General features: G+C 44.1%; 1 pseudogene across 1 annotated transcript; it reads right to left on the reverse strand.

Annotated features, from left to right (window-relative positions):
• Positions 1-1,412: 1,412 nt before the first annotated feature.
• Positions 1,413-26,311, reverse strand: LOC148007158 (sperm motility kinase Y pseudogene; annotated as a pseudogene). The gene is made up of 4 exons (XR_015648547.1): positions 26,173-26,311; positions 24,962-25,084; positions 2,254-3,846; positions 1,413-1,543 (listed from the first exon to the last, which is right to left on the reverse strand). The product of XR_015648547.1 is annotated as a sperm motility kinase Y pseudogene (transcript).
• Positions 26,312-55,872: the final 29,561 nt, after the last annotated feature.

Raw genomic sequence — 55,872 nt, forward strand, 5'->3', positions numbered from 1 at the left:
CAGAAGCACTGTCCTTACTCACTGCGTCTGGGCTTGTTCCTGCCCTAACTGTGAAGCAGGAACCAAACACCCACTCCTCATGGGACTGTCCGTGATGAGGCCAGCTGAGGATCTGAACTGTCAGCAAGAAAGACAGGAGCTGTATGTGCCACAAACCAGAGCACAGTGTCCCGCATAAGCCCATCTCTCAAATGATGCCATCTCCTCCCCAGAGTGGCTCCAGTCTGGGTTAGGAGTGGGTCATGTATTCCGAGCTCTCTGCTACTCCTGCAAACACAGCAATGGTGCCTTCTCATGCTCATCTATACTGAGCCTAGGGAGCAGCCAGAGGTCATACTCATGGGAATTCAGACTCAGTTCAATCTGCTATCCTGTAGCCCATGAGTCTGGTCTCAACTTTACTGGTCAAGGCCAGTGGTTTATTTCCTGGACAAGACTTTGAGAATGTTAGTGACACATTGTATGCCCTTGGCTGGCCTTCACTCTAATAGCCCTGAGTGACCATTCCAGCCTGCCCTCAGGGATTCAGATCAGCATTGGCCAGATCAGGCTCTTTGCTACCTGGTCCTATAGCTCACCTCCACTGTAGTTCATGTGTCCTGGCTGCTGCAGCTGCTCCAGAAGCTACCAGATGTCTTCCCACAGAATCCTGTAGTCCCTGTGGGCTCATCCACAGACATCTCACACTCTCCCTGCTGGGAGTTAGGCTGGATGCCTGCTGTGTGGGAGCTGCCTTGGCTTGTGGAGCAGAGTCAGAAGCAGCGGAGGAGATGTTGTCTGCTGCTCTTAATGTCCTCAGTGCCCAGGGCTTGCCTGTGGTGTGGTTGTGGTCCAGCTCCAGTTAATCACTGATATAAATTCAGCCCGTAGAAGCTGCGGACCCCATGGGGCACAGGGAGGACCATGATTGAGGGGGAACCATGCAATCCAGGACCCTGTGGGGATCAGGGAATATTCCAGGTCCCCTCTCACGCAGGATGCAAGGCTAGGAGCTCTGTGTGCCCTGACACAGGGGCATGGGACCGTGACTCCCATGAAATGCTCCTTCATGCCTATTACATCATCAGCTTTGAGAAGGTCTTCCTCAGTAAGAACATTCCACACTGCTTGCCTCAGCCATCTGGCTCTCTTTTCCAGGGCTGCATGCCCTCAGGAACATTGACATGTCTTCTATGAAAATTAATATTCTGTTAAATCATTTTGATAAACAGTTCTCAGCATGATATCTGTGTCCAGAAGTAGTCATCAGCAATTCTCACGGGGACAGGGAATCAAAATATTCCCCCTGCTCTTCATCCTCCTCTTTCTCCTCCTCTTCCTTCTCTTCCTCCTCCTCCTCTTCTTTCTCCTCCTCTTTCCTCTTCCTCCTCCTCCTCCTACCCTCCTCGTTCTCCTCCTCCTGCTGCTGCTGTGCCTAATGCTGCTTCTGCTATTGTTGCTACTCCTGTTGCTGCTGTAGTTTCTGCTGGTGTCTTTTCCATTGCCATGTGTCTGAAATCACCTACTGTTTATACTGAGGACATGAAAGAATTTCCAGATGACACTGTGAAAGAGACAAGACAATTTATTCCAAGAAAAAAAGACAGTGAGGTAGAATTCTTAGCTTACCATTTGGGGCTTTGATTTGCCTTACTATATTATAACTTCTTTTTTCTACTTCTCAGTTGAGGTCTTTGAAAGAAACCATTTAGAACTACTACCTATAAAATTCAATAGATCACTAGGACTTAGGAACAAAAAAAACCAGTATGCAAAACAATATGCATGCATGCAGGATTCTGACCATCAACTATAACCCACAAACTAGGTTGTTGATACTTATTCAATGAAAAACCTTGTTAATTAGTTTTGAGGCTTAATGGAATGGGATGTTATATTTGAAAACATAAGACTCTGTTCTGCAGCACTTGTGATTGATGACCACATGTGAAAAGATCAGTAGCCCCTGGAGGAGTCCATGAGCCCATGAACCTCTTGTCCTCACCTTGTGGGAGCTATTGGCCTAAGGGGGAGCTGGAGTCCATCTGAAGGGATGGGCCAACTAGAAAACTCTGTAGAGTGTGGAACTCATCAATCCTATTGGGTCCCTGCTGGGAAGAGGAGAAATCAAGAAGAGGGAGAAGGCTTGGTGTTGGGGAAACCTCATAAAGAACTTAGAGCAGATACAAGGTAAGAATTGTGGGGAAAATGGAAACCAGAGACAGAGGAAGGACCAGCGTAGAGCAAACTGAAAAGGACAAAGCACAAAGGTACCTGGGCTATGCCTGCTGCTTGTTCTCTGGACTCTCCCTGTGGCTCATTTCTGGGGGGAGATTCTGTTCTGCCCCAGGCGAGGTTTCTTTCTCCTTGGCATGCAGCAACACAGCTTTATCAGGGCATTTGCTATATTCCTGGTCCACCCCTTAAAACCTCTGTGCCGGACCCTGCTGGGGATGGGCTTATCCTCTAATGGGGCTCTGTGGGAGAGTGGGTTGTCTTCTTTGATTTCCTTATTGCTACTCTTCTCAGTGAAGATGCTTGTTGTTTGAATGCATGGGACACTCACGGCACATTTGTGATAGTGGTCCTGTGTAGGTGTCATCGGTAGAGGCCTGAGACGACCAGCCACAGTGGATCTTTTGCCTCCTTTTGGATGAGCATTCTGGCCATAGTGAGATACGTGACCATGGGAGGATGACACCCGCAAGGTGCCAAGGACTGGCAGGCTTCCACTCCTCTTTGGTTCTAATCTAAAAGCAGCAGCAGGATCAAGGCTAGGAAATGGGGCTACAACGGGACTCACTTGCTGTGCCTGGGCTGTGCAGCCATCCCCCTGGAGAGCCTGCTTTTGTAGAAAGAAATAAGTTGCCATTTCCTCATTATATTTTCTTTGTTTTAAAGAGTGTTTTACTACAGAGGCTTGGAATCCAATGCTTTTCATGGCATCCAAAATGGCCGGGTCTGGTGTGAGGGGAAGCATTTCTTCATAGGGACCTATCAATCCGTTCCAGTGTTCTTTGAACCAAGGGTGTTTCATCGCCTTTCTTGCTGTTGGTCTAAAGTTGGGATTTACCCTCAGTAATTTACTAAGGAGGTCCTCCAGTTCTTTTGAAACCCCACAGGGAGCAGGATATACCCCTGCCACTACTTGTCTCTGCAGTTCTTGGATGATCACTGAATCAAATGGGAGCTTTCCCACTACCATACAGTACAAGACCACTCCTATAATCCACATATCATTCTTCGGCCCGTCATACCGATGGCCAAGGAGGAGTTCAGGGGAACCAAAAGAGTACGTGCCGCAGTGGTGGTTTAGCATTTTTCCAGGTTGAAATTGGGTGCTAAGCCCAAAGTCGATGACTTTGACCTTTTTGTTTTTATCAATCATTATATTGTCCAGTTTGAGGTCTCGGTGAACAATCCCCTTTCCATGGCAGTAGCTCACTGCTGACAATATCTGTTCAAATATTTGCCGGGCCTCATCCTCCTCTATGTGCCCTGACTCTCTGATGTACTGGTAGAGTTCTTGGCCTTCCACCAGCTCCATTATGAGGTATATTCTCGTTTCCTTTTCAATAACTTGTATGAGAGACACTATGTTGGGGTGGTTGATCTTTCTCATTATGTTTGCTTCCATCATGGCTGGCTGGAACCACTGCTTGTCCTTTCGCAGAACTTTGACAGCCACCGGGGTTCCTGTGAGCCGGTGGTGGGCCAGGAGGACATTGGCGTTGCCCCCTTGCCCAATTGTCCCCAATACTTGGTATTGGGAATGGAAGTTGCCCTCCTCAGAGATACTGGGCTCGGGTGTAGGGGTTGGTAACTCCTCCTCAGTCTCTGTAGGCATTTTATCAGTACTAATGCTACCTAAAAATAACAAAAATGGAATCAAATAATGAAAAAGATGGAGCAATATAGGAGCTAAAATTACACTTGTGGTACCTAAAAGAAACAAACAAAAGAAAAAGAAAAAAAACAAACAAAGACAAAGTAAAAACTAGACTAGAAAAATAGAGCAAAATTATGAAAAAGTTAAGGGGAAAATATGAAGAGTCATAAGTAAAAGCCACCCAAATAACCAACCCCAAAAGAGAAAGCCAAGAGCACACACATACTAAATGCAATGATGAAAATAAAAATCGTCATACTACAATAGGATTGGGCGGCCAAAGATGGTCAATACTATGAATAGATGTTCATTGAAGAAAAAAAAAAAAACAGATGAAAGAAACGAGAGGAGAAAGAATTAGTATAAGACAAAACAAACAAATATAAAAAGCCAACACTTAAGGGAAAACTCCATTGAATTTCAGGACCTAGTGATCCACAAAAATCCACAACTCTCCAGAGCAAAATACTGAAAATTAAAATTAACCAACCACAAGGAATAAGGCAGTTAAATATCAGTGAATAGTAAACCTTAAACAAAGGCCGAAGAGTGAAAGTGTCACAAAGGGCAAATTTGTATCAAGTCTAAGCCAATGATTGCTTGTACTCAATAAATAGAGAAACAGGAATAATGTAAAAGGATGAAACCGCAGGACATTGAAAATGGAGATAGAGTTAATCATCCGACTGCAGAACCGTAAATAATCAAAGCAGTAATATAGCATGTGAGAACATAAAAACCACTAAAAAATGAAACCAGCAATCCATAATAAATAAATAAATAAATAAAACAAAAAACAAAACCCCAATAAGGAAATAGCCAGTGGCGAGGCAATATGTGACCTAATTCTTTCTCTTGAAGTCATCCAAAAATCAATCAATCAAGAAATAGGCAGCCAGCCATCTACATAGGCCTTTAAACTGATATTATGGGGTTGGCATACCAAATGCCTGGGAGCGACTGGTCAGCCAGCCCAGATACTTGGGCAGCTGCAGGCCAGTGAGAGAGCCTGTCTTGAAAATAAGGTTGAGAACCTACCTCAGGAACAGCAGCCGGGGTGACTTCTGGCCTCTACACTCTCTTGCACTGAGGTGCAGGTAATATAGATACAAGGGGCAAAAGGGGATGGGCACGTGCACACACAGACACACACACACACACACACACACGCACTCACACAGGCACAGGCACACACACAGGCACACACACAGAAATACACAGAAGTGAACTTATACTCACACAAACTCTTACAAACACCCAGATTCACACAAAACACGCATACTTACACACAAGCAAACCTGGAAAAACACACGTCAGACACATACACACATACACACAGGGATACACATACGCACAAGAAGACATACACACATACAAACACATACACATATACAAACCTGTAAACTCACACACTCCTACATATACTGACAAACACACAGGCAAAAGTGTACACGCACTCACACACAGGCCAATCTGTCAACACACACTCTCTTACACACACTGATACATACACATATACACAGTACAGTAAAATTCGACACAACCACACACAGCTCACTAGATACAACCAAGTCGCAGAGGGCTCCACTCCACACCTCCTCTCAAAGCACTCAAAGAATTCCAGGCCTGGCAACAGCTTAATATGTGTTTGCTGGGCCGCCTCACAATCGCTCCTCATGAGGTCACAATAGGACCTGTCAACATGGTTGGGAAGGACTCTGAGACCGTGGCTTCTATGGGCTATGGAAAGACTTTAGGCTGTTAGAAATAAAACCCTGTAAGATGTTTAGCTGTCCATAGTTCTCTGTTTTGAATGTTTACTCTGCATCCTGCTTTAAAGTCCTCATGTCTACACTCAGGGTGTCACGTTATCTTTGAATTCTGAAGGATTAGCCTCAAACTGATGGTATAGTTTTCTTTTTTTAAAGACAAAGCTGTTTCTAAACTGACCCATCAAGAGGACACTGTTCTCATAAGTCCTCAGAAAGGCTCTAGGTTATCATCAAACACCTGAGACAAAGCTGCAGGACTAGTCAGAGACTTGAGTTTGAATCCCCCAAACGCCTAATGGATGCATCAGCAAAGCTCATAAGCTTTCTCTGTGGAGAAGTTAACATGGACCAACAGATTAGAGGGCCAGAGCCCCAACCCATGCTGGGTGGACACTCTCCTTTGACATCCAACACAGAGATCTTTGTACAGAGATCAGGAGAAGGCTTCTCTGAATAGCTGTGCAGAGCACCTCAGGCTCAGGGACTCAGGACTGACACCCATAGAATGCTGTAGAGGAACACTTTGTGATTCAAGGGCTCATCTGCCTGGGTCCCTGAGCCTCTAGAGATGATCCCAGGACTGGGCTGTCTCTGCTTATGGGCTCAGACAGGGAGGTGCCAGGGGGTTTGCCCTTGGCTCCTGGGAGTAGAGCAGTTTTTCTTTCCCTGTCCCTGCTTTTTGAACTTTTCTTTCCTTGGGAAAATGGAAGGACTGGAAGAAGTCTGGCTATGGAGAGTGAGGCTGGCTGGGAAACTGCTCGCTGTTCTCCATTGTCATCCTGCTGGGGGTTTGGAGTTGTTGGCAGGTTAGCCTCTCCACCATTCCAATCTGCTTCTCTCCATTTAATCCATGCATCTCTGTCTCTTCGCTTCGTGACATGGTTGCACAAGTCCTACCTGTAGCTGCCACTCCAGGGAATAAGTCCCTCAGTGAGTGAATTCCAGATGGTTCTGTCTAGAGAGAAATTGTACAGGGTCGTTGCTCAGTATGTAGGTACATGGAAGAGGATACTGCACGGCATCCAAACACATTTCATATAACATCAATCCACATACTCTGGTACTCATCGGTTCTATTTACACCTTTTGCGATTACTGCTATTCCTTGTACTGTGAAGTGTGAATTTTTATTATGTTTCACTTCTGCAAAGGAAGAGACAGTGTTTAGCACTGGAGATTCCAAAGGCCTAGCTGGAAGGGAGGCCTTGACACACAGGTGTGCTCCTGGGAAATAGCTCTTTCATAAAACGCCCCGTTGAATCCCATGATGTGTGGATTGCTCTATGCCCTATCTAGGGTTGACCTCAGTGTGTGTGTGTGTGTGTGTGTGTGTGTATATATATATATATATATTAACTTGAGTATTTTTTATATACATTTCCAGTATTCCCTTTCCCAGTTTCCGTGCAAACATCCCCTTCCCTCCTCCCCATCCTCCCCCCCTTGTCGCCCTCCTCCCAACAATCTAGTTCACTGGGGGTTCAGTCTAGGCAGGACCCAGGGCTTCCCCTTCCAATGGTGCTCTTACTAGGATATTCATTTTCTATGTTCCCTTCCCAAGCTTCCAGACTTTAGATGACTGGATGCCCTGACTGATTTTTACACAGGATAAAAGTCGGCTATATTTGTGTTTGATTATTAACAGTGCCTCTGGAACTAAACTCAGATCATCAGCTATTCCTTTCACCTCTGAACCATCTCAAAAGCTCACACTATATATTCTGTTCTGTCCTCAGTGTACCATGTATTGCTATAATCACCAGCATTGTTAAAGCAAGCCAAAGGAGATTTATAAAATCTTCAGATTTTGAAATTTACATTCACACAAAGCTTGTGCTACACATCATTAATCCCCCTTTGATGAGAGAGAAGGTCTCTTTACTGTCCAAACCACCCTTGTGTACAGGGTGAGTTTTAGGACAGCTTCAGTTTGTGGTAACACTCTGTCTCAAATTAAGCACACAACAGCAACAACCCAACCACACTCACACAGAAACACATTCATGGAACACACATACACACACACACACACACACACACACACACACACACAGAGCACTTTCCAGTTGCTACTCTACCCATTCTTCAAGTGAGCAATCAGTGTAACTGTACTTTAATCTCACCTACCTCAGTCCTTCCAGTCTGTAGGCTTCTCTTAAACCCTCAGGAATTGGCAACTGACATCAGGCCGGTTTCTGCTTGCTGGTGGGGAAATTGGGTTGTGTTGCTTTGTTAATCTGTACTCCCTCAGCCAACTTCCCCAGGCCCTGAGAACTTTCCATTAACCTCCTTCAGAGTACTTCAGTGTTTTTAAGTCATACTCAACAAAGTAAGAAACCATTTGGTTTGATTGCAGCATTTAGGATTGTGTTGAGTAGGTACCAGCAGAATGTACACTGTTTATGAAGTAGGTCTGTGAGTAAGGGCTAGGTGTAATTTTATCTGCTGAGTGAGTGAGCGTTTGCTCCATATCGTTACCCATTTTGGCTTCTGTGCTATTTTTATTCCTATAGACTAAACGGTTTGAGTTTGTGTTGGCTTCTTCTGTGATTTCAGTATCCAGCACCTCTGGACTTATCCTATAAGTATTACCAGATAACAGGGCTGTTGATTTTCCATGCAGATGCTTGTTTACATTTGTACTTAATCCACATCTTATGTTCAAGAGGAGGGAGAGCAGCTTGCTGGCTCTGCATCAACACACATTGACCCAGAGTGAAGGTTCTCTCTGTTACTGATTCGAATTCCTGAATCATCATGACATTTTGCATGAGCTATCCTCCACTGTCTCGGGCATTTGAGTACTCCTTTCCCAGTTGCTGACTCTGTTTGGGAAGATTCAGGAGGTGTGCCCTTGCTGGAGAAAGAATGCCAGTGGGGCTGGGCTTTGAGGTTTTAGTGCTCTGCACCACTCCCTGTGCACTCTCTGCTTTGTACTTGTGATTCCAGATGTGAGTCCTCTGCTTCCTGCTCCTTCCACTGTGCCCTGTTGTCATGGAACTTAACCTATGGTAACAGGTGGTCTGTGAAATAGGATCACTAATCGCCTACATGTTTTATAGTTTGCTGTGCTCATGGCATTTCTGTCACAGAAATACTAAGGTAACTAATGCAGAAGGGGATGTAATAGAGCGGACTCTTGCTCTGTGATACCTGACCATGCCAGTTTGTGCTTGTTACTTGTTTTGGAAAATATGCAAGAATTCAGAACTTTGAACTAGAAGTGGCCCAGTGCTCTAAGAAGAGTTTAATGGGGTATACTGGCAGGAGCTTGGGAGTCAGGAGTGCCAAGACCTATCCAGAATGTGGAAGCCCAGGAAAAGGGGATTCAGAAGGCAATAATATTTGTAACTGGCCTGGGATAATTTGTATGATGCTTTTACAAAAATGTGGCTTCCTTCAGCCCACATCGTAAAAACCTACCTGAGGCTAAATTAAAAAGTAATAAACAAATTTCTTCGATGAAAATTTGAAGAGAGCCCAGTATGGCCTCTGTTATACTGAGGTTATAGGACTTCAATGAAAAAGAGCAAATGGGGCAAATAGAAATGCAAAATGTATAGTTTACAGAGAAGAAGACACTGGGAAGATTAATATAATAGCCAATGCCTAGGCCAGAAGAGAGCCTGCAATTACTTAGGAGATTAGAACCTTAATAAGAGGCCATGTCTCCTCAGGTGATGACATCACTCAATTAACCTCGTAATCTGTGGTAGAAAGTGACTTTCTTAGTGTTTTCCTGCTATTAACAGACACCATGACCAATGCAAATCTTATAAGAAGAACACTGCTTTGGGTTTGGCTTACAAGTTCAGCAGTTTGGTTCATTATCATCAAGGTGGGAGCATGGCAGCATCTAGGCAGACATGGTACAGGAGGAGCTGGGTGTTCTACATCATCATCTGAAGGCCGCTACTAGAAAACTGATTTTCATGCAGCTAGGACAAGAAACATAAGGGTCACATCAACAGTGACACACTTCCTCAATCAAGGCTACACCTATCCAATGAGGGCTCATCTGCAAATAGTCCCACTTCCTGGGCTGAGCATATTCAAATCAACACAGGAACATTAGGCATTTTCAGTTCCTGAAATCACCTGTGATCAGAAGCTGCTGCTACTGTGGGTCATGTGGCCCAGGGCTTTCCAGAAATCAGGCATCTTCTCATGTACTCTCATCAGTCACTGGGAGTAAGGAAGCTCAGCAAAGGACTGCTGTGTGGGCTGAGACAGCTGAGAAAGTCTGCTTGGGAAGGTGTGTCAATCTTCATCTCCACATGGAGATAGTATGGGGGTTACCTGACCTTACCTGACCAGTTTCCATGTTTGGTACCCCTGGATCATATTCATTGTCAGGTAGGAAAGTGTTATTTGGCACCCAATGTCATGTTGTGCTTATCATGTACCCAAAGTTGATAGATGACTTAAGAATGTAGGCTTGAAAGGTATCCAGTTTCTAATCTGGGAAGGAGAACAGCAGGCCTGAGAGGAACAGGCCTCATGTGCAGAGGGATGTACCATCTGTACATGGTTGGGAGAAGCTCAGAGAAGGTTAGTCAAACCTGTCTATCCAGTAGAGGTTAGTTAACTTTGGAAACTATCACTAACAGTAAAGGTAACTTTGAACTCTGAGGAAGAGAAGGTTTGTTGCCATTGTTTGTGGACCATGCTTCAGAGGTGATGAGACACAATGCTAGCTGAGCACTTCACATCTTAAGTTGTGTATGTCGTCAGGGCCCTTACACAAAGGTGATCTAGTGACAGTGTCTTGCTTTATTTGTAGCAATCACATGAATTTAAATTTCCTACTTGTTCTTGTTCTTAAAAACTCACTGATTAGTTTTAGCTGAGACTCCTGGGAGACTTTTCTCTCACATGCTGTAAGTTTTAAAGATTTGGTGATTAACATAAATAACTATTCATAGGTCAACACAGGGCCCACACTGACCTCACCTTGCTATCTGGAACTGTTACTCCTGAGCCAAGGGTCTCAAGGGTCTCTGCCTCAGAAAGAAATGTGGTAAAGTGATTTCATAATCTATTCACATTCCTTGTGTCATCCAGAACATCTGCTAGAATGAGAGGATCCTTCTCTGCTCAGGACAATGTAGATAATGATTCCCCAGGAGGAAAGAAAGGGCCACTACCTGCCTCTGTGGGGCAGTCCCTGGTGTTCACTGTAATGTCACCCAACAGTCCCACCTTGAATCTGCTGTTCCACTTGAGCATGGAGCCTCCCTTTTATTCTGGGAGATAAACAGGAATCTCCAGCTAGGAACAGTGGTCCAAACATGAGGTTAAGTGAAGGCAGTTAGAATGGGGTATATACATTAAGGGTTTCTGATTGAATGATTCTGAACTTAATGTACTTCCTACTAGAGTCATCTGTAAGTGATATGTAAGCTTTGTATTAAAATGTACCTTTAGGTCCAAGATTTCATGGTAGGTCCATGCCCTACACTCTCTTAAAGATAATTTAAGAACTGCATAAAGAAGAGAAAATACTGATCAGAAAATGTTCCTAGGTGTACAGGACTGGTTTACATGTGCAAGTCTCTGTGCTCAACTCCAAGAGCACACAATATGCATTAGAAAGTAGATGATAAGAACTCTCTTTCTTTCTCTCTCTCTCTCTCTCTCTCTGTCTCTCTCTCTCTCTGTCTCTCTCTCTCTCTCTACCTCACTTTCGATCTATCTCTCTCTCATGGGTGTGTGTGTCTGTGTGTGTGTGTGTGTGTGTGCATGTGTTTGTGAATCTGTGTCTGTGTGTCTGTGTGTCTGTGTGTCTGTGTGTCTCTCTCTCTCTTTCTCTCTTTCTCTCTTTCTCTCTCTCTCTCTCTCTCTCTCTCTCTCTGTGTGTGTGTGTGTGTGTGTGTGTGTGTGTGTGTGTGTGTGTGTGTGAAGGTGAGCTGAGGGTCTGCATGCCGAGTTGGAAAAAGGATCCCATGTTGATTGACTCCCACCTTGACAAGTATCTTGTTGTTGGGATGACCAGCATGTGACTATTGGGACAAGATAGAAGTATTTACAAAGCCAACAGTTTTAACCGATTTATACAAATTAGGGCAGATTTGAGAGTACACTTAAGAGTTTTAAACTTTGTTTGAAAAAACTAAACAGTGTTCTTGGAAGCGTTTCTTTGGAGTAGACCGCCAAAGGCCAAATTTTATCTCAATGTTGGTGAGCACCTGTGGGTTTTTGTGTTCCTTATGTAGTATCCCTTAGGTTTGGGTCAGACAATGTAAACCTTATCATTTCCACTGTTTTTAACATCTCAAATGATGTCCCACGTCCTAGGTGCCAATCCACAAATGCCCACTCCTACATCTTCTCCCTCCTCCCTCCATTTTGCCACTATGATGCTGCTCCTAAACTCACCCAACTTTTCGAAGCCCACCACTCCAGCCTCCTCCTATGTTCGAGCATCACATCTCCACAGGACCAAGGGCCTTCCATCCCATTGGTTTCAAATAATGCCATCCTCTGATATATATTGATTGGTGGTCTATTTTCTGGAAGCTCTGGGTCATCAGCCAGCATATATTGTTCTTCCTCTATTGCAGGACCTCCTCTGTCACAGGACATCCACTGTTTAAGCACCACCACTACCTCAGGAAGTCCACTGTCTGTGTGTCAACTCCACTGTTACAGGACCACAAGTGTCTCAGCACTTCAACTATCACAGCACTTCTACTGTTCAGGAGCTCAAGAGTCTCAGCATCTCAAGTGTCACAGGACCTCCTTTGTCCAAGAACTGGACTGTCCAAGCAACACTACTATTGCAGGACTTCCACTCTAGGAGCACTACAACAGTCTCAGGACACCCACTGTCCTATAACCTCCACTATCCCAGGAATTCCACTGTCGTAGCACCACCCGTAGCAACTAAAGTGTTTCAGGACATCAACTGAAGCAAGATCTCCCATGATTCTGCAACTTCACTGCCACAGGATCTCTACAGTGACAGGAATACCCCTGTATCAGCAATTCCAATTTTGCAGGACCTCCACTGTAGCAGAACCTTCAATTGTGCAGCAGCTCCCCTGTAAGTAGATTGACCGCCACGATCTCAGTGCCTCCACTTTCAAAGGACCTTCACTGTCACAGAACCGGCACTATTTCAGTGCCTCCACTGTCGCAGGACCTACCTCTTCACAGGATCTGCACTGTTGCAGCAACTGTAATTTCAATTTTTCAAAGTCATTGCTGGTTATTAGATTTAAGGCTGAATGAAATGTGATGCTACTTTTGACTGCATAAGAATTTGTTCTCTAGGGTCTTCCTGGTTGCTGCCGCTGCAGAGAGCCCGTGGGCAGCACCCCACGAGCGAACCAGAGCCTCGGGACTACAGGTAAGACCAAATTTTCTGCTGCAGGAAAGCTGCCTGGTGAGCTTGGGACACACGGAAGCAGAATTTCTCTAGGACCGGGCACGTTCTGTGTTTACCGGAAGTCCCACACCCGCGGATCCCGGCCCGCAGCAGCTCTCTGCTCCCAGACCCGGTGAGAGAGAGACCCAACCGCCTGGTCAGGTGGGCACTCCTGAGGCTGCAGATCGGAAGAGACCACCAACACTGCTCACCCCTGCCCACATCCCTGGCCCAAGAGGAAACTGTATAAGGCCTCTGGGCTCCCGTGGGGGAGGGCCCAGGAGCGGCAGGACCCCTGCCAGAGACACCGCCGGACCCTGAAGGAAACAGACCGGATAAACAGTTCTCTGCACCCAAATCCCGTGGGAGGGAGAGCTAAACCTTCAGAGAGGCAGACAAGCCTGGGAAACCAGAAGAGACTGCTCCCTGCACACACATCTCGGACGCCAGAGGAAAAAGCCAAAGACCATCTGGAACCCTGGTGCACTGAAGCTCCCGGAAGGGGCGGCACAGGTCTTCCTGGTTGCTGCCGCTGCAGAGAGCCCCTGGGCAGCACCCCACGAGCGAACCTGAGCCTCGGGACCACAGGTAAGACCAAATTTTCTGCTGCAAGAAAGCTGCCTGGTGAACTCAAGACACAGGCCCACAGGAACAGCTGAAGACCTGTAGAGAGGAAAAACTACACGCCCGAAAGCAGAACACTCTGTCCCCATAACTGACTGAAAGAGAGGAAAACATGTCTACAGCACTCCTGACACACAGGCTTATAGGACAGTCTAGCCACTGTCAGAAATAGCAGAACAAAGTAACACTAGAGATAATCTGATGGCGAGAGGCAAGCGCAGGAACCCAAGCAACAGAAACCAAGACTACATGCCATCATCGGAGCCCAATTCTCCCACCAAAACAAACATGGAATATCCAAACACACCAGAAAAGCAAGATCTAGTTTCAAAATCATATTTGATCATGATGCTGGAGGACTTCAAGAAAGACATGAACACACTTAGGGAAACACAGGAAAACATTAATAAACAAGTAGAAGCCTACAGAGAGGAATCGCAAAAATCCCTGAAAGAATTCCAGGAAAACACAATCAAACAGTTGAAGGAATTAAAAATGGAAATAGAAGCAATCAAGAAAGAACACATGGAAACAACCCTGGATATAGAAAACCAAAAGAAGAGACAAGGAGCTGTAGATACAAGCTTCACCAACAGAATACAAGAGATGGAAGAGAGAATCTCAGGAGCAGAAGATTCCATAGAAATCATTGACTCAACTGTCAAAGATAATGTAAAGCGGAAAAAGCTACTGGTCCAAAACATACAGGAACTCCAGGACTCAATGAGAAGATCAAACCTAAGGATAATAGGTATAGAAGAGAGTGAAGACTCCCAGCTCAAAGGACCAGTAAATATCTTCAACAAAATCATAGAAGAAAACTTCCCTAACCTAAAAAAAGAGATACCCATAGACATACAAGAAGCCTACAGAACTCCAAATGGATTGGACCAGAAAAGAAACACCTCCCGTCACATAATTGTCAAAACACCAAACGCACAAAATAAAGAAAGAATATTAAAAGCAGTAAGGGAAAAAGGTCAAGTAACATATAAAGGGAGACCTATCAGAATCACACCAGACTTCTCGCCAGAAACTATGAAGGCCAGAAGATCCTGGACTGATGTCATACAGACCCTAAGAGAACACAAATGCCAGCCCAGGTTACTGTATCCTGCAAAACTCTCAATTAACATTGATGGAGAGACCAAGATATTCCATGACAAAACCAAATTTACACAATATCTTTCTACAAATCCAGCACTACAAAGGATAATAAATGGTAAAGCCCAACATAAGGAGGCAAGCTATACCCTAGAAGAAGCAAGAAACTAATCGTCTTGGCAACAAAACAAAGAGAATGAAAGCACACAAACATAACCTCACATCCAAATATGAATATAACGAGAAGCAATAATCACTATTCCTTAATATCTCTCAATATCAATGGCCTCAACTCCCCAATAAAAAGACATAGATTAACAAACTGGATACGCAACGAGGACCCTGCATTCTGCTGCCTACAGGAAACACACCTCAGAGACAAAGACAGACACTACCTCAGAGTGAAAGGCTGGAAAACAACTTTCCAAGCAAATGGTCAGAAGAAGCAAGCTGGAGTAGCCATTCAAATATCAAATAAAATCAATTTTCAATTAAAGTCATCAAAAAAGATAAGGAAGGACACTTCATATTCATCAAAGGAAAAATCAACCAAGATGAACTCTCAATCCTAAATATCTATGCCCCAAATACAAGGGCACCTACATACGTAAAAGAAACCTTACTAAAGCTCAAAACACACATTGCACCTCACACAATAATAGTGGGAGATTTCAACACCCCACTCTCATCAATGGACAGATCATGGAAACAGAAATTAAACAGTGATGTCGACAGACTAAGAGAAGTCATGAGCCAAATGGACTTAACGGATATTTATAGAACATTCTATCCTAAAGCAAAAGGATATACCTTCTTCTCAGCTCCTCATGGTACTTTCTCCAAAATTGACCATATAATTGGTCAAAAAACGGGCCTCAACAGGTTCAGAAAGATAGAAATAATCCCATGCGTGCTATCGGACCACCACGGCCTAAAACTGGTCTTCAATAACAATAAGGGAAGAATGCCCACGTATACGTGGAAATTGAACAATGCTCTACTCAATGATAACCTGGTCAAGGAAGAAATAAAGAAAGACATTAAAAACTTTTTAGAATTTAATGAAAATGAAGATACAACATACTCAAACTTATGGGACACAATGAAAGCTGTGCTAAGAGGAAAACTCATAGCGCTGAGTGCCTGCAGAAAGAAACAGGAAAGAGCATATGTCAGCAGCTTGACAGCACACCTAAAAGCTCTAGAACAAAAAGAAGCAAATACACCCAGGAGGAGTAGAAGGCAGGAAATAATCAAACTCAGAGCTGAAATCAACCAAATAGAAACAAAAAGGACCATAGAAAGAATCAACAGAACCAAAAGTTGTTTCTTTGAGAAAATCAACAAGATAGATAAACCCTTAGCCAGACTAACGAGAGGACACAGAGAGTGCGTCCAAATTAACAAAATCAGAAATGAAAAGGGAGACATAACTACAGATTCGGAGGAAATTCAAAAAATCATCAGATCTTACTATAAAAACCTATATTCAACAAAATTTGAAAATCTTCAGGAAATGGACAATTTCCTAGACAGATACCAGGTATCGAAGTTAAATCAGGAACAGATAAACCAGTTAAACAACCCCATAACTCCTAAGGAAATAGAAGCAGTCATTAAAGGTCTCCCAACCAAAAAGAGCCCAGGTCCAGATGGGTTTAGTGCAGAATTCTATCAGACCTTCATAGAAGACCTCATACCAATATTATACAAACTATTCCACAAAATTGAAACAGATGGATCACTACCGAATTCCTTCTATGAAGCCACAATTACTCTTATACCTAAACCACACAAAGTCCCAAGAAAGAAAGAGAACTTCAGACCAATTTCCCTTATGAATATCGATGCAAAAATACTCAATAAAATTCTGGCAAACCGAATCCAAGAGCACATCAAAACAATCATCCACCATGATCAAGTAGGCTTCATCCCAGGAATGCAGGGATGGTTTAATATACAGAAAACCATCAACGTGATCCATTATATAAACAAACTGAAAGAACAGAACCACATGATCATTTAATTAGATGCTGAGAAAGCATTTGACAAAATTCAACACCCCTTCATGATAAAAGTCCTGGAAAGTATAGGAATTCAAGGCCCATACCTAAACATAGTAAAAGCCATATACAGCAAACCAGTTGCTAACATTAAACTAAATGGAGAGAAATTTGAAGCAATCCCACTAAAATCAGGGACTAGACAAGGCTGACCACTCTCTCCCTACTTATTCAATATAGTTCTTGAAGTTCTAGCCAGAGCAATCAGACAACAAAAGGAGATCAAAGGGATACAGATCGGAAAAGAAGAGGTCAAAATATCACTATTTGCAGATGACATGTTTGTATATTTAAGTGATCCCAAAAGTTCCACCAGAGAACTACTAAAGCTGATAAACAACTTCAGCAAAGTGGCTGGGTATAAAATTAACTCAAATAAATCAGTTGCCTTCCTCTATACAAAAGAGAAACAAGCCGAGAAAGAAATTAGGGAAACGACACCCTTCATAATAGACCCAAATAACATAAAGTACCTCGGTGTGACTTTAACCAAGCAAGTAAAAGATCTGTACAATAAGAACTTCAAGACACTGAGGAAAGAAATTGAAGAAGACCTCAGAAGATGGAAAGATCTCCCATGCTCATGGATTGGCAGGATTAATATAGTAAAAATGGCCATTTTACCAAAAGCAATCTACAGATTCAATGCAATCCCCATCAAAATACCAATCCAATTCTTCAAAGAGTTAGACAGAACAATTTGCAAATTCATCTGGAATAACAAAAAACCCAGGATAGCTAAAGCTATCCTCAACAATAAAAGGACTTCAGGGGGAATCACTATCCCTGAACTCAAGCAGTATTACAGAGCAATAGTGATAAAAACTGCATGGTATTGGTACAGAGACAGACAGATAGACCAATGGAATAGAATTGAAGACCCAGAAATGAACCCACACACCTATGGTCACTTGATTTTTGACAAAGGAGCCAAAACCATCCAATGGAAAAAAGATAGCATTTTCAGCAAATGGTGCTGGTTCAACTGGAGGGCAACATGTAGAAGAATGCAGATCGATCCATGCTTATCACCCTGTACAAAGCTTAAGTCCAAGTGGATCAAGGACCTCCACATCAAACCAGACACACTCAAACTAATAGAAGAAAAACTAGGGAAGCATCTGGAACACATGGGCACTGGAAAAAATTTCCTGAACAAAACACCAATGGCTTATGCTCTAAGATCAAGAATCGACAAATGGGATCTCATAAAACTGCAAAGCTTCTGTAAGGCAAAGGACACTGTGGTTAGGACAAAACGGCAACCAACAGATTGGGAAAAGATCTTTACCAATCCTACAACAGATAGAGGCCTTATATCTAAAATATACAAAGAACTCAAGAAGTTAGACCGCAGGGAAACAAATAACCCTATTAAAAAATGGGGTTCAGAGCTAAACAAAGAATTCACAGCTGAGGAATGCCGAATGGCTGAGAAACACCTAAAGAAATGTTCAACATCTTTAGTCATAAGGGAAATGCAAATCAAAACAACCCTGAGATTTCACCTCACACCAGTGCGATTGGCTAAGATCAAAAACTCAGGTGACAGCAGATGCTGGCGAGGATGTGGAGAAAGAGGAACACTCCTCCATTGTTGGTGGGGTTGCAGACTGGTAAAACCATTCTGGAAATCAGTCTGGAGGTTCCTCAGAAAATTGGACATTGAACTGCCTGAGGATCCAGCTATACCTCTCTTGGGCATATACCCAAAAGATGCCTCAACATATAAAAGAGACACGTGCTCCACTATGTTCATCGCAGCCTTATTTATAATAGCCAGAAAATGGAAAGAACCCAGATGCCCTTCAACAGAGGAATGGATACAGAAAATGTGGTACATCTACACAATGGAATGTTACTCAGCTATCAAAAACAACCAGTTTATGAAATTCGTAGGCAAATGGTTGGAACTGGAAAATATCATCCTGAGTGAGCTAACCCAATCACAGAAAGACATACATGGTATGCACTCATTGATAAGTGGCTATTAGCCCAAATGCTTGAATTACCCTAGATCCCTAGAACAAACGAAATTCAAGACGGATGATCAAAATGTGAATGCTTCACTCCTTCTTTAAATGAGGAAAAAGATACCCTTGGCAGGGAAGGGAGAGGCAAAGATTAAAACAGAGACTGAAGGAACACCCATTCAGAGCCTGCCCCACATGTGGCCCATACATATACAGCCACCCAATTAGACAAGATGGGTGAAGCAAAGAAGTGCAGACCGACAGGAGCCGGATGTAGATCGCTCCTGAGAGACACAGCCAGAATACAGCAAATACAGAGGCGAATGCCAGCAGCAAACCACTGAACTGAGAATAGGACCCCCGTTGAAGGAATCAGAGAAAGAATTGGAAGAGCTTGAAGGGGCTCGAGTCCCCAAAAGTACAACAATGCCAAGCAACCAGAGCTTCCAGAGACTAAGCCGCTACCTAAAGACTATACATGGACTGACCCTGGACTCTGACCCCATAGGTAGCAATGAATATCCTAGTAAGAGCACCAGTGGAAGGGGAAGCCCTGGGTCCTGCTAAGACTGAACCCCCAGTGAACTAGTCTATGGGGGGAGGGCGGTAATGGGGGGAGGGTTGGGAGGGGAACACCCATAAGGAAGGGGAGGGGGGAGGGGGATGTTTGCCCGGAAACCGGGAAAGGGAATAACACTCGAAATGTATATAAGAAATACTCAAGTTAATAAAAAAAAAAGAAATAAATAGATAAAGAAAAAAAAAAGAATTTGTTCTCTAGCTCTTGTGATAAATGCCGTGTGTGCTAGGACCAGTAACCTATGGAAGACTTCATGAGCTCATACCACTCTCCACCTCACTTTGTGGAAGCTGGTGTTTTTAGAGTGTGATAAACTTCAGGTGAATGGATGCATTCAGCTGCACCACGCTCCAGAGTGGGCTACACAGCAGTCATATTGAGTCCTTGCTGGGAAGAGAAGAAATCCAGAAGAGGGAGATGGTTGGGTTGGGGGAAGAATCATAAAATACTTAGAGGATATAAGATGGTAAGAATTATGGGGAACTGGAAAACAGAGCCAAAGGAAGAATGAGCACAGAGCAAACTGGGAAGGACAAAGTACAAAGGCACGTGGGTTTTGCCATCTGCGTGTTCTCTGGACAATCTCCCTTGCCCTCATTTCTGGGAGAAAACTCTTCCTCCACCCCCTTGTAATGTTTCATTCTTGAAGGAAAGCAGCAACACAACTTCATCAGTGAATTTCCCCATTGGAATTGGTTCATCCTTTAATGCCTCTGGGAAATCCCCAGCTGGGGAATGTCCTGCTCTCTGCTGAGAGACAGCAGGAAAGTAGGTTGTCCTCTGTTTTCTCGTTGCTACAGCTCTTCTAAGTGTGGCTGATTGTTGAGTGAAGACACAGGACACTTCTGGTGTGTATGTATGCTTTGTTCACTATGGGTGTTGTCGGGAGTGTCCTGAAAAGAAGAAGGGCATGCACAATGGCTCTTTGCTTCCTCTTTGATTAGCCTTATGATCATAGGGATACACTAGGCCATTGGAAGATGAGAACAATGTGTCTATGTTGTGTTCACATCTATTCCTATTTAGTCCTAGAGGGAAATCAGCAAGGGTAGAGAATGGGACCGTAACTGGACAAAGCTGCTGAGCCTGTGTTGTGAAGCAATTCCTTGCTGTTACATTAAGCAATAGGATGCCATGTTCTGATTATACCTTTTTGATGCAATGAATCTATAATATTTTACCTCAAACCTCAATATATTACGTTTCATCCTCTTTTGGAGTATCTGGCATGGGAGGGATCACTTCTTCATAAGGATTTGTGAACCTCTTCCAGTTTTCATTGACCAGGGGTACACCATCACCTCTGAGACTGTCAGCCCATAGTTCGGATTGACTTTTATTAAGAGGCTAAGCTGCCTCTTCTGACACCCCACAGTGAGCAGGGTACACACCTGCTACAACCTGTCTTCTGAACTGTTGTATGACAACAGAGTCAAATACAACAGTGAAATATAAGCCTACTCCTAAGATCCATACGTTGTTGTTTTTTTTTTTTTTTTTTGCACCATCATAAAGTTGTCCTAGGAAGAGATCAGGTGCACCAATAGGGTAAGCACCATGCTGCCAGTTCAGCATTTGCCCAGGTTTGTCTTGAGTTGAAGGCCAAAGTCGATGCTTTTGACTTTTCCGTTCTTCTCTAACAAAATATAATCTGGTTTCGGGTCACTGTGAACTTATACAGTGCCCATAGCCATAGATAAAGCCTGCTAACATTTGCCTAAATATTTCCTTGGCTCCTTCCTCCTCTCGGTGGAAAGATTTTCAGATGTATTTGTAAAGCTCTAAAATTTCAACCAGTTTCACGATAAGTTATTAGAATTGTCTCAGACTCAATTGGAGAAGCAAGATGATGTTGGGGTGGATGAAAAACTTCATTATATTTGCCATGGTCATGTTTGGCTGGCACCATTGCTTCTTCTTTGCATGCACTTTGATAACCCCTGTAGCAGAACTTCCACTGTCCCAGCACCTGAACTATCCCAAGACCTCCACAGTCAAAGGACCAATATTGTGGTAGGGCGTCTGTGGTCAGGCAACTCCTCTGTCTCAGACCCTCCAAATTGCAAGACCTTTACAGGCACTGGAAGACACTGTCCATAAACTTCCACTGTTCGAATACCTCAACTATAACAAGGACCTCTACTATTGTACAACCCCCTTGTCATAGCACGTCTATTGTTACAAAGTATTCCACTGTCAAAGGACCTCCAGGGTCTCAGCCTCTCCACTGTTACAGGATCTCTACTGTCTTAGGACCACTGCTGTTGGAGGACCTCCTGTCTCTCAGCAACTTCAGTTTGTTGGAGCTCTCCTATCAGAGGACATTTACATTTGCTGTACTTCCAGTGTCACAGCTGTTATAAGAACCTCCATTCTCACAGGACCTCCAGTGCGTCAGTACCTCCACTGTCCAAGGACTTTTATATTGTAGGACCCCTACTGTCCTACAGAATGTCCACTGCTGCTAGATTTCCACTGACACAACACCGCAACCATTACAAGAACTGCAATTTTGGCATGACCTCCAGTGTTCCAGCCCCTCCAGTGTCATAGGACCTCCACTATCACAGGACGTCCACTGTCTCACCAACGTCAATTTAAAGGACCTCTACTATAACAGGATATCCACTGTAGCTGGACTTACACTGTTGCAGTACCTCAACTGTTGCAGGACCAACAAGGTTGCAGGACATAGACCCTCTCAGCAGCTAGAATTTGCAGGACCTCTACTGGTACAAAAATTCCACAGTTGCTGGAGCTCCACTGTCACTGCAAATGCACTGTCTCATGATATTCACTGTTGCTGGACCAGTAGTGTGGCAGCACCTCCATTTTTGCCAAGCCCCTCCACTGACGCAAGACTTCCACTTTTGTAGCACCTTCACTGTCCAAGAAAACCAACTCCTGCAGGATCTCCATTGTCTCAGGGCATTCACTAATGCCAGCCCTCCAATGTTGTAGGATATCCACTTTCACAACAGCTAGAATCTTGCAGGACCTCTACTGGCAAAGACAGTCCACTGCTGCTGGCTCTCTATGGTCAGTGCCAATGCACCGATTCATGACCTCCATTGTCACAGGACCTCCACTTTTGTAGGACCTTCACTGTCCAGGCAAACTGCAGGATCTCCAGTGTCTCAGGACATTTACTGGTGCAGAGCCTCCCTTTATTCCAGACTTCAACTATTCCAAGGTCATCTACACTGTCTTAGGACCTCCAATATTGCAGGACCTCAAATGTCCCAGGACCTCAGGTGACATAGCACCTCCATTGTCCCAACACCCTTACTGTCCCAGAACCTCAATTTTCCCACGACCTATTCAGTTGCATGACCTCCAAAGTTGGAAGAACTGCACCGTATGAGAGCCTCAACTGTTGCAGGACCTCCAATGTTGTAGGAACACAATATTCCTACACTGGACCTACACTGTCCATCACCTTCACTTTCCTAGCACCTCCACTCTCACAGGACCTACACTGTTGCAGGAACTCCATTGTCTGAGCACCTGCATGTCTCAGGACCTCGAATGATCCAGAAACTCTAATGGTGCAGGACCTCCACTGTCACCAGACTTCCACTGTCTCAGGACATCCACTCTATCACCAACTAGACTTTTGCAGAACTTCTACTGGAACAGGATCTCCATTGTGGCTGGTCTTACATTGTCTAAGGCCTCCACTATCACAGACTTTCAGATGAATTTGTAAAGCTGTAGAACTTCAAAGAGCTCCATGAGAAGGTATAGACGTGTCTCAGACTCAATTCCTTGGTGAAGCAATATGAATTTGGGGTGGATTAATATCTTCATTATATTTGCCATGGTCTGGTCTGGGTGGCATCCTTGCTGCTTCTTTCCATGCATTTTGATAACCATTGTAGCAGTACTTCCACTGTCCCAGAACCTGCACTACCCTAAGAACTCCCTTGTCACAGGACAGCCACTGTGGTAGTACCTCGGCTGTCAGGAAACTCCACAGACTCAGTACCTCCAAACTGCAAGATCTCTACTGGCACAGGAATTCTACTGTCCCTGAACATCCACTGTCACAGCACTTCAACTGTTTCAAGGACCTCTATTGTCGCAAGACCTCCTATATCACGGTTATAAGGACCTGCATTGTCAAAAGACCTCCATTGTCTCAGCCCTTCCACTTTCTCAGGACCTCCAAGCTGCAGGAACTCTACTGGCACAGGTTATCCATTGACACTGCTTTTCCACTGTTGCAGGACCTCAACTGTTATAAGGACCTCCACTGTGGCAGGACCTTCAGTGTCTCATCAACTTCACGGTGAGCAACACCAATGTGCAAGACCTCTACTAGCACAGGATATGCACAGTATCTATACTTAGACTGTTGCAGTACCTTAACTGTTGCAGGACCTCCAATTTAGAACATGCACTCTTTTAGCAGCCAGACTTTTGCAGGACCTCTACTGGCACAGTAATTCCTCTGTTGTTGGACCTCCACCGTCAGTTCAATGGCACTGACTCATGACATCCACTGTTGCAGGACCTCCAATGTTGAAGGATGTTCACTGTTGCAGGGCATTCCCTGTCAAAGGACCTCTGTTGATGCAGGATCTCCACTTACACTGTTCTAGCAAACCAACTATTGCAGAACCTACAGTGTTGGAACAACTGCATTGTATCAGGTCATTTACTGTTGCATGACCTGTAGTGTGGAAACACCCCCATTTTTGCCAGATCTCAGCTGTCCCAGGCCCATCTCCACTGACTGAGGACCTCCAATAATGCAGGACATCCAATATTTCAGGACCTCAAATGTGCCACGACCTCAACTGATGAAGGATCTCCAATATCGCAGCACCAAAACAGTCACAGGACCTCCATTGTCCCATCACCTTTACTGGCCCAGCACCTCCACTCTCACATGACCTACAATGGTGCATAAACTCCAATGTCCGAGCAACTGCACTGTCTCAGGACCTCGATTGTTCCAGAACCTCCAATGGTGCAGGACCTCCACTGTCACCAGATCTCCACTGTCTTAGAACATCCACTCTATCACCAACTCGACTTGTGTAGAACCTCTCCTGGCACAGCATCTCCATTGTGCCTGGTCTGACATTGTCTCAAAACTTCAGCTATCACAGGAATTCCACTGTAGCAGGACCTCCTCTGTCTAAAGACAACCCCTATTGCAGGACCTTTACTGTGCAAAGAACTCCACTGTTGCAGGACATCCATTCTTGCAACACCTGCATTGTCTCAGGACCTCCACTGTACCAATCCCATCTCCAATGTCTCAGGACGCCCACTCTTTCAGGACCTCCACTGTTGCATGATCTTGAATGTAAAAGGACCTTCGCTATCTCAGTGCCTCCACTGTTGCATGAACTACAATGTCTCTCAGTGCCTCCACTGTTGAAGGACCTACAATGTCACGGGTGCTGCACTGTTTTATCAACACCACTATCACTTATTACAAGGCTTTGCTGGTTATTTATTTTGAAGCTTAATGGAGAATGATGTTACTTTTGACAAAATAAGAATTTGTTCCAAACCGCTTGTGATTAATTGCCATATGTGCAAGGATCATTTGCCCCTAGAAGATTGCATGAATCCATAGGCCTCTAGACCTCACCTTGTGGGAACCGTTTCCTTTTGGTGGTGATACCGTCCTGGTAAAGGCATGGGGTAACAGGACAACTCTGAAGTCTGGGGTACACATCAGTCATATTGAGTCCTTGTTCGGAAGAGGAGAAATCTAGAAGAGGGAGAAGAATTGGCGGAAGAATCATACAGTACTTAAAAAGTTAAGACAGAAACGATTTTGCAGAAATGGATACCAGAGACAGAGCTAAGCAACACAGAGCAAACTGGGTAGAACAAAGCACAAAGGTACCTGTCCTTGCCTGCCTGCCGCTTATTTTTTGGATGCTGTCTCCAGCCCTCATTTCTCAGGAGAGAAACTGTCCTGTCCCAGGAGAGTTTTCTTGCTTGATTGAGCACAGGAACACTGCTTCATTTGGATATTCCTAATTTCTTGGACCATCCCTTGAATCCTCTTAGCCAGCCACTGATGGGGACAGACTCGCCCTCTCCTCATGCACAGAGAGATAATAGGTTGTCTTCTGTGTTTTCATTGATGCTTCTGTTCAGCCTGAGGCTGCTTGTTGAATGAAGGAAGAAGACAATCTGGCATGTACGTTTTGTCCAGGTCATCTGTAGTGGCCTGAGAAGAAAGCCAGTCCCAGTGGTTCTTCTGAAAGCTCTATGACTAGAATATGGACAAAGGCATAAATGAGGCCATGGGGTTGACAAGTCCAATGTGTCAATGGTGGGTTGGTTTCCACTCCTCTGCAGTCCAGTCCTAGAGGGACAGCAGCATAATCATTAAGGGTAGGGAATGGAGCCATTACTAGACTCACTGTCTGAGCCTGGGTATGAAGCCAGGCATCAGAATAGCCTGTCCTTCCAGTAAGCAGTTGGATGCCATGATCCGCTTAGACTTTCTTTGATGTAAAGAATCTTTGTCTTGTGTTTTGAATAGAACATGTTGCACTACTTCCAAAATTCCAAGGTGTGGCCTGAGAGGTATCATTTCTTCATAGGGATTTGGGAAACGCTCCCAATCTTCTTTGAAACAGGGGTGCATTATCATGTCTATGACTGATATTTCTGGGTTTGACTGTTATTAAATGCTAAGCAGGTCATCTAGCTCTCTTGACATCCCACAGTGGTCAAGATGCACACCTGCCACAACCTGTCTTTTCAGCTCCTATATTAAAACAGAGGTAACTTTTTCAGCTACCATAAAATGTAAGACTAACATTCATATGTGGTTCTTTGGACCATCATAAGTATAACCCAGGAAGAGTTCAGGGGCATCAAAAGTGTTAGCACCGTAGTACATGTTCAGCATTTGCTCTGGTTTGTCTTGGGTACTAAGGCCAATGTCGATGATTTTGACTTTATTGTTCTTATCCACCATTTTATTTGTTTTGAAGTCCTGTATTTATTCTGTGCCCCTGACAGTAGATCCAGGCTGCTAATATCTGCATAAGTATTTCCCATGCCTTGTCTTTCACTATGTAGCCATACTTTCAGATACATTTATGAAGACATTGAACCTCACACAGCTCCATGACAAGGTATCTACTTGTTTTCGTCTCAATTATTGAAGATGATGTTGGAGTGGTTAACCACAATTGTCATCATTGCCATGGTCATTATTGGATGGCATAAGTGCTTCCTCCTCACAAGGACTTGGAGGCCACTGTAGCAGGACATCCACTGTCTTAGCACCTGCTTTTTCCCCACACCTCCACTGTGCTGACTGTCCAAGCCTATTTTGTGCTGTCTTGCCTGTGAACTTCCTGCCTTTGCAGAAGGAAGTAGGATGCCATGGTCTGGTTATAATTTTGTTCAGTTGAAGTGTCCTTAGTTTCCAGCACTTGGAATCCTATATATTCCATTGCTCTTATACTTACAGGGTCTGGCCTGAGGGGGATCAGTTGCTCATAGGGATTTGGGAACTGCGTCTAGCCTTAGTTGAACTAGGGTTGCATCATGACCACAGTGACTTTTGGCCTATATCTAGGGTTGACTGTCATTAGGAGGCTAAGTAGGTCCTTCTGACACCACACCAGAGGCACCACACACTCCTGCTACAACCTGTCTTCTCAACTCTAGAATGAAGAGAGAGTCAAATGGAAACTTTCTGACTGCCATGAAATATAAAACTCCACCTAAGCGTCAAATTTAGTTCTTTGGAACGTCATAAAATTTGCCAAAGAAGAGTTCAGGAACACAAAAAGTATAAGTACTGCAGTGCTGGTTCATCATTTACCCTGATTGGAATGGGATACTAAGGCCAAAGTTGGTAATTTTGACTTTCCCATTGATGTACAACACAATATTCTTTGGCTTTAGGTGCCTGTGAAATATTGTGTGCCCATAGCAGTAGCTCATCACAGCTATTATTTACACAATATTTTGCTGGCCTTGCCTTGCTCTAGATAGCCATACTTTTGGGTGTATTTGTAAAGCTGTTGCCCTTCAACCAGCTCCATGAAGAGATGTATTGTTTTGGTCTATATTACTTGAAGAATCGAGATGATGTTGGGGTGATCAGCCATCATCATCACTTCCATGGTCATTGCTGGCTGGCATTATTTCTTCTCTAATACAAGGACTTTGTTGGACACTGTCACAGGAACACCAGTGTGGTAGAAACTCTGTTGTCAAATCAACTCCACATTCTCAGGGCCTCCAAATTGCAGGGCCTCTCCTGGCACAGGACATACACTTTCCCTGTACTTCTATTCTCACAGAGTCTCAACTTTTCAGGACCTGAACTATTGTCGGACATTCACTGTTGCAGAAAATTGAATCTCTCAGCAACTAGTATGTTGCAGGACCTCAGCTCGCAGAGAAATTCCACTGCCGCAGGACCTGCAATGTCAATGTAAATCTAGAGTCTCAAGACCTCCACTGTTGCAGGAGCTCCAGTGTTGTAGGATGTCCAATTTTGCAGGGCCATCACTGTCAAAGGACCTCCTCTGTCACAGCCTAGACCTTCAGACTTAACTGTAAAACAAGTGGCATTCAAGTAGCACCATGAAAAGGTATTATCTTGTCTCAGACTCAATTACTTGCGTAGTGAAATGAAGTTAGAGTGGTCAAAAATCATCATCATTACAAGCACTTTGATGTGCACTGTAGCAGGACATCCACTGTTCCAGTGTGGCTTCTGTCCCAGTACCTCCACTATCACTGGACCTCCAGTGTCATAGGACCTTCTCAATAACAGCGGCTGCATTGTCAGGACCCTCAATTTTCAGGACATCTACTGTCACAGTATGTGTACTGTTGCTGGACTTTCATTGTCACTGCACCTAAACTGTCACAAGGTCATCCAGTGTCACAGAGCAGTGTCTCAGCACCTCTACTCTCCCAGGACCCCACAGTCACAGGACCTCCAATAACTCAGGAAATCCAAGTTCCATTACCTCAACTGGCACAGCGTGTCCACCCACTGATGTTGGACTTTCACTGTGGTAGCACCTCAACTATCACATAAAGCCCACTATTGAACGATCTCCACTTTTCTGGACATCTATTTCCTCTGAAACTAGAATTGGCAGGACCTCCTCTGTCACAGTACGTCTACTGTCGAAGCAGTTCCACTATCACAGGACCTCTAGTGCTGCAAGGCTTTCACTATTATAGCATTTCTATTGTCGCCACACCTCTACTGGCTCTCCTACACCTGTACTGTCCCATCACCTCCTAGGTCAAAGATCCTGACTCGTGCATCAATTGAAGTTTTTCAAGACCTCCACTGTAGCAGCATATCCACTGTCCCAGCTGCTACTCCACTGTCAAAGGACCTGAAATGTCTTAGGAACTCCACTGTTACAGGACCTCAACTGATGAAGCACCTCAACTGTCACAGTACCTCCACTCTTGCAGTACCTCCAAAAACTCAGCCACTCCACTGTCACAAGTCTTCCAATTTGAAGGAACTCGACTGTTGCAGCACCTCCACAGTTGTCGAAGCACCATTGATATGGCACTTCCCCTGTCCTGGGACCTCCATAGCTTCTACTCTATATTCTGAGGACCTCAACTGTTGAAGCACATCCACTGTCCCAGGACCTCCATTGACAATGGACCTCATTGTGTCAGGAACACCACTTTTGCTTGGTCTGTCCCTAAAGCCTCTGGGCTGGCACTAGCTGAGGACAGACTTTCTCCCTACTGAGGCATTCCAGGAGAGTAGATTGGCTTCTGTGTTCTTATTGCCATTGTTCTTCTCAGTGAGGCTGATTATTTAGTGTATTCAGGCGACACTGGAGGCATGGATGCATGTTTCTCCAGTGTGAGTGTCATCTCGAGTGGCCTGAAGAGAGAAGGGCAGCACCAGGGGCTCTTATGCCTAATCATGGACCAGTTTATGGCCGCAGGGAAACAGAAAGCCATTGGAGGATGATGAGACCAGTGTGCTTAGGGTGGGGTAGCTTCCACTCCTCTTGAGCCCAAAGGGAATGAATCATTATCATCAAGGGTAGGGAATAACTGAACTCAATGTGTGAGCCTCTGTTGTTCAGCCTTGCACCTGGAGAACTTGCCAGGACAGTAAGCAACATGATCCCATGGGTTGATTATACATTGTAATATCTTAGGCTCTGGACTCAATATGTTCCATGTCGTCCACAATTACAGGGTCTTGTGTGATGGAGCTCAATCCTCATAGGGATTTGAGAAAGCCTTCCGGTCTTCCTTTAACCAGAGGTACATCATCACATCAGTGACTGTCATCCTATATTTCATGTTGAGTATCATTAAGAGGCTAAGCAGGTTATCCATCTCTTCTAACACCCAACAGGTGGCAGAATACAATTGCCACAACAAGTCTTTTCAAATCTAGTATGAATAAAGATCTTAACTTTTTAAGTACCATGTAAAACTAAGGTCCTAATGTCATTTTGTGGACTATCATAAAGTTTGCTGGGCAAGAGTTCAGGAGTTCCAAAAGACAAAGCACCACAGTGCCAGTTCAGCATTGCCCTGGTTCAACTTGTGTTCTAATGCGAAAGAAAGTCTACGATTTTAACTTATCCATTTATGTCCAACATAATCTTATATGGTTTGAGTTCCCTGTGTACTATACCATCCATGCTCATGGCATTAGCTCACAGTTGCTCTAATTTGCCTAAATATTTGCCTGACTTTATCCTCCTCTACCTTACCCCCATTTTCTGGTGTTTTCATAAAACTGTTGTCCTTCAATGAGCTCTTACTTGAGGAAATAAGATGCTGTTCAGGTGGTTGACCATCATCATTGTCTCTGCCTTGGTCAGGAGTGGCTGGCACCATTGCTTCTTTAGAAGCAGTTTGATGGTCATGGGGCTGCCAGGGAGCTGATGGTGTGGTATTGGGACCTTGGTGTTGCTCCTGTGTCCCATGGTCCTTAAGTCTTTGTATTGACAGTGGAAGTATACCTCCTCAGAGATTCTGCTCAGGTCTAGGGTGTTGTAACTCCTCCTTACTATGTGTAAGCATTGTAGTTAAAAACTACAAATATTCCCTAGAAATAACTTAATAAGAATAGAATAAAAATGATGAAAAAGATGTGGTGAAATTACAATATGTGTTAACTCAAAATGAGCAAAATGTCTTGTGGATTGCTCTTTGTATTTTTGCTTTCCCAACAGGGTGGACCTGTAGTGCAATAGATCACATATTCAGATGATGTCAGGTGAAATAGTAATTAGCCAAATAAAGGTTACTTCCTCTGATTGGACAATGGAAGGAAAAGGTAGAGCAGAATGCATTGGAAAAGGGAGAGAAAGAAAAATAGAGATGGAGGATGTGGGCAAGAAGTAGATGGAGGAGGAAGAGGTTGAAAATGGAGCAGACCCCTGTGGCCTGGAGGAGCCACAAGTAGCTAGAGATTTCATAAATGGGCAATAGAGTGCTGTAGAGGTGTATTTGTCCAATCTAATCGCACACTTTGTCGTTATATTATTGAGTTTTCTGTTCCTTGCATGGGCGTTTTTGGTTTGGAGATTTACCCATGTAAATCTGGTTAGTATAAACCTCTGGTATTTTCATTTCAAATGACTAAGGCAAGTCCTGTGAGAGGAACTTTACCCAGCCTTCTGCAGGCCAGCCAGAGGGTGTGGGTGGGATGAGAAATGCAACAGCACTCCAGGCACTTCAGTTAAAATTTGTTTGGTTAAAGTAGCAAACTAACAGCAGGAACCAAGACAAGATGGCTGCATAGAACTAGCCATGTAGGGTGAACCTAACCACTGATACCAGAGCATAGAATGAATTAGCATGGGTTTAATTTAAAACTACATGCAATAGATGACGTCGAGTGTGGTAGTCAACAATCCACTAGGGAGTTAGGATTCTTGTCCTAGGGATGAGAGAATTAGATTCCTGAATGAGCAGAGATGAGTCAAGGGACTCCAGCACATGGGAATCTTAAACACAGGGATAGACAGACCCATATCAGGCTCTGAGTTCTCCTCCTGTAAAAAGAATCAGTATAATGAATGGCTCCAGGCAGAGAGGGAAAGTAAAGGGTGCCTGCTTTTAATAAAGTTTGGTTAATTGTTGCTAATTTGGTTTAATTGGATAGAAGAGGACACAATTTTGGCCTCAGTCACCTGAGGAATTTCTCCTGAGGTTCAGAGCTAACTCAGGGAAAATGGGCCCAGATTATCTGGGAGCTCCTGCTGTGCAGGGAGAAGCTGAGCTAACAGAAAAACTACAACCTGCAAAGCAGACAACAGAGATTGGATGAGGATAAAATCCTCTAGGAAAGTCTCAGTGTCTCACAGGATGCTCCTGTTCTCTCAAAAGTGGGTTCAATATCCTGGCCTGGCAGATTAGAAAAGGCCGGAAAGTAAGGTTTCTACTGTGCTTGTTTGGTTTAGTTACTTTGTTGAGAAGTTAATTTTCAAAATGTGTGTGATTTTGAATTTTCTGGTTATTGTACTATTTTTCTGGGAAAGATGTCAAGCTAAAAATCTTTCTGGTTACTGGCTAAAGGACATGCTAGTTTGGGAGAAAGACCTTATGTTTCTGCTTATAGGAAAAGTAATTAGGCCCTGGACTCCTTCCAGAGTTCTCTGGATCAGAAAGGGCAGAGGGAGCCACCCTGAAGAACTAGAAAATTCTAGAGAACCAAACAAGAAAGGTAAAGATTCCTTATGCCATCCTTCACAAGGCATGAGCAAAGACTTATGATTGGTTATTATTAAATTTGGCTCATAAAAAGACTATCTTTTCACATGCTCAAACAAAGAGCAATTTCATCTTGAGTAGTCAAGGTATTTTATGTTAAACTGGTTCACAATCGGCTTAGCAATCGAGCCTTAGGATGCAGAGTAACAAGTGCATAGAAGTAGCCATGGAGGCTGCGTGAAACTCTGATGCCTGTGTTTAGCCAGACTTAGTGCTGGGTTATTTTAAAATTGCATGTAGCATAATGTGCTTGAAATGAACTAAAATCAAAGTTAGAAAAATAGAATATATATCATGGAAAGATATCAGGGAAAAGGCTAAAAACAAAAATTCAAGTAAAATCCAAACAAATAACCAACTTTATATTCTGTTCAGCAGAGTCATGAAGCTCTCTAGAAGGAGACAAGAGAGGATGCAGCTGTTGGGCTATCTCAGGCAAACTCTGCACCAGAGCACCTGTTCAAAGAGATTAGGGCATCATTCCTGTATCATGGATGTTTACTGGGAGAATTGAATGAATTAACAGCTGAGTTGTGGAATTCTATAGATCTATAAAATAATCCGCAGTGGATAATACAAAGTTATGAAATATCTTCCAGCTTCTTAATCAGAACTATAAATTTTCAATGTAGCCCATGGATGCTGAGGGTAACTGTGATTTCAAGGTCATTTCCAATCATCTATGTTAAGTGTTTTGACTCAAGGAAAGTGGCATTGCCAAAGATGAAATCAGTTAAAGGCATATTTATTTCTGCTTTGCCAAGTAACTGGACAAAAGTCAGTTCAAAAAGTTGCCATTATTGAGTGTACTTTTTTCCTCTCAGTTACTTCATGTATTTTCTCACTTATTTAAATTTCCATACATCTATACAGTAAAATATGGTCTTATCAACCCTAACTTCTCTCCTCCAAATTCTAAAAGATTCCTCTCAGAATCCCCCTTTTGACTCTATAGCCCTGGTTAGTCTGGGACTGGCTGTGTAAATCAGATTAGTCTAGAACTCACAGAGGTCCGCCTGAATCAGATCCTGGGTTAAAAGTCAGCACCACTAAACCACCCCTCTGTGTGTGTGTGTGTGTGTGTGTGTGTGTGTACAGAAATACACATAAACACATTTTTTTTGTATCTCATTAAGCCCTGTTAGACCTGGTCAGGCTTGCATACTGTGTGTACAGCTGTTCACTGGGAGTCGTACCAATGGCCTTCCCCCAAGGAAGAATGAATTTCTATCAGCTGCTGTTAACTGCAGCTCCTCATTTGATGCAAGGGCTTATAATTACTTCTCCCACCCATGCATGATGTGCAGACAAATGCCACATCTGTCACTTTACTCGGTTAATATATACTAATAAAATGTTGTGGTGTTTTCAAATTTATATGTATATATATATGTATGTATATATATTGTGCATGTATAATGACACATCGTATATACTCGTAGTGGCTATTCCTAGTTGTGAACTTGACTATAAGTGGAATGAACTACAACCCAGAATTGTAAAGCTCACCTTTGATCCTGATGTTGAGGCTGGGAGATACAAGTTTCTGAACTGCATCTTGGCATGGAGATCATGAGGCAAAGTGGCTAGGAATCTCAGGAGCTTAAGGCAAGGAGGTCTCTGAGTTCACGGTCACCTGGGACAAAGCAAGTCCCAGATCCAGCTGTGGTTGTATGCACCTTTAACCTGGGACACACCTTCTGCTGGGGATTTACATGAGGACATTGGAAGAAGGAAGAGTCTCTCTTTTTCACCTGCCTGTCTGCCTGCCTTGTGGGACTGAGCCACTGCTAGATCCTTGGACTCCCATTCATACCTGCTGCTGATCATGGTTGGGGAGTTGGAATACAGACTGCAAGTCATCAACAAATTGTCTCTCTGTACAGAGATTACCCATAAGTTCTGTGACTCTAAAGAACCCTATATAAGACAATTCTCTTTTATAATATATAATTTCTATTTATATAGTAATGTACAATGTAATTTATTATTTTATTCATAATTTTATTACATACATCCACATATTTATATGTAAATAAAACACAGGTTGTATGCCTATGAAACAGTAACACACTGCATACTTGATGACTGCTGCCTTGTCCCTACTCCCTACTGCAGGGGAGAAAATGGACCAGTCTCACCAATGAAAAAGGTAAACTAAAATGTTAACTACTGGGTGGAAATACAGATGGTGTGCATATAAAATAACATCTTCTTGATTCCTTCTTTAGAAATTTTTCTTCATTTCTTGAAGTCACTTTTTATGATACATTATTATATGATATACTATCTCACAGTTATTAAGGTAAGTTATTTTTATTGTTAGTACAAAAGTATACACATAATGTTTGCTAATTCCAGTAATGTCCGGGTAAGGCTTCATGCACATGACTGCATTGTATAATATTTCCCTATGTGATCCAAAAACTCTTTTGTTGTTATATTATGATCTCTAAGCAGAATATTGATGATCCTGAAATTGTATACCATACCTAAGATTTTTCTCAAACATTTCATTAGCTTTCCATAGAATGCTATTGTAAGTGCATTTGACTGTTCAGTTCCAGGGTATGAATTCCAGTAGAGTACTTTCTGGATAATATTTCCTTACAAAATGCTGTTAACTGCTTCCTCCAAGAAGTTAATTTCTTGTTTTAAAATTTATAAATTATGTTTAAATGGAAGATAGAGAAGGCAGATGCTGGATTATTTAGTACCAAGCTGGTTTTCTGTCCTGATGTGGGTAAGGGCTGGTCACTTGTTATGTTTCTCATTCCTTTAGATTTGTAGCTGTTTTAGACTTTATAAATAATCATTTTGAGTATTCCAAGTCCATAGGCATTTTCTGACCCAATTGTCCATTTTACAAGAGTATTTTTCTTAGAAGTTTGGAACCATAAAATAGAAATTTTCCTAACTAGTCAAGAATCCAGGGTATATGTGGGTAGGATTTTGCTCATTTCCTGCTGTGTGATTTCATTGTGCTGTTCTGACCTTGTTTTTGCATAGGGTGCTGGCCGGTATAAACTGGAAATGTATGTTAAGTCGTTGTCCAAGGCAGTGTTGCAGATGTGGCCAGTATTTGTTTTAAAGGAATCAGTGAAGGGCATTCTGCACTCGAGCTTTGTGAAAAAGTGTGCAGATGCTCATGGCTGTGGATGCTGTGTGGTGTGAAGAACACTGCAGTTCATTGAATATGGTGTGAGGAATGCTGCTGTGCACTGACTGTGTTGTGTGAGGAATGCTGCTGTGCACTGACTGTGTGGTGTGAGGAATGCTGCTATGCACCGACTGTGTGGTGTGAGGAATACTGCTGAGCACTGACTGTGTGGTGTGAGGAATGCTGCTGTGCACTGACTGTGTGGTGTGAGGAATGCTGCTGTGCACTGACTATGTGGTGTGAGGAATGCGGCTGTGCACTGACTGTGTGGTGTGAGGTGTGCTGCTGTGTACTGACTGTGTGGTGTGAGGAATGCTGCTGTGCACTGACTGTGTGGTGTGAGGAATACTGCTGAGCACTGACTGTGTGCTGTGAGGAATGCTGCTGTGCACTGACTGTGTGGTGTGAGGAATGCAGCTGTGCACTGACTGTGTGGTGTGAGGAATGCTGCTGTGCACTGACTGTGTGGTGTGAGGAATGCTGCTGTGTACTGACTGTGTGGTGTGAGGGATGCTGCTGTGCACTGACTGTGTGGTGTGAGGAATGCTGCTGTGCATTGATGCTGCCTTTTTTCCCCACTGTTTTTTTTTTTTTTTATTAACTTGGGTATTTCTTATTTACATTTCGAGTGTTATTCCCTTTCCCGGTTTCCGGGCAAACATCCCCCTCCCCCCTCCCCTTCTTTATTGTTGTTCCCCTCCCCATCCTCCCCACATTGCCACCCTCCCCCCAACAATCTAGTTCACTGGGGGTTCAGTCTTAGCAGGACCCAGGGCTTCCCCTTCCACTGGTGCTCTTACTAGGATATTCATTGCTACCTATGAGGTCAGAGTCCAGGTTCAGTCCATGTATAGTATTTAGGTAGTGGCTTAGTCCCTGGAAGCTCTAGTTGCTTGGCATTGTTGTTCATATGGGGTCTCCAGCCACTTCAAGCTCTTCCAATTCTTTCTCTGATTCCTTCAACGGGGGTCCTATTCTCAGTTCAGTGGTTTGCTGCTGGCATTCGCCTCTGTGTTTGCTGTATTCTGGCTGTGTCTCTCAGGAGCGATCTACATCCGGCTGTCAGCCTGCACTTATTTGCTTCATCCATCTTGTCTAATTGGATGGCTGTATATGTATGGGCCACATGTGGGGCAGGCTCTGAATGGGTGTTCCTTCTGTGTCTGTTTTAATCTTTGTCTCTCTATTCCCTGTCAAGTGTATTCTTGTTCCCCTTTTAAAGAAGGAGTGAAGCATTCACATTTTGATCATCTGTCTTGAGTTTCATTTGTTCTAGGCATCTAGGGTAATTCAAGCATTTGGGCTAATAGCCACTTATCAGTGAGTGCATACCATGTGTGTTTTTCTGTGATTGGGTTACCTCACTCAGGATGATATTTTCCAGTTCCACCCATTTGCCTACGAATTTCATAAAGTCATTGTTTTTGATAGCTGAGTGATATTCCATTGTGTAGATGTACCACATTTTCTGTATCCATTCCTCTGTTGAAGGGCATCTGGGTTCTTTCCAGCTTCTGGCTCTTATAAATAAAGGCTGCGATGAACATAGTGGAGCACGTGTCTTTTTTATATGTTGGGGCATTTTTGGGGTATATGCCCAAGAGTGGTATAGCTGGATCTTCAGGCAGTTCAATGTCCAATTTTCTGAGGAACCTCCAGACTGATTTCCAGAATGGTTGTACCAGTCTGCAATCCCACCAACAATGGAGGAGTGTTCCTCTTTCTCCACATCCTCGCCAGCATCTGCTGTCACCTGAGTTTTTGATCTTAGCCATTCTCACTGGTGTGAGGTGAAATCTCAGGGTTGTTTTGATTTGCATTTCCCTTATGACTAAAATGTTGAACATTTCTTTAGGTGTTTCTCAGCCATTCAGCATTCCTCAACTAAGAATTCTTTGTTTAGCTCTGAACCCCATTTTTAATAGGGTTATTTGTCTCCCTGCGGTCTAATTTCTTGAGTTCTTTGTATATTTTGGATATAAGGCCTCTATCTGTTGTAGGGTTGGTAAAGATCTTTTCCCAATCTGTTGGTTGCCGTTTTGTCCTAACCACAGTGTCCTTTGCCTTACAGAAGCTTTGCAGTTTTATGAGATCCCATTTGTCGATTCTTGATCTTAGAGCATAAGCCATTGGTGTTTTGTTCAGGAAATTTTTTCCAGTGCCCATGTGTTCCAGATGCTTCCCTAGTTTTTCTTCTATTAGTTTGAGTGTATCTGGTTTGATATGGAGGTCCTTGATCCACTTGGACTTAAGCTTTGTACAGGGTGATAAGCATGGATCGATCTGCATTCTTCTACATGTTGACCTCCAGTTGAACCAGCACCATTTGCTGGAAATGCTATCTTTTTTCCATTTGATGGTTTTGGCTCCCTTGTCAAAAATCAAGTGCCCATAGGTGTGTGGGTTTTTTTCTGGGTCTTCAAATCTGTTCCATTGGTGTATCTGTCTGTCTCTGTACCAATACCATGCAGTTTTTATCACTATTGCTCTGTAATACTGCTTGAGTTCAGGGATAGTGATTCCCCCTGAAGTCCTTTTATTGTTGAGGATAGCTTTAGCTATCCTGGGTTTTTTGTTATTCCAGATGAATTTGCAAATTGTTCTGTCTAACTCTTTGAAGAATTGTATTGGTATTTTGATGGGGATTGCATTGAATCTGTAGATCGCTTTTGGTAAAATGGCAATTTTTACTATATTAATCCTGCCAATCCGTGAGCATGGGAGATCTTTCCATCTTCTGTGGTCTTCTTCAATTTCTTTCTTCAGAGTCTTGAAGTTCTTATTGTACAAATCTTTTACTTGCTTGGTTAAAGTCACACCGAGGTACTTTGGTATTTGGGTCTATTATGAAGGGTGGTGTTTCCCTAATTTCTTTCTCGGCTTGTTTCTCTTTTGTGTAGAGGAAGGCTACTGATTTATTTGAGTTAATTTTATACCCAGCCACTTTGCTGAAGTTGTTTATCAGCTTTAGTAGTTCTCTGGTGGAACTTTTGGGATCACTTAAATATACTATCATATCATCTGCAAATAGTGATATTTTGACTTCTTCTTTTCCGACCTGTATCCCCTTGACCTCCTTTTGTTGTCTGATTGCTCTGGCTAGAACTTCAAGAACTATATTGAATAAGTAGGGAGAGAGTGGGCAGCCTTGTCTAGTCCCTGATTTTAGTGGGATTGCTTCAAGTTTCTCTCCATTTAGTTTAATGTTAGCAACTGGTTTGCTGCATATGGCTTTTACTATGTTTAGGTATGGGCCTTGAATTCCTACTCTTTCCAGGACTTTTATCATGAAGGGGTGTTGAATTTTGTCAAATGCTTTCTCAGCATCTAATGAAATGATCATGTGGTTTTGTTCTTTCAGTTTGTTTATATAATGGATCACGTTGATGGTTTTCCGTATATTAAACCATCCCTGCATGCCTGGGATGAAGCCTACTTGATCATGGTGGATGATTGTTTTGATGTGCTCTTGGATTCGGTTTGCCAGAATTTTATTGAGTATTTTTGCGTCGATATTCATATGGGAAATTGGTCTGAAGTTCTCTTTCTTTGTTGGGACTTTGTCTGCTTTAGGTATAAGAGTAATTGTGGCTTCATAGAAGGAATTCGGTAGTGATCCATCTGTTTCAATTTTGTGGAATATTTTGGATAATATTGGTATGAGGTCTTCTATGAAGGTCTGATAGAATTCTGCACTAAACCCGTCTGGACCTGGGCTCTTTTTGGTTGGGAGACCTTTAATGACTGCTTCTATTTCCTTAGGCGTTATGGGGTTGTTTAACTGGTTTATCTGTTCCTGATTTAACTTCGGTACCTGGTATCTGTCTAGGAAATTGTCCATTTCCTGCAGATTTTCAAGTTTTGTTGAATATAGGCTTTTATAATAAGATCAGATGATTTTTAGAATTTCCTCTGAATCTGTAGTTATGTCTCCCTTTTCATTTCTGATTTTGTTAATTTGGACACACTCTCTGTGTCCTCTCGTTAGTCTGGCTAAGGGTTTATCTATCTTGCTGATTTTCTCAAAGAACCAACTTTTGGTTCTGATGATTCTTTCTATGGTCCTTTTTGTTGCTATTTGGTTGATTTCAGCTCTGAGCTTGATTATTTCCTGCCTTCTACTCCTCCTGGGTGTTTTGCTTCTTTTTGTTCTAGAGCTTTTAGGTGTGCTGTCAAGCTGCTGACATATGCTCTTTCCTGTTTCTTTCTGCAGGCACTCAGCACTATGAGTTTTCCTCTATAGCACAGGTTTCATTGTGTCCCATAAGTTTGGGTATGTTGTACCTTCATTTTCATTAAATTCTAAAAAGTCTTTACTTTCTTTCTTTATTTCTTCCTTGACCAGGTTATCATTGAGTAGAGCATTGTTCAATTTCCACGTATATGTGGGCATTCTTCCCTTATTGTTATTGAAGACCAGTTTTAGGCCGTGGTGGTCCGATAGCACGCATGGTATTATTTCTATCTTTCTGTACCTGTTGAGGCCCGTTTTTTGACCAATTATATGGTCAGTTTTGGAGAAAGTACCATGAGGAGTTGAGAAGAAGGTATATCCTTTTGCTTTAGGATAGAATGTTCTATAAATATCTGTTAAGTCCATTTGGCTCATGACTTCTCTTAGTCTGTCTACGTCTCTGTTTAATTTCTGTTTCCATGATCTGTCCATTGATGAGAGTGGGGGTGTTGAAATCTCCTATTATTGTGTGAGGTGCAATGTGTGTTTTGAGCTTTAGTAAGGTTTCTTTTACGTATGTAGGTGCCATTGTATTTGGGGCCCAGATATTTAGGATTGAGAGTTCATCTTGGTGGATTTTTCCTTTGATGAATATGAAGTGTCCTTCCTTATCTTTTTTGATGACTTTTAGTTGAAAATTGATTGTATGTGATATTAGAATGGCTACGCCAGCTTGCTTCTTCCGACCATTTGCTTGGAAAGTTGTTTTCCAGCCTTTCACTCTGAGGTAGTGTCTGTCTTTGTCTCTGAGGTGTGTTTCCTGTAGGCAGCAGAATGCAGGGTCCTCGTTGCGTATCCAGTTTGTTAATCTATGCCTTTTTATTGGGGAGTTGAGGCCACTGATGTTGATAGATATTAATGAATAGTGATTATTGCTTCCTGTTATATTTATATTTGGATATGAGGTTATGTTTTTGTGCTATTCTTCTCTTTGTTTTGTTGCCAAGACGATTAGTTTCTTGCTTCTTCTAGGGTATAGCTTGCCTCCTTATGTTGGGCTTTACCATTTCTTATCCTTTGTAGTGCTGGATTTGTAGAAAGATATTGTGTAAATTTGTTTTTTCCTGGAATATCTTGGTTTCTCCATCTATGTTAAGTGGGAGTTTTGCAGGATACAGTAACCTGGGCTGACATTTGTGTTCTCTTAGGGTCTGTATGACATCTGTCCAGGATCTTCTGGCTTTCATAGTTTCTGGTGAAAAGTCTGGTGTGATTCTGATAGGTCTGCCTTTATATGTTACTTGACCTTTTTCCCTTACTGCTTTTAATATTCTTTCTTTATTTTGTGCGTTTGGTGTTTTGACTATTATGTGACAGGAGGTGTTTCTTTTCTAGTCCAATCCATTTGGAGTTCTGTAGGCTTCTTGTATGCCTATGGGTATCTCTTTGTTTAGGTTAGGGAAGTTTTCTTCTATGATTTTGTTGAAGATATTTACTGGTCCTTTGTGCTGGGAGTCTTCACTCTCTTCTATACCTATTGTCCTTAGGTTTGATCTTCTCACTGAGTCCTGGACCAATGTTTTGGACCAGTAGCTTTTTCCGCTTTACATTATCTTTGACAGTTGAGTCAATGATTTCTATGGAATCTTCTGCTCCTGAGATTCTCTCTTCCATCTCTTGTATTCTGTTGGTGAAGCTCGTACCTACAGCTCCTTGTCTCTTCTTTTGGTTTTCTATATCCAGGGTTGTTTCCATGTGGTCTTTTTGATTGCTTCTATTTCCATTTTTAATTCCTTCAACTGTTTGATTGTGTTTTCCTGGAATTCTTTCAGGGATTTTTGTGACTCCTCTCTATGGGCTTCTACTTGTTTATTTATGTTTTCCTGGAATTCTTTCAGGGATTTTTGCGATTCCTCTCTGTAGGCTTCTACTTGTTTTTTAATGTTTTCCTGTGTTTCTCTAAGGGAGTTCTTCACGTCTTTCTTGAAGTCCTCCAGCATCATGATCAAATATGATTTTGAAACTAGATCTTGCTTTTCTGGTGTGTTTGGATATTCCATGTTTGTTTTGATGGGAGAATTGGGCTCCGATGGTGCCATGTAGTCTTGGTTTCTGTTGCTTGGGTTCCTGTGCTTGCCTCTCGCCATCAGTTTATCTCTAGTGTTACTTTGTTCTGCTATTTCTGACAGTGGCTAGACTGTCCTATAAGCCTGTGTGTCAGGAGTGCTGTATACCTGTTTTCCTGTTTTCTTTCAGCCAGTTATGGGGACAGAGTGTTCTGCCTTCGGGCGTGTAGTTTTTCCTATCTATAGGTCTTCAGCTGTTCCTGTGGGCCTGTGTCTGGAGTTCACCAGGCAGGTCACTTGCAGCAGAAAAGGTGGTCTTACCTGTGGTCCCGAGGCTCAAGTTTGCTCGTGTGGTGCTGCCTATGAGCTCTCCACGGTGGCAGCAACCAGGAAGATCTGCGCCGCCCTTTCCGGGAGCTTCCGTGCACCAGGGTTCCAGATGGAGTTTGGTGTTTTCCTCTGGCGTCAGAGATGTGTGCAGAGTGCAGTCTCTTCTGGTTTCCCAGGCGTGTCTGCCTCTCTGAAGGTTTAGCTCTCCCTCCCACGGGATTTGGGTGCAGAGAACTGTTTATCCCGTCTGTCCCTTCAGGTTCTGGTGGTATCTCAGATGCAGCGGTCCTGCTGCACCTGGGCCCTCCTCTGCGGGAACCCAAAGGCCTTAAACAGTTTCCTCTTGGGCCAGGGATGTGGGCAAGGGTGAGCAGTGTTGGTGGTCTCTTCTGCTCTGCAGCCTCAGGAGTGCCCACCTGACCAGGCAGTGAGGTCTCTCTCCCACGGGGTTTTGGAGCAGAGAGCTGCTGCGGGCCGGGATCCGCGGGTTTGGGACTCCCGGTAAACCCCGGAAGTGCCCAGTCCTAGAGGACTTTTTGCCTCTCTGTGTCCTGAGTTCACCAGGCAGGTCTCTTGCAGCAGAAAAGTTGGTCTTACCTGTGGTCCCGAGGCTCAAGTTTGCTCGTGTGGTGCTGCCTATGAGCTCTCCACGGTGGCAGCAACCAGGAAGATCTGCACCGCCCTTTCCGGGAGCTTCCGTGCACCAGGGTTACAGATGGTGTTTGGTGTTTTCATCTGGCGTCAGAGATGTGTGCAGAGTGCAGTCTCTTCTGGTTTCCCAGGCGTGTCTGCCTCTCTGAAGGTTTAGCTCTCCCTCCCATGGGATTTGGGTGCAGAGAACTGTTTATCTGGTCTGTCCCTTCAGGTTCTGGCGGTGTCTCAGACACAGCGGTCCTGCTGCTCCTGGGCCCTCCTCTGCAGGAACCCAGAGGCCTTATACAGTTTCCTCTTGGGCCAGGGATGTGGGCTGGGGTGGGCAGTGTTGGTGGTCTCTTCTGCTCTGCAGCCTCAGGAGTGCCCACCTGACCAGGTGGTGAGGTCTCTCTCCCACAGGGTTCGGGAGCAGAGAGCTGCTGCGTTTCGGGATCCGCGGGTTTGGGACTCTCGGTAAACCCCGGAAGTGCCTGGTCCTAGAGGATTTTTGCCTCTCTGTGTCCTGAGTTCACCAGGCAGATCTCTTGCAGCAGAAAAGTTGGTCTTACCTGTGGTCCCGAGGCTCAAGTTTGCTCGTGGGGTGCTGCCTATGAGCTCTCCGCAGCGGCAGCAACCAGTGACGCTGCCTTTTTTCTTTTCTCCCTACACCCTTCTGGTACTCAGGTTGGACAACTAGGTGCCCATGACCAACTCCTCATTGTGGATGAATTTAGTCTGGTTGGACTTTCTCAGGAAAGGTATGACTAATTGGTCACTTAAACGCGTCAACTAATTGGTTAGTTTTAGTGTACTGAAGTGATAGTTTGCATTTAATTTTGAAATTTGAGTTCAAAAAGAAGTGATGTAAAAGCTCTTTGTGTTTACTCACCTTCACTATAACCCTAGTTCTTAGAGCACATGAATCTCATTTTGGGTTCACTCATAAGAATGTATATTAGTATAGAACATTTCATTAAATAATTATATAAATATGTACACATATACTTAGAGCTTGAAAATCTTTAAATATCTTAATGTTAATGTTATAGAATAGAATATATTTACCTGTTTTATAATTAATTATCATAAGTGATGTGGACAGGACATAATCTTCTGAAAGTCTGGTTTATTTCCCCAAACAGCAACCAGGCTGAGGAACCTAAGCACAAGTATTCTGAACATAGACTCCTCTATGACAGTGAGCGCTGTTTCTTTATATTTTCTTCCTGGGGCAGCAGAACTCATGACTACAACCAGTTCCATGGTTACACTGGAAGTTGCAAATCAAGGCATCCTCTCTCACTGCCTGTCCACCTTTCTTACCCAGCCATTGTCCTCCATGGTGCAGAGAGGTAAGAGCTAGTGACTCAAGCCAGGTTAGCCAACATATAGTAATCCTGTATTGAGATATGGCTCCTCCTAAAAGTTATCAAAATCTGGGGCTGGAAAGATGGTTCAGTATTTTACAACACCAGTGTTAGCTCACAACTGCCTAAAACTCTAATTTCAGGGGATTTGAAACCTTCTTCTAAGTTCTTTGGACACCAGTCAAGCATTCATGTGCACACATGCTGGGCAAACACTCATACACATAAATTATTTTTATAAAGTGAGACCCTAAAAGTCCCATGTAGTAGCTCCTACCACAGCTCTTGCTCAGCTTTTCAAGGAAGAAGTTAGTTGAGAGTGCATGATGCTGAGAAATACTTCTGGATCATGATACAGATCAGATCTGATGGTACGGTTTACTAGATATATTCACACTCTGTTAGGTGCAGTATTGTGAATCATCTTCTGACCCTGACTCAGCTTTTATTTTTACTTTTTATTTTTTCAGTTTTATTTTTATTATGCTACTCAAGTAAATTAATACTAAATTAATGAATCTGGGAAAATGATAATTAGTTTAAATGAGTAAATAAGAAAATGTGAAATGTTTTTTATTGAAAGCATAGTGTCAAAATTATAGTTTTTAGCAGGGCATTTAAAATACATGCTTTTTAGAAAACCATTTATTTATTTCCTTTACAATCCTGTCTTCCCAGTAACCCACCATACAATTCTTCCCTCCATTACACTTTTCCTGAAATGGCAAAGCTTGTTTCGGGGTGTCAACCCCCATGAATGCTTTTTAAAAGATTGTAAAACAGATACCTGAGGAAAAAGTATGCCTTTTATGCAGTTTTAAGCATCTGATTGTTTACTTCTTTACATTTCACAAGAACAGACCCCTCTACCTAGACCAGAAGTTAGGAGCTAAATTTCAGGAGTGACAATGCCACAAACAGCATGCATCAGTGTATAGAAAAAATCTTTTTATTCCTTTGTAGACACAGGAACAGCTGGCTACTTGGCCAGTGAGCCATAAAGCAGTGTCAGGTCTGGTTATATAACCATTCCCCAGTTTTTGTTACCTCCTCTGTGAGGAAGAAACATGCATGAAATTTTGCTAATATCTCTGGTGAGTCCCTGAAGTAGTATAGCTTCCTCTTTTCTTTTCTCAGCCTCTTACCCCTTCCAAGGAAGAGCTTCAGGAAGTTTTATCTACTTGAGCTCCACTGAGTAGAGGCTGGCAAGGGTCTCTAGTGTGACAGTGATATGTGGATCCAGAGGTCCTCAGTGGAATCTAGCACATGCAGCCAGGAGCACATGAACTCTTCCTCCAAGTCAGTTGCCCCTGCTTCCACTCTGACCAAGAGTGGTCCTGGCCATTGGGAAACCCCAGCAGAGGTGCTGCCCACCCCTGTGACTGTCTCCCAGCCCATATGAACAGACCTCCGTCCACCACCTCTTCTACCACAGGTCCACTACACCAGATATTGGTGGCATTTCAGTGGATTTGCCACTCCCCCCTCCTTCTGCAAACAAGGCAGCATCCCAGTCTGCACAGGTGGCTGGGAAAAAAGAGTGAGGAGCAGCAGTGGTGGTCTGAGATATAGAAGGCCTGTCTGGACAAGGAAGCAGAGAGGAAGCACAGGGACAAGGAGAGGAAAGGGCGACAGATGCACTCTCATTCCCTGAACTTGCTTCCTTCTCATCTTTGACCACACCGACCAAACCAGGAAAACCTTCCACACTGCAGAGGCCCCAAGAAACAGTCATTCTGGTGTTGTAGTCCCTGCAGCAGCCCCCCACTATTGAGCACAGGGATCTGCAGTTCATAACTATCAGAAAAGAGGTGCTGTCCTCTGGGGAGTCTGTCTCCAGACCCATAAAAATAAGATGTCAGGAAGAAGCTGGAGAAGCAACAGCAAATGCACCTTGTGGATAAGCTAAGCAAGGAGATCCATGAGCTGCAAAACAAGGGGACGGTAGTGCAGAGGAGACTGACTGCCTGTGGACGCTTATGCTGGAGTGGCAGTTCCAGAAGAGACTTCAGGCCATATTTCTTGCGTTTCTCCCAGGTTCATTTCATAAAACTGTTCAAGAAGCACAACATTTGATGTTTCCATAGTAGAAATTTATAACAAAATGTTTTTGCCCTTCTGGCCTTAGACTGTTCTACAGTGGTGTCTATGGTTAAGTGCCAGGCAGTGAGAACCCAGGAGTAACATTCAGAGGTACAAAGAATGACCAGCAGGTGAGGTGCTCCTGGAGCCCAGTGTCCTGAGTGCAGGTCCTCAACCTTACAGCTGCCCACTCCAGCTGTGCCTGGGATGGAGCCAGTGCTACCAACTTAGGAAGCAGCTCAGGGAGTGTGCTTAGTATGTGCCCCATTGCTTCAGTGCATGACAAGGTTAATCTGCAGGAGTAGCAAGGATTTTAGCCAGCACGCATTCTGTATCTGAGGAAGAACATGTCTTTAAGAACATCAAGGTGCTCACCTCTAGCACATATCAGCTTTACATATCAAAGATATCATAATAAAGCTGTTTAAAACATAAAAAGTTATAAGGTAGCTCAAGGGTAGGATTACTGACCCTGAGTATTATATCTAATTACACACACACACACACACACACACACACAGAAAGAGCTACAAAAGTTGGAAAAATAAACGAATCTTAAAAATATATAAATAAATGTATAATTATTAAAATCTATATGAGAGTCAATGTTTATCACCCAGCATTGAGGAAGGGGCTTAGAGAAATGAAATATCCCTCTCCAACCTCAAAAAACATACGCACACACACAATCAATGACATGTGTAATTATACCAGGAAATACCCGTATTTTATAGAATGCCATAATAGAAAGTAAGAACCATCTTTTTTGTTAAGGGTTGCCAATACATTCTTTTTCCAAGGTGTGTGCAGCTGTGCCAGTCTTGTTCACTATGGGATGGAAGAGGTCCCTGACCTGTGAGCCTAGAGGTGAGCAGGGGATCTTTGCTCCATTCTGAGACTGAGAAAGGCAGGGTGCCCACTCAAGGGTCCATAGCAGGGAAGGTTTTCAAGCTATGACAGTGCTGGAAAAGCCTATACAAGGCACACAGTTAGCAGTGATGTGTTTGCAGGGAGTCCAAGAAACCAGCTTTGTACTGACGCAGGTGGGCAAGCATTTATCATCCACCTCCCACTCTGACAGCAATGAGAGTATTGCTTAAGTTTTATTTCATAGATTTGATCCCTGACCAAAATACCAAAAACTGCACCCTTAATGATTTAGCAAATAGAATAGTGGATGCTAGGCCAGGAACCTTTGACTCTTCTAATACCATTGTGTATTTCCGAGCAAGGAAGGAGAGGTATCAATGGACAGCAGTCTGTTTCCCCACGAGTACTCTACCACTGAGTTAGTAGCCTTAGCCCTCCTCACCTCTAGGAAAAGGGTGTCAGTAAGTTGGCCAAGCTGATCTTAAACTCATGATGTAGACCAGGCTAGCCTTGAAGTTCTGATCCCCCTACCTACTGTGTGTCTTGAGTGTCTGGTATTACAGGCCCGTTTCTCTATGGATTAGTAGCCCATGGAAGAGTCCATGATCCCATGACCCTCTAGTTCTCAGCCTGTGGAAGCTATTGGCCTAAGGGGGAGATGGAGTCCATCTGAAGGGATGGGTCAACAAGACAACTCTGTAGAGTGTGGAACTCATCATTCATATTGGGTCCCTGCTGGGAAGAGGAGAAATCAAGAGGAGGGAGGAGGCTTGGTGTTGGGGAATCCTCCTCTTCCTCCTCCTCCTCCTTCTGCTGCTAATGCTGCTGGCGCTATTGCTGTTTCTCCTGTTGGTGCTGTAGCTTCTGCTGGTGTCTTTTCCTTGGCCATGTGTCTGAAATCACCTCCTGTTTATACTCAGGACATGACAGAATTTCAATATGGCACTGTGAGAGAAAAAAAGTCAATTTATTCTAAGCAAAAATCTTATGCGGTAGAATACTTAGATTACCATTTGGAGCTTTGATTGCCTTATTATTTTATTAAATCTTCTCTTCTACTTCTCATTTAGATTTTTGAAAGAAATCATTTAGAAATGTTACATATATATATATATATATATATGTAACAATATATATCAGTTGCTAGGTCTTAGGAATGAAAAAATCAGTATGCAAAACAATATGCATGCATGCAGGATTCTGACCATCAACAATAACCCACAAAGTAGGTTGTTGATACTTATTCAGTGACAAACCTTGTTATTAATTTTAAGGCTTAATGGAGTGGGATGTTACATTTGAAAACATAAGACTCTGTTCTGCAGCACTTGTGATTGATGACCACATGTGCTAGAACCAGTAGCCCATGGATGAGTCCATGAGCCCATGAATCTCTAGTCCTCACCCTGTGGGAGCTATTGGCCTAAGGGGGAGCTGGAGTCCATCTGAAGGGATGGGTCAACAAGAAAACTCTGTAGAGTGGGGAATTCATATTGAGTCCCTGCTGGGAAGAGGAGAAATCAAGAAGAGGGAGAAGGCTTGGTGTTGGGGAAACCTCATAAAAGAACTTAGAGAAGATACAAGGTAAGAATTGTGGGGAAAATGGAAACCAGAGACAGAGGAAGGACCAGCATAGAGCAAACTAGAAAGGACAAAGCACGAAGGTACCTGGGCTGTGCCTGCTGCTTGTTATCTGGACTCTCCCTGTGGCTCATTTCTGGGGTGAGATTCTGTTCTGCCCCAGGCGAGGTTACTTTCTCCTTGGCAAGCAGCAACAAAGCTTTATCAGAGCATTTGCTATATTCCTGGTCCACCCCTTAAAACCTCTGTGCCGGACCCTGCTAGAGATGGGCTGATCCTCTAATGGGGCTCTGTGGGAGACTAGATTATCTTCTTTTATTTCCTTGTTGCTACTCTTCTCACTGAAGATGCTTGTTGTTTGAATGTATGGGACACTCATGGCACATTTGTGATAGTGGTCCTGTACAGTAAAATCCAATACAACCACACACAGCTCACAAGATACAACCAAGTCGCAGAGGGCTCCACTCCACACCTCCTCTCAAAGCACTCAAAGAAATCCAGGCCTGGCAACAGCTTAACATCTGTTGGCTGGGACGCCTCACAGTCGCTCCTCATTAGGTCACAATAGGACCTGTCATGACATGGTTGGGAAGGGCTTCAAGGCTCTGGCTTCTGTGGGCTATGGAGAGATTTAAGGCTTTTAGAAATCAAAGCCTGTAAGATGTTTACCTCTCCTCGGTTCTCTGTTTTGAATGTTTTCTATGCCTCCTGCTTCAAAGTCGTCATGTCTACACTCAGGGTGTCACTTTTTCATTGAATTCTGAATGATTAGCCTCAAACTGATGGTACACTGTTAAAAAAAATAAAAAAAAAACAAAGCTGTGTTTCTAAACTGACCCATCAAGATGACACTGATTTCATAAATCCTCAGAAAGGCTCTAGGTTATCATCAAACACCTGAGACAAAGCTGCAGGGATAGGCAGAGCACTTGCCTCCCAAGGGTAAGGAATTGAGTTTCAATCCCCAAAACCCCCATCAATGTTGGGTGCATCAGCAAAGCCCACAAGCTCAGCATCTGTGCAGTGGGGAGGGGTTGGGGCTTGAAGACAGGTGGTCTGACATGCAGGCGTGAGGACCTGTCAGAGGATGGCCTCTGACAGGACATGGGGTAGTGGTATGCATGGACACCTAGGCACATAAGGGGGTATGCATACACAGGCAGACACTTCCTCTCACACAGAGGTTGGCATGATGTATAGAAAACCAAGTCCATCCTGAGTGTAGGGCTCACTTTAAATATTAAGGTCCAGTGATGGAAGAGGCATGTATGAGGACAAGGAGCTCTGTGCAACCTGGGGCCAGAAGGAACAGAGTGGCTATGCTGACACAGTTGAAATGAATTCTCAATCACAGTCTGTGACAGCCAGGTCACAGGACCCAGTCTGCTGTGTTATTTGTGAGCAGCCAGTGCAGCCAGAAGCTAACTATTGAGCACTGACTGGCCCAAGCCCAGAAAGGGTCTCTGTTTCTCAGAGTGCTGGGGGCAGTGCAGTGTGTAGCGCTTTCCTTCTGAAGACTCTTCTGGGGTTTGGAGTCCCCTGTAGAGGACTCTCATGGCTGCAGACACTAAGCCTGGGAGGAAAGATCCTCATCTGTAGAATTCACTGAAAGGCCTGAGAGCAAAAAAGGAAAGAAACAGCAAAATGTGCCACCTCTGCTCACTGTGGTTCAGCTTCTGCCTTTGCAGCTGAGCTCAGGTGCCCTGGAGTCCTCCCTAGCCTGAGTCAGTGATCTCAAGTTTAAGTCCCTACTTCCTGGTTTGTAGTATCAAACAAAGCACAGTTTCAGGCAAGAAAAGCTGTGAACACCATCTAGACATTGCTGTCTACATTTGAGGGGGACTGTTGAGCCCCAAAGGGAGCAAGGGTTACAAGGTCAGGTATTATAGGAATGGCCAGGGTTGGAATCCAAGTTCCAATCTCCCTTTGCTCTGGGCAGAGGGTAGGCCTGGCAATTGGTTCCTGCTGTGTACATGGGGAGAATCAAAGGGTCTTATGGGATCGCTGGCACAGACCTGCCCAAGCATGGCTTAGGGAGCCTCACACCAACTCAATATTTGATGTGTTCCCAGTTTTGTCTACCATCCTCAGCTGTGTGCCATTTTCCCTGCCTCCTGCAAGGGACCCTAAATATCTTCCTATAAAAGGCGATCAAGGAGGAGTTGCACAAGGACAGGTGGGGCTCTGTGGGGAGGTTCACATGGGCTAACACATTAGAGGGCCACAGTCCCTGGATTGATGCTGGATGGACACCCTCCTCTGACATCCAACAGAGAGATCTTCACAGAGATCAAGAGAAGGCTTCTCTGAATAGCTGTGCAGAGCACCTCTGATTCATGGACTTAGGACTGACACCCATAGGATGCTTTTGAGGAGCCGATTGTGATTCAAGGGCTCATCTGCCTGGGTCCATGTGCCTCTAGAGATGAGCCCAGGACTTGGCTGTGGCTGGTTATGGGATCAGATCAGAGGATGGGAGGGGGCTTGTCCTTGGCTCCTGGGAGTAGAGCAATTTTTCTTTCCCTGCCCCTACTTTTTTTGCTTTTCTTTCCTTGGCATAAGGAGGGACTGGAAGAAGTCTGTCTATGGGGAGTGAGGCTGGCTGGGAAACTGCTCGCTGTTCTACATTGTCATGCAGCTGGGGGCTTGGGGTTGTTGGCAGGATAACCTCTGCACCATTCCAGTCTGCTTCTCTCCACTTTATCCATGCATCCCTGTCCCAGGGCTGGGAGACCTGGATACAAAAGTCCCACCTGTAGCTTCCAGTCCAGGGATGGAGTCCCTCAGTGAATGGATTCCAGATGGTTCTGTGTAAAGCTGCATCAAACAGGGTAGTTACTGAACATGTGGGTACATGGAGGAGGATACTGCACTGCACCCACCCACATTTCATATAAAACCAATCCTCATGCTCTGGTACTAATTGGTTCTTTTTATACCTTTCACCATTTTTGCTATTCACTGTACTGTTAAGGGTGAATTTTCATTGTTTCACTTCTGCAAAAAGACAGAGTTTAGCATTGGAGACTCCCTACAGCCTGGCTGGAAGGGAGGCCTACACCCATGTGTCCTTCTAGGAAAAAGCTCTTTCATAGGATGCCTCCCTGCGTCCCAGGATGTGTGGAGGGCTCTGTGCCCTACCCAGGGTTCACCTCAGTATATTAACGGGAGCAGAGGCTTCTCTCTGATAGAACAGTACCACCCTCCTGCAAGATGTCTATGATGGTTTGTATATGCTTAGCTCAGGGAGTGGCAATATTAGGAGGCGTGGTCTTGTTAAAGTAGGTGTGTCACTGTGGGCATGGGCTTTGAAACCCTTTTCCTATCCACATGCAAGCCAATCTTCCCCAAGCAGCCTTCAGATGAAGATGTAGACCTCTCACTTACTCTGGCACCATGACTGCCTGGATGCTGCCATGCTCCCAGCTTGATGATACTGGACTGAGTCTCTGAACCTGCAATCCTGTGTCCATTAATGTTGTCCTCATAAGAGCTGCATTGGTCATGGTGTGTCTGTTCTCAGCAGTAAACCCCTAACTGAGACAATGTCAATGTTCCCTGCTCCAGCTTCCTGGCTATAGAAGCTTCACACATGAGCAGCATTCTCTTGGGATATGGGCCTAATAGGCTCTAGGCTGTCTGCTTGATCTGAGAGTGTTAGGACATCCTGCTCCTAAGGGCATTGTTACTGTTCCCATGCAATACTGTGAAAACATCAGCAGGCTCCTGCTTTCTTACCCCCCTGAACACAATGCTGCCTTTTCCAGGAGTGGATCCAACAGCTCTCAGAACCTCCTCAGGAACTATGTGTTACCCAAGGATTACCTGCACTTGCTTACACACCCCTATTCTGTGTCCTGAAAACTTTTCAAAGCCCATTCATCTGAGACTGGTGAGTTCAGGACAGTAGTCCCAAGTGTCTTGTCCTACGCTGACAGTTCATTCTCATGAGGCATCACTTACCCTTGACAGAGGATTTTTCCAAGGGGCATTGGATGTGCAGGAGAATTGTGTGTGCTGACTCCTGTCAGATCAGCACAGGATACCATCAAGGCCCCATTTGCTCTTGATTTTGGAACTCATGGTCTTGGCACTGTCTTGTTGTTATTTAGGTCCCTGTCAGTCCCTAATTGAATTTTAGCATGGGAACCCAGGGCAGTTGTCTACAAAGATATTCCTAGTATGGGCCACATCTTCACCTTGCCAGACATAAAGCACAACAAAACACCAGGCAGGCAGAGAGCCCTCAGGGGCTGGAACTGGCATGTTCAAACACTCTGGCTTGACCTTGGCCAGCACAGATTCAGAGAACATCTTCTATGTAGGAAGATCTCCTTCCTCCTCTCAGAGTTTAGGACATCTAGAGGTAGGCTAAGGTGCTGGCACAATGTGAGCAGAGGCAGCACTCTGGGCTTGTTCAGTGTCAAAGCCTCCCTGCCACCCCTGTATCACAGTCACAGCAGCCCATCTCATGAGAATTCTAGGGCTGCTGATATCCTGGATGAATAATCCATGTTCTGCTGCTAGTTTCTTTGCTTCCACATGGACAACTGAGAGAAGAGATTGATTAAGTGTAGGTGAGGAAGCCCTGCAAATATCTACTTGGTGTTAATAAAGACAATGGGTTCTGACTGGCAAGATCTTTGAATTAGATTTTGAAAAATGCCACCTAGGAACAGTTAGTAGGTACTCTCAGGAAGGTGCAGCATGGTGGGCACAATGGGACAGGATCCCTGAGGCTGGTGCAGTGGGACAGGGTCGTTAGGGCAGGTAAAACTGAGTAGGAAACGTGAGCCAGGAACAACCGGGCAGGGACCCTGGTTCAGTTACAACAGAGCAGGGATCCTGGGGGAGATGCAAGGGGGCATGATTCCTGGGGAAGGGATCTTGTAGTTGTGGCCCTGTGGCATGTGCAACTGGCAGGGACCCTGGGGCAGGTGCACTGTGACGTGCACCCAAGCTGGAATGTTCAGACAGGTGTGTGTTTGCTTCATGCAGCTGCTGTCTGAAGTAGAGAACACTGGCAACTGCCCCAGAGGGGATTTTGGGAACTCCTTCCAAGAATCCCTTAGCTCCTAACTGAGAAGCTATACATTCCACAGATGGACCTTTATTGAGATGAGCAGATTCTAAGGGAGCTGCCTTGAATGAACAGCCAAAGAAAGCAGAAATGAAGAACAAGCAATTGCAGCAGACATGTTCGTGTGTTTTCGACCAGAAAAGTAGGAAAGGAAGAAACTGATTAAGTCAAATCACTTCTCTGTCTATCCATCCATCCATCCATCCATCCATCCATCCATCCACCCACCCACCCATCCATCCATCCATCCATCCATCCATCCATCCATCCATCCGACCATCCATTTCCCTGAGGGAAGTCAGCTTTTCTTTCTGAGAATGTCGAAGCAGCGCTCCCTTGTGGTGACAATGAGGATTGCAGGCAGTGAGATAAGTTGGTATTTATTGATTGATTGATTGATTGATTGATTGATTGATTGATTTCATCTGCGATAGACTGCCACTTGTGGCCAGTCCCCATCTGCATCAGCTGTACCATAAACCCAGTCTCAGTGTGACACAGAAAAGGCCTAAATGGAAAGTATGTCCTCTCTCTAAGCGACACTGTATAATAACATACTCTGGACTGCAGGTCAGTCAAGGCCTGTGTTTAGGAGACTTGTGGACAGATGAATGTCTGTGAGTCTGGACTTAGACTCTGTGGAGGGCTCAGGTCACCTGACTGTCCTGAAGCTTCCCACTGTGATTTATTTCCCTCCTACAGAGCCAGACACCTGAGCAACTGCATTTCCTGGTTATCCCCTAATCCTCTTACACTGTGTAGTGTGTTCAATCTCAGGGAGGGCCTGGGAATCTGAGAGACACCACTGAGCCCTCTGGGCCTGGCTGACTCAACCTGAGGCTACTCTGTGTGTCTTCATTTTGCTCACCCTCCAGAGACCTCAAAAGTCCGCAGTGAGCTTGCTGAGAGGTCAGGAACCTCCATATTGGCCCAAGAGCAACTGTCCTCTTTTACAGGTTCATCCACAGAGCTTGTAATTCTGATTGGTGCAACAGTCAGGAAGAGTGAAAGATGTCATCTCCCAAGGACAAGTGCTGTGCTAGTGGACACTGAGGAACTTCAGGGATCAAACCCTTCCCCATTCTTCTCCAGCCTCTCTTGTTCTTCGTTGAGATGTTTCCTGCAGATCTAAAAGATCCAAGCAATCCATGACATAGTTTGAACATAATCTCGACATTTTATTCATTGCCTGATAACTAAGACTAGGTAAAATTTATTTATTTATTCATTCATTCATTCATTCATTCAATCAATCATTCGTTATGCATACATACAGGGTAGCTGTATTTAGAAAGACCAGAGAGGGCATCAGATGTCATTAGAGACATTTGTGAGCCTCCATGTGTTTGCTGGGATTTGAACTCAGGACCTCTGAAAGAGCATTCAGTGCTCTTAGCCACTTATCAATCTTTCCATTTTCCAGGCTAACTTTTTTACTTCCAATAATGTCTTCTTTATTCAGGTTACATCCTGATCCCAGTCACTCTCCCTCTTCCCTTCCCAGTCCCACCTTACAAATCCTTTCTACCATAATGCTCTCCCTTCTCTTTGGACAAGGGGAGAGTCCCTGGGTACCACACCACCCCGGGACATCTAGTCCCAGGTGGCCCGAGCACATTCTGCCCCACAGATTTACAATCAGGCAGTCCGGGTATGGGGAACAGATCCAATGGCAGGCAACACAGACTGAGACAGTCCTGGATCTACTTGTCAGATGACCCACATGGAGACCAACTGCAGATAGCTAACCTGGCTCTGGGGTTGGTTGCACAGGCTCTAGCATACTCCATGGACCAAGGTATCTGACGGTAGGGGACTTCTTGTAGTGTTTTAACCCAACCAGTTTCCTTGTCACTCTCCCCCCACTCTTCCACAAGACTTCCCGAGCTCCATCTGAGGATTGGCTGTGGCTTTCAGCTGCTGAGTGAAGCCTCTGGAGACAGGTGTGCTACTTTTCTGTCTGGAAGTAAATCAGAAAGAATATCATAAATAGCGTCAGAGGTTGTGTCTGTCACATGAGACAGATCTCACTTTGTGTCAGTCATTGACTGGTTGGTCCCTCAATATCTGCTTTACCTTTATCCCTGCACACTTATTGGCAAGACAGATTTCGAGTTGAAGGTTTTGTGAATGTATTGATGTCTCCTTCCTCTTCTAGAAGTGTTTCTTGTTACAGGAGGTGTCCATTTCGTTTTCATGCTCTGGTAAGCCTGCAAGGGAGGCTTTGTGTTGGGTCCAGTAGTTAAAAGCAAGACCTGGGAAGAGGAACGGAAGAGTTGTGATCTAGGACTTCCTGCATCAGCCAGCTCTGGGTCCTGGGAGCCTAGGCAGGCTTTGCAGTCATAGAGCTCCATCCACTGCCCAAGTCCCATCCTGACACCTTCTCCATCTCTATTACAGACCATTGTAATTCTGGCATAGTCGCTCTGTCCTGGGCCCGATAG

This window comes from Rattus norvegicus, chromosome 1 (genome assembly GCF_021556685.1).
Source record: "Rattus norvegicus strain SHRSP/BbbUtx chromosome 1, alternate assembly SHRSP_T2T, whole genome shotgun sequence".
Taxonomy (NCBI): Eukaryota; Metazoa; Chordata; class Mammalia; order Rodentia; family Muridae; genus Rattus; species Rattus norvegicus.